Here is a 72,089-nt window from a genome sequence, read left to right on the forward strand (position 1 = left end):
CTCGATCTGTCCCGGATGTGGATGATGATTTCATCAATGACGATGATGATGCCGAAATTAGTGATGATGATTTAGAAAGTACAGATGATGATGTAGGATTCGACATTGATAAGGAATAATATTTTCTTATGCATATTCTTATTGTATGTTTAATGTGTATGTTTTAATTTCAAGACTTTTCAATCAATAAATGAGTTTTCTCAACAATGTTTGTTTTTCAATAGTTTCAATTGCTTTACCGAAATTTTAATGACAAATGCTCTACATTTTAAGTTATGTAATTAACCTCCAAGTATAGCTGATTCTAAGATAATAATTATATAAACTATAAAGATATGTTTGGTGTTGTTGCTCGTTCTCATGGCAGTGATGAAGTGGGTGATCCTTCTCCAAATCCTACGCGAGTTGCTACTTCCTGTGAGGCAGGTAATATACTCTAATTAATCACAATGTTTTATCAATAAATGACAACTTGTTATTGTTTTATTTAATTCAATTTTATTGTTTAATTACATTATACAGCAACTACCGCAAAAAGAAGAGGTCGGACTCGATTAAAAAATTTGCAGCAGCTCGTCAATGATAATAAAGGTCCCTCGACTCTACAATTTGATCTGAAGGAGGGAACCTACAAAGCAGTTGGTGATTTCGGGATATTATTCACGAGACTTATTGGTAACCTTATTGGCTACCATATCTCGTTATATTATGACTCGTGGCAGAGTGTTCTGGATGAGCACAAGAGAGGATTCATGCAGAAGATTAATGTAAATATCAACTTATTCACATGTAATGTTTTCTTATAATATTAAAATTCTAACCAGTTTAATTTTTTTTTTAAGGAATTTTTCATTCTTCCTCGAGCTCTCCCTAAGTGGCGACTTATAGACACTGGGATTGAGCGAGAGTTTCAGAATCACTACAAGGATAGAAAAGGTCATAAGAAAAAACACTTCAATGAACATAGATGGTATGATGATATCGAGACACCCAGAAAGAATCCACCAGAGGACATGGATAACGAGAGTTTTTCCGTTGTTGTTTTATTCTTATTATGAAACAACAGAACAACAACATACAAAAATTTTCAATAATCATATAAACAACTTATATGACCAAGAAAACAATTCAGAAACATTATCATACAATACTATTAATCATGCAACAAATTTATATATATAATATATAAACACAAAAAAAATCAAGAACATAAACTTTTACCTCTTGAAGCCTATCAAATGTCCTTGAATATTTTCGAATTTTATCAATCTTCCTATCTAAAGCTTTGAGCACTCAAACAACGATCTTCCAGAGTGTTCTCTACACCTCAAGATGTGTGTGGGCACATAGAGAACATGGGTTTGTATTTTAGGAATCACAAGTATTTCTCAACACATGTGAACTTGGATTATGGTCTAAGAATGACTAGAATAAAGAAGAAGAAATAGAGAGAGCTTTTGTTTAACAAAAACCTCTGAGAACTATTCTGAATTATGTATCGTTGTATCTGATGTTTGTTGTAGTATATTTCTCTTCTTCTTTCTATATCATATATATATAGATATTTCTATTACATTATTACTCCAAATAATAATGATAATAATAAAATTTGAAAAACTACTTTCTGTTAACCCAAGATATGTTTCCAAGAGGGGGGGTGAATTGGAAATTAAAACTAATTTCAGAAATTTAAAGCTTAATATGCCAAATTATGCAATAAATCAAATTTATCAAGTAAAAGCAAATAATATGCCAATCAAATAGATATAGCAAATAAACAAACTTGTAATGTAAAGAGTTTAAGGTTAAGAAATTGCAAACTCTCGAATTTTACAAGGTTTGGTAGAACTAAGCCACCTACGTCCTTGGTCTTCAAAGCTATGGACCTAGCTTTGAGTTCCACTATCAAGCCAAGTTAACGGGCTTGACTAACCCTTACAACCGGGAATTTTTCACCAAGGTATTTCCAAACCTCTTACAATAGTTTTCCACCACCAAGGACTATCAACCTCTTTTTCGGATTGTTGAAGTGCCAATCTCACTCTAACCGGGTTGTTTACAAAACCGGTGCCAACCTCACCTCAATCACAATATGGGAATGTGTTTGATATTACAAGAAAAAATCACTCTAGAAGTATGATAATACAATGAGAAACCTAGAGTGATTAGCAAGCACACTTAGAAGAAATAAATACAAATTTTGGCTCAAGTGTGTGAATATGTGTTTGGATGATATAACTTTGAGAGCTCTTTGAAATCAATGGATTAGGATTGATAAATGTAATAAATGCTCAGCCAACCACCAATTTTGAGTGAAAAACGAGTTTATATAGAGTTTGGGAAAAAACTAGCCGTTTATAGCTGTTAGGGGTTAATTTTTGATGCTGCCTGCCGCGAACCGGAAGTCCGGATGGGAAACCGGAATTCCGGTCTTGGAGCAACCGGAATTCCGGATGGCAAACAGAGAGCAAAAGTTCGAAATATGCCTATTTTCCCGTTTTTCAATTCTTTATAACTTTTAGCTCGTTTATCCGATTTCAAAAATTCCAATTGCGTTACGATCGTATCGGGATGTATTTTCTTAAAAGTGAATTTAGGATGTTTAGTTATCATTTTGAAAAATCACCATTTTTAGTACGTGAATGAGCCAAATTTTATACTTATGACTTAAAGTAAACTTGCAATCACTTTACAAGACTAAGAAATGAAATTAAACCTTTATCTTGAGTTTCTTGAGTCTTGAAATCCATTTCGGGTCATTTTTGGAAAATTTGGTAGAATGACCATTTTGCCCTTGGTCATAAGTTTGACTTTGAAATTCTAATTCACTTTGGTTTTTGCTACAAAATCAACAAATCATTAGTAACAAATAATAATCAAATATTTGTTAATCATCAAAACAAGGAGACTTAAGAGTTTGGGTCAACAATCTCCCCATTTTTGATGATATCAAATATTTGATTATTTTAAAAGGGAAAGGAAATATTTTTAAATATTAATATTAGATTTGCTCCCCCTTAATGTGTGCATGGGTTTAAAAAAAAATTTGAAACTTTACCTTTGATTTTTACCTTGCATGATTTTGTAAACTCCCTCTCAATTTATTACTCATAGTGAAATAAAACGTTAGTCCAAAAATTGAGGATTTTGCCAAAGTTAAAATAATCTCAATTAATTTCTCCCCCTTTTGATTCATCAAAAAGGGTAGCAAAGGAATTCACAAAATAAATCATAAGAAAACATAGATTAAACTGTTTAAACATTCATACATAAGGCACAAAGCCATGCAAACACATAAGTACACAAGAGAAGAATAAACATAAAAGGATGCAAAAAGAGAAAACATGCAAATGCCTAAGATGGTGGAGCCCCAAAACGCCTCATGTAGGCCTTCATCTCCTCGATTTTGTCATGAACATTCCAGAAGCCTTGTTCCATGTCACTCCGCAAGTTGGTAAATTGAGTTGTCATGTCGGTGGTAAGATGAGCAAAAGCCTCCTCGATGTTGAATGAAGAAGCTTGTGGCATTGGAATGCTTGGGGGTTGAGCTTCTTCTTCTTCATTTGCTTGCTCCTCTTCTTCACTTTCACTTGCGGGTAACCCAAAGCTCTCCTCTTCCTCTTCTTCTTCTCCTACTTCAAGGTCCTCTTGCGTTCTTTGGCCTCTTTTGGGAGTGAAAACTCACTTATTGTTGATAAGAGTATACCCCAAGCTTGTGAAAGTTTTGGTACCTAGCTTATCTCCTTCGGTAGGATCAACCTTCTTTTCATCCGAGGTGGGAATTCCTAAGCGAGGTAGGATGTAGCTAAGGCGAAAGCCATATGGGAGTGACTTGACCATGTTTGGTTTATACACATCAATGATAAAGCGAAGAATGAGATGGCCTAGGTTGATGCGTGCCTTTTTGGTTAGGATAAGGTATAAAAGGAGTATATCTATGTTGTTTACCTCATCTTTATGGCCACTTCTAGGAGCAAGGTTATTGATGATAAATAGTTGGAGAATTTTAGCTTCCAAAGTGAGATTGTGAAACTTTGGTTTTATGAAAATAGGGCCTTCTCCACAAAGAACTCTAGAACACTCATTCATGGCAAAAATTTCATCATTCTTAAGAGTTGTTTTTGGCTCTAGCAAAAGTCCTTCATTTGGTGCTCCTAGCAAGTTGTTTAGAGTTTCTACATCAAGTTCAAAGGAGACATCTCCAAGGGTGCCTTTAACTCCTAGTGGTGCATGGCTAGGTTTGATGCAAGCATAGAAAGCTCTAACTAACCTAGGGTATATGGGGGTCTTAATATTGATAAAGGGTTTCCAACCTAACATTTCAAAATGGTAGCTGAATTTTACACATGCTAGGCTTGGAAGGGCACAAAATTTACCTTTGATGATAGGCCTAGAGGAGAAGTTATCATGGAAACAATTAAAGTCCTCTTGATTGTAGAAGATGGTAGGCTCATTCCTTCCTTTTGCCCTCTTCTCCCTTATTTGTTCAGCATTGGTAATTCTCTTGCTCTTCCTTGGGTTGGATGATGAAGCCATTGAAGGGAAAACAAGAAGAGAATGAGATTTTTGTAGAAAAATGGAGGATGAAGTGAGGGTTTGAGGGAGTGATTTTTGAGAGGGAAGAGAGTGGTGGCTTGTATTTTAGGTTGTAGAGTCAGAATGGGAGAATGAAACTCGTGGGTAGGGTTTTATGGGAAAAAAATTGCATTTTAAAAGATAAAAAAAAAAACTTAAGTGGCTGCTGTCTGCGCCAACCGGAATTCCGGTTGGTCTGTGCACAGGCAACCAGAATTCCGGTTGGTGCAGCAGCCTAGCCCCTTTTCAAAAGCGTGCCAAACTTCTTCGTTTTTAACCCAATTGACCCCAAAATTTTTCTAACACCTAAAATATGACAAAATGAATATGCTCAAACAAGAAAATCTGAAAAATGTTGAAAAACGACGATTTACGGTAAGCTTTTCAAAAAAGTTCAAGAAAGCTAAAAGCTTACCAAAAATGAAATCTATTCAACCAAATTGAAAAATTCTTTTTCCAGCAGTTCAAGAATATTAATTATGAGGTGTGTGAAGTGAAGAAATCGAAAAATATTGAAAATTGAGAAGTTACGGTAGATTTTTCGAAAAATGCCTTAAAAGGCCTTGAAAAGTGGAAATCTACCCAAAATGAGTTTTATGCAACCAAATTGAAAAATTCTTTTTGAAATAGTTCAAATATGTTAAATGTGAGGTGCTCAAACTGACGGATTTGAAAAATGTTGAAAATTAAGTAAGTTTGGCGAAAAACACTCATTTAGGCAAAAACTAACAAGTTTTCAATACTTAGCATACCTAAAAATTGTTCAAAGAGTAATTCAAGCATAGCAACCCTATAGGCATACTAGATAAACTTATTTAGACATGTTCAAACACATAAACACATATACTAAACACGTATGCAAAAATTCACATATTCACTCAATCAAAAATGAGTTCAAAGTTCACCAAAAATTCATACCATGACCTATAATTTGTTATTCTCAAAGACGTATATCTAATAGTTCAAGTATTAAAAGACTTTGCTTATTTATGCATTAGAATCATATTATAGTGAAAGTATATATGCATAAGTAAGTAAGTAAGGAGAGATATGATATTCAAGTAGCTAGTAAACCTTAAATTTCATTTATGTTGGTCATTCCTAGCTCTCTTCTAATAAAACTAAATCTCTCATCACTAAGAGGCTTGGTGAAAATATCCGCTAGTTGGAAATTGGTGCTCACAAAATCTAGCATAATGTCACCTCTTTGGATATGGTCTCTAAGGAAGTGGTGCCTTATATCAACATGCTTGGCTCTAGAATGCAAGATTGGATTCTTAGAGAGGTTAATGGCACTAGTATTGTCACACTTTATGGGTGTACATTCAAAATCAACATCAAAATCCTTAAGAGTTTGTTTCATCCAAAGTATTTGAGCACAAAAACTACCGGCGGCAATGTATTCGGCTTCGGTTGTGGATAGGGCTACCCAGTTTTGTTTCTTGCTAAACCATGACACTAAAGAGTTTCCTAGAAAGTGACATGTTCCACTAGTACTTTTCTTATCTGTTTTACAACCGGCAAAGTCGGCATCCGAGTAACTAATGATTTCAAAGTTTGAGTTCTTGGGATACCAAAGCCCTAGATTCATTGTGCCTATCAAGTATCTAAAAATTCTCTTAACGGCACTTAAGTGGGATTCCTTGGGACATGATTGGTACCTAGCACATAGACCAACACTAAACAAAATATCGGGTCTACTAGAGGTTAAATATAATAATGAACCAATCATACCTCGATACTTGGTGATGTCAACATCCTTACCACTTTCATCCTTGTCCATCTTTATGGAGGTGCTCATAGGATTTTTCATGGACTTTGCATTGGCCAAGTCAAACTTTTGAAGTAGATCCTTGATGTACTTGGATTGACTTATGAATATTCCATCCTTTTGTTGCTTTATTTGAAGTCCAAGGAAAAAGTTGAGCTCTCCCATCATGCTCATCTCGAATTCACTATGCATACACTTTGAAAATTCTTCACAAAGAGCATCATTAATAGCACCAAAAATAATATCATCAACATAGATTTGTACTATAATAATGCCTTTTGATTTTCTTTTAATAAAAAGTGTATTATCCGCTTTTCCCATTGAAAAACCATTTGAGATAAGAAAAGTGCTTAAACGATCATACCAAGCTCTAGGAGCTTGCTTTAAACCATATAAAGCTTTCTTTAATTTTTAAACATGGTTAGGGTATTTGTGATCTTGAAAACCGGGGGATTGAGAGACATAAACCTCTTCCATAATGTATCCATTTAAGAAAGTGCTTTTAACATCCATTTGATACAAGACAAAATTCTTGTGGCATGCAAAAGCTAATAACATTCTTATGGACTCAAGTCTTGCTACCGGGGCAAAGGTCTCCTCATAATCAATTCCTTCTTCTTGATTGTAACCTTGGGCCACTAATCTAGCCTTGTTATGCACAATGACCCCATGCTCATCTACCTTATTTCTATAGACCCATTTTGTTCCAATCACCGATTGGTGTAACGGTCTTGGAACTAACTCCCAAACATCATTTCTAATAAATTGATTTATTTCTTTTTGCATAGCTAGAAGCCAAGATTCATCGAATTTGACCTCTTTAAAATTCTTTGGTTCAATTTGAGAAATAAACGCAATGAAATTACACAAGTTTCTAAGGGAGCTTCTAGTTGTGACTCCTTGTGAAGGATCACCTAGAATTTGGTCTATAGGATGAGCACTTTTGAACTTCCACTCATGTGGAAGGTTAGAATCCATACCTTTGCTTTCATTTACCTTTTCCACGGGTGGTTCCTCTTTGGGAGTTTGTGATGGAGCGTTAGATGATTCTCCAATGTCAAGATTTTGAACCTCTTCTCCCAAACCTACAACATCATCATCTACACTTTTGCTTGTAGGAGGGTTAGACTCATCAAATGCAACATGAATAGATTCTTCAACAACATTAGTTCTTTTGTTATAAATTCTATAAGCTTTACTATGTGTTGAATAACCTATAAAAATTCCAACATCGGATTTTGCATCAAATTTTCCAAGGTTGTCCTCGGTGTTCAAAATATAGCATTTACATCCAAAAACTCTAAAATATCCAATGTTGAGTTTTCTCCCTTTCCAAAGCTCATAAGGGGTTTTATTCATGTTAGGCCTAATGAAAACACGGTTCAAAATATAACAAGAAGTATTGACGTCCTCGGCCCAAAAATATTTAGGTAATGAGATTTCATTGAGCATTGACCTAGCCATTTCTTGAATTGTTCTATTCTTCCTTTCGACCACTCCATTTTGTTGTGGAGTTCTTGGAGCCGAAAAGTTGTGGTTAAAACCATGTTCATCACAAAACAATTCTAAGGCATCATTGTCAAACTCTCCACCATGATCACTCCTAATGGAGGTGATTGAATACCCTTTTTCGTTTTGCACACTCTTACAAAATTTAACTAAATTTTCCAAAACATCATTTTTGAGTTTAAAAAATATAACCCATGTAAATCTAGAAAAATCATCAACAATCACAAATGCATAGTATTTACCACCTAGACTAGCAATTCTTGAAGGACCGAATAAATCAATATGAAGCAATTGCAAAGGTCTAGAGGTTGAAATCTCTTTCTTGGAATGAAAAGATGTTTTAATTTGTTTTCCAAATTGGCATGCATCACAAAGTTTATCTTTAACAAAAGGAATAGATGGCAAGCCAACAACAAGATCTTTTCTAACCAACTTTGAAATAGAATCCATACTAGCATGTCCTAATCTTCTATGCCACAACCAAGAATTATCATTCATAACGGTTAAACATTTATTTTTGCTATCAAAGGAATCAACATCAATAACATAAACATTATCCTTCCTTTCTCCAACAAAAATAACTTCATTGGTTGAAGCATTTTCAATGGAGCATTTTGAGGATTAAAAAACAACACGAAAATCTTTATCACATAGTTGATTAATACTAAGTAAATTATGTTTAAGGTTATCAACAAGAAGCACATGTTTTTTCCTTTTGAATTGTCTCCAAAAGTGACAAAACCACTTTCCTTGCTCTTAAAACTTGAAAATCTTGATGGGTCACCGGTCATATGCTTTGAACAACCACTATCCAAGAACCACAAGCTTATGCTCTTCCTTGTTGATTCCTACAAAAGAAAATTATTTGTTGGCCTTTGGTACCCACATAACTTTGGGTCCTTTCTTGTTAGTCTTGGAACCCTTTGGTACCCATTTGGTCTTGCCTAGATATGCATATCTCTTTACATGACAATATGAAATAGTATGACCATCTTGGTTACAAAATGTGCATGTAAAGTATGGTAGGCTAGTTGGTTTTACAAAGAAGTTTCTCAAAAAAATTTGTTTCCTACTAGGATCATATCCAATACCACTTTTTCCAAAACCACAAGATTGACTCCCTAGAATAAGTTCATAGCCTTCTTTACCTTTTGTAAAAATATATATATGTCATTCTTAAGGCTTTTTACATTAGCATGCAACTCAACAATTTCTTTCTTATATGAGGAACAAGTAGCACATTGAGATTTAGCCAAAAGTTTCTTCTCATTTAATTTCAAAATCTCAATTTCCTTTAATAGCATGTTGGTCTTTTCTCTAACGGTTTGGTTTTTAGCAAGCAATTTTCCAAAATCATCAAATAGTTCCTTACTACAACATTTTTGACCAAATATTACGGTCAAATATGACAAAATTTGAAAAACGTTATTAATGCTATGGGTAAATAATAAGAAACAGGCGGCAACTGAAATAATAGGCGCCAATTAAAATACACGCGTGTTTTTTTGGTTTTATTATCTAACCCAACCTTTCTCATCCTGTCTCTCTCACTTCTCAATCCCTAACTCTATTCTCAGTCTCTCATTCCCTCTCTCACTTCTCAACGCTATTCTCAGTCAACTCTATCTCCTTCACTTCTCTATTCTCAGTCTCACTTCTCTATCTCCTTCACATCTAACCTCTTGGATCTGACTTCAAGTTTTGCCATTTCTCATGTAGGTGGCTGGCGCAAGAGGCTGGACAGCGTCGAAAACGGGGCTCAGCGGTGCGTGGGTTCGACGGTATTTCTCTCTCCCCTTGCTTTCGACGGTTATGCTCTTATTTTGAGTGGATTTACTAGCTTTCACCCATTACCTCTGTTTTTTTGCCTCAAATTTCAGCTACAAATCTTTCTTCTATGGGAAATTTCGGACCTTATTTGCTTTAATGTGCTCTATTTTTTAGTTTTGTTTTTTATTTGTGAGATACTAAATTTTTTTATTTGGGGATACTGAAGCCCTTAAGTAGTGTTATAGCTCCATTAATCATATGGGTTTTGTTGATTTGGGGATTCTGAAACTAATAAACACTCCTGTTTAGTTTCTTATTTTTTCTATTTTTGTTTCATTCCACTCACTCATTGGATTTATGTATTATTAAGAATAAGACTTCTAATTAATTTATTTCTCTTTTGCTAGATAATCTTGGAGAAGATTGCGCTGTCTTTGAGAATTTGTTTGAGTTTTGATACTCATTTACAGTCCATTATGATGATTCAATTTTTGAATGAGCATGAATCTTTGAATTATTGTGTGCTCCCTGCCTGTCAATTACTAGTTCAGCGTGATTTCTTGTTACTAGCACTTCAATGCACTTATTGTGAAAGTGCGAGCAACTATGTGATTTTTTTTCTTTTCATTTTCGTAATTAATTGATTGTTCTGGAAAATCTTTCCAGTCGCATATTAGCGAATACAAACAACATTTTTGGGAAATTTGTGACTTCAGTTTCAATTGGAATGTTAGTAAGTGCGAATTCCATACTACTTTTCTTAGAAAGTCGAGAACTATCGCTAGAATGTTAATTGCTGTTATAAACAGTACTGCTGGATGTGGAGAGTTAAGAAAAGTTTGATCTTTGAGGGTAACTATGTTGGCAGAATAAACTTTTGCTCAAAAACGTATTTGAATATTTTGTATATACAGAAACCACGCTTTGTGGGATCTGAAGTGTAGATTTGACAAATATAGTTATATTACTTTATTTATTTTTGGGCAGAGGTTATCAAAGGCAATGGAAAGCATATTAGCCAAACAGTCAAGCTGTGGGTCGAGCAATATGAAACGGATTCAAAATCTGCAATGGTTGAACTCTTGACAATGCTCTTTAAGGTACTCTGGAAGTTCCTAGAAATTACTTGAATAAATTTTAAAATGAGAGTAATATATTTTTTTTTTAATTGTTCAGGGACAAATATAGGTCTTATACTGAAAAGTTAAATAACTTTAAGTAGGTTTGCCTTTCATTCTTTAGTTGGAATGTCACCTGCTTGTATAAGAAAATATAAACTTACTAGATTAGCACTTCTTTACTGTTTACCTGAGTTTTTGATTGATGATACTTATAATTCTACAGGCATGTGGTGCCATATATACTATAAAAGGCTAACTTCTAGATGAGACTGATGTCGATGATGTTGTTGTTGCACTGGTCGAGCTTGCTAGACGAGTATCCTGCAATGCTTTGTTATTTTTACTCTTTTTTTCCCCAATTTTCTTTTTAAATATGTCCTCGCATAATTTAAATATTTTGGAACCATAAATCTTTCATTGAATTTTGTACCCAAAGTTTTGCTTGACTCTTGAGAACCTTAGGGGGAAGTTGAAGATTACCAAAGCTCAAAAAAGGAGTTTAAGAATTTCAAAGATAATCTTCAGTTATTCTGGGACAGATTGGTACGTGAGAGTCAACATGGCCCTCTCTTTGATCAGGTTCTGTTCGACAAGTGCATGGACTATATAATAGCTTTGTCATGGTTAGTACTCAAATAATTGTAGTTTAAATTTGAAGCCAAACCCTTCATGTAGCTTACTCTCTTTGAACTTGGCTCATTTCCACACTATGCAGCACTCCTCCAAGAGTCTATCGTCAAGTTGCTTCTATTATGAGACTTCAACTCGTCACATCCTTCATAGCTGTTGCTGATGTCCTCAGTGCTCAACGTGAAACAACTCGTAGGCAGTTAGATGCTGGAAAAAAGAAAAGAGCCGAAGGACCTCGTGTTGAGTCACTAAGCACAGGGTTTTCAGTGACTCATGACAAGATAACAATGCTACAGGAGATGATGCGCAAAATCTTCACCGGGTAAGATTTTCCAAATTAAGCTTAAGGAATTTAAAAATTAAATACTTTGGTAAAGTCTGATATATTTAAAAAATAGTGCTATACTTCTATTTTTTTTCCCCCATGAATTTTAAACTAAATCATGCTGCTCTTTTGAAGGTTATTTATGCACTGTTATCGAGACATGGATCCAAATATTCGAATGTCTTGCATAGAGTCTTTGGGTGTATGGATTTTGTCCTACCCCTCTCTGTTCTTGCAGGATTTATACTTAAAGTATCTTGGTTGTACACTAAATGACAAAGTGAGTTTTAAATTTCTAATTAATTGTGAACGAATTTTCTATTCATGCTTATCTGCTGCTTGACAAGCCTAGCTTATCACTTTTTTTTTTACATTATCTTAAGAATGCTGGTGTCAGAAAAGCTTCTGTCCTTTCATTGCAAAAGCTGTATGATGAGGATGATAATGTGCCGACTCTTGGTCTATTCATTGAAAGATTTTCCAATCGGATGATTGAGCTTGCTGATGACATTGACAATACTGTAGCTGTATGTGCAATAGGCCTTGTAAAACAACTGTTAAGGTAATTTATGATTAAATCTTTGCAAACTTATTAGTCAAGTAATAGATTAATGATTCTCCTTGAGATTAATGTAAGTATTTTTCCCTTGATATTATGTCATCTGAACTGAAGCTTCATTTTAAATCTATTATAATGACTATTGTTCAAATTTTGTCTAATTATGCATTGTCTGTGCCAAGGTTTGTACCATACTGGCAGAATGGTGGTTTATGTTCAGAAAGACTAATTTTTCCTCAACAAAGCTGGAAAGGTTAGGATATTTATTTTACTATTGTTACGAGGTTTTTGATTTTGAGATTGGGAGTTGTAGGATTTTGTATCTATAATTTTTCATTGATTCGATGTTTGAGAGGATCTAGGGATATAGGGCTAGTCGATGAAAATAAGATAAAAAAGATTTGAACTCCTCTCATTAAGTAGTTACGGTATAATAGTTCTCCATTTGAAAATAGATTGAGTTCATTTAAATAATTTTTTCCATTTATTGTTCTGTGCCACAACTTAGTGTGTTCTTTATAGTAACATTTGTGTACCTTTTTATTTGTAAATCCGGTGTTCTTGATTTTCTTAGTTGTTCGAAGCTTTTTTTTCTGGTTTTGTTGCTTGTTAATTAGGAATATATATTTTGATTTGTTTTTTGAAATTGATTTGATAATCTGATATGGGAAATTTTGGGGAATTTTAGTTGGCACTTCAGATTTGATTGGCTTACAATATTCTTGTACAGTTAAAGAGTACACAAAATTTGAACTAAAGGGCTTAACTTTCTCTTGGTACTTTAGCTTTAATATGCAAAATTTGAAACCATAGACTTCAATTTGAGTCCAATATGGGCTCCTTTCTGACCACAGGGATCTCAGCCAGCATATTTTTGGTTCATTTTATAGTAGTTAGAATCTACCTCACACAAAAATATGTTGAATAACTTGCAGCATAGCTAGAGAGCTTGATTTGGAGGAATGGACTTCCAGGACTGAAACTGCTAATGTGCTGCATGAGCCAGTATGTATCTTTTCATCTCATCTCATCTCATCTTGCAAGTCATTTATAATTTAAGTAGTTTCTTTTTCTCTAGAGTTAATTATGAGAAATTCATAAACATTATTTGGTAAATGAAAATTGTATTGCTCTGCTTTAGTAACTCTGTTAGATCATTCCTTTTACTCTGTTAACTTTCAATTTTATACATATTTGTAAAATTTGGGCTCCTTAATCTATTTATAAAATTTAAAATGTATTTGAATGAATTAGTTTAGTGATCTAAAATTTAAAATGTATTTGAATGAATTAGTTTAGTGATAATGCTAGTGCTAGTTCTCTCAATATCCTATCTTTCCATATCAAGTTTGAAATTCATGTCTAGATCATTTCACTGGTAGTCCTGTGCATATTTTGTAGATGCATTCATATTGATATTGATTGGCATTGTGGCTGTTAAGTTGTCAGTTGCAATTTGGTACAAAAGAATAATGCAATTTGGTACTCGTTGGCTTGCTATAGTAGTATAAACCATGCACGAATATAATATTTATGTCCTTTAATATTAATAGTGCTTTAATATTGTATCAAACAAGATTGTAATGTTGAAGTTTCAATATCAGTAGAACATCATTAGTGAATTCTTCTGAACCTTGCTTAGAACATATTGAGAGCCTCTTCACTGTCACTTCCTTTCCATCTCTTAGTGCCCCCTGCAAATAACCATTTTGTTTTTGTGTAATCCTATATATGTTGACTTCTTTTTCAGATTGAAAAAAAATAATAAAGAAATACTTTATTAATTACCTTGTAAACAGGGCCAAAACCACCCTCTCCTAACTTGTTTGAATCAGAAGAGTTGTTAGTGGAAATTTTTATGGAAGCCAAATCAATGTATGGAAACTCCTGATCTGTTGAATCATCTCCATTGATGTTCTTATGAGAAATTTTCCAGAGATTTTCATTATTCCCTGAATAAGGAATCAAGCTGTCGATTAAGTAGAGAACAAAAATAAAAAATAAAAAAGACAAGCAAGTAACTCTTAGATAAGGTTGAACAAAATCTTTGTTACTCTTTTTGTGTCTTCTGTTAAGTGCATAATAGCAAGCATATGAACCAAGAACTACTATCACAAGACATGATATAACAACAGCTACCAATGCAAATTTCCATCTTTGCAGCTATTATGCAATGAAAGACCACATTCTGAATCTCTTAGTAAGATCTTAATAAGTTTTTCTTAAGCTATTTTTGCAGCTAATGTTACTGATTGAGGTTCACTAATTTATTATCATATCTAGTATCAAGAAAGACTACATGCTAACATTTTCTTGTGCAATAGTGACAACTTCTTTTATTCATACATTTTTCTTTTTTTGGGAGTTTCCAACTTTCATGTTTCAGCTATATTAGGATTGATATTTAGTTAAATATAATACTAATATGTTTCAGTCACTACACATTGTATGTATGTATGTACGTGTGTATATGGTTTTTCTCTGTTTTCTTTTGATTAATTTTTAGTCATTTTATTCAGCTCTCATTTTGCTCATTTTTTGTGGAAAAGTTTGTAATTATTATGCAACTTATATGAGCATAGAAGAGGTCTCTTTGACTCACTGGATTAGAGAGTGATAGATGCCAAGCTTTTGAACTATTACCATACTGTTTATTTGACTAAATTTTGCAGTGTTTTAAAAAAATTCAGAGCAACATCATGAGGAGGTTTGCCTTGGAAACCTGAGGAGATTTCAATTTAGAGAGCTTCAGATGGCAACAAACAACTTCAACAGCAAGTACTTGGTTGGATGATGAATTGAAAGATGGAGCAAGTTTCATGCATGGTTTATTTTTGTGTATTTTGTAATGTTTCTGTTTTTCATTTTTAAAGTAAAAAATGTTCAAGATTATGTTACTTTATTATGTTATGTTTTCAAATTTAAGTTAGAACTAAGATCTCATGAATTAGACATATTCATGGTTTGAATTAGTTATTGATTAATGTAATACTTGTGGTTTATCAATCTATTGAGAATTACATTTTATGATTAATTTTGATTTTTTTTTTATCAAAATAGAATAATGAAAATATTTTAATTAAAAAAAAACCTTATAAGTATACTTATCAAAATAAAATTTAAAATATATTATCCACACTAAAGTAACAAAATTTTATTACTAGATTTTTAATATGTTATGATTTAGAAACATATTATAAGCGTAAAAAATCGTTATGGTTTATATAATATAACAAATTAAAAATGTTATCAAAATAATCAAATGTAACAGTTGAAAAGTGTTATGAAAAAAGTACGATTAAATTTCAAATTTATAACCAAAAACTCTATCTAAATGTTATTATTTCAATATTATTGCACCTAAAAATGTGTTATTGAATAGTTTAAGATAACATCGAACATAACATTCAAAAACTGTTATAGAAAAGACTGGACTTTTAATAACAGGGGCTATGTTAGCATTTTCAGAAGTGCTATCAATAGTCCCGGATAGCAGTTTTTAAGTGTTAGCATTTTCATTAATGAATTTGACAACTCATCATATGACATTTCTAAGTTATCATCATCATTTTCACTATCACGATCACTTTGGTTAGAAATGCTTACCCCATCATCAAGTGCCATCATGCATATGTTTGCTACTTCATTCTTCTCCTCATTGTCGGAGTCCTCCTCATCACTATTTAGCCAATCCGCCAACATTGCCCTTCCTTTGTATTTATTCTTTTTCCTCATTGGGCAATCCATTTTCATGTGACCGGGCTTCTTGCATTCAAAGCAAATTGGTGGATCATCTTTGCTCTTTCTTTCTTTTACTTTTGAGTCACTTCCTCTTTGTGGCTTCTTCCCAAAGTCCTTCTTGAATTTCATGAACTTTTTGTATTTCTTTGAGAAGAGTGCCAAGTCCTCCATGTCACTACATAGGCTATCCTCATCATCTTCACTAATGGCACGAGAGGAGGAAGACTTGAATGCAATAGTCTTCTTTTTCTTCTCAACTTCCTCTTCATCTTGTGCACTCATGAAAATTTCATGGTTCATGAGTGAACCAATTAGTTCTTTCAAGGGAAGTGTTGAGAGATCCTTGGCTTCTTGAATGGAAATTACTTTGCCTTGATAGGCTTTGGTGAGACTTCGCAAAATCTTGGTCACCATCTCCTTTTGTGAAAGTACCTTGCCAAGAGAATTCAAACCATTAGTGATAGTAGTGAAACGAGTATACATGTTAGCAATAGTTTCATCCGCTTTCATCTTAAAGTTCTCATATTGAGTAGAATAAATTTGAATTTTAGTTTCCTTCATAGCATTTGTTCCTTGATGAGTGACTTCAAGCATTTTCCACATATCATAAGCGGTAGAGGCTTGTTCAATATTTTTGAACACATCTCTATCCAAACCACATATAAGTGCATATTTAGCTCTAGTATTCTTAGAAAGCATTTTCTTGTCTTCTTCATCATATGCCTCATATGTCTTAATAACTTCTACACCATTAATGACATGTTTAGGAATGTAAGGACCATTAGACACTATATGCCACAAATCATAATCAATAGTTTGATGATAAGTTTCCATCCTAATTCTCCAATAAGGAAAGTCTACTCCATTGAAAAATGGTGCTCTATTTGTGCTTAAACCTTCTAACATGTTATTTTGTGAATTACTTGGAAACGCCATGCTCTAGATTGTGAAATCTAATCAAATAAATGAGCCCTTGCTCTGATACCAATTGTTAACCCAAGATATGTTTCCAAGAGGGGGGGTGAATTGGAAATTAAAACTAATTTCGGAAATTTAAAGCTTAATATGCCAAATTATGCAATAAATCAAATTTATCAAGTAAAAGCAAATAATATGCCAATCAAATATATATAGCAAATAAACAAACTTGTAATGTAAAGAGTTTAAGGTTAAGAAATTGCAAACTCTCGAATTTTACAAGGTTCGGTAGAACTAAGCCACCTACGTCCTTGGTCTTCAAAGCTATGGACCTATCTTTGAGTTCCACTATCGAGCCAAGTTAACGGGCTTGACTAACCCTTACAACCGGGAATTTTTCACCAAGGTATTTCCAAACCTCTTACAATAGTTTTCCACCACCAAGGACTATCAACCTCTTTTTTGGATTGTTGAAGTGCCAATCTCACTCTAACCGGGTTGTTTACAAAACCGGTGCCAACCTCACCTCAATCACTATATGGGAATTGTTTGATATTACAAGCAAAAATCACTCTAGAAGTATGATAATACAATGAGAAACCTAGAGTGATTAGCAAGCACACTTAGAAGAAATAGATACAAATTTTGGCTCAAGTGTGTGAATATGTGTTTGGATGATATAAACTTTGAGAGCTCTTTGAAATCAATGGATTAGGATTGATAAATGTAATAAATGCTCAGCCAACCACCAATTTTGAGTGAAAAACGAGTTTATATAGAGTTTGGGAAAAAACTAGCTGTTTATAGCCGTTAGGGGTTAATTTTTGATGCTGCCTGCCGCGAACCGGAAGTCTAGATGGGAAACCGGAATTCCGGTCTTGGAGCAACCGGAATTCCGGTTGGCAAACAGAGAGCAAAAGTTCGAAATATGCCTATTTTCCCGTTTTTCAATTCTTTATAACTTTTAGCTCGTTTATCCGATTTCAAAAATTCCAATTGCGTTACGACCGTATCAGGATGTATTTTCTTAAAAGTGAATTTAGGATGTTTAGTTCTCATTTTGAAAAATCACCATTTTTAGTACGTGAATGAGTCAAATTTTATACTTATGACTTAAAGTAAACTTGCAATCACTTTACAAGACTAAGAAATGAAATTAAACCTTTATCTTGAGTTTCTTGAGTCTTGAAATCAATTTCGGGTCATTTCCGGAAAATTTGGTAGAATGACCATTTTGCCCTTGGTCATAAGTTTGACTTTGAAATGCTAATTCACTTTGGTTTTTGCTACAAAATCAACAAATCATTAGTAACAAATAATAATCATATATTTGTTAATCATCAAAACAAGGAGACTTAAGAGTTTGGGTCAACACTTTCAAATTATTAAATAATTAAATAAATATAATAAAAAGTATACAAATACAATATCTGTACAGTGGTACAAACGTCGCACAATCCTTGGATTGTGTCAGGCGTGTACTGCTATTCCCTTTTCAGGGATTTTGCATTTTTCTTTTATTTAATTAAAATCAATCTCCAACAAAATAAGGTGTTAATCTATTTAAGGAAAAAATGACAACCATATTTCAAAATTTAAATTCTAAATTCAAAATTCAAGATTCAAATTGATAATCATCATCTTTTAAAATTCAATAAATCAAAAATTATTTTTGACTTACCAATTTTATTTTCTCCCAATCAAATAAAATAATTAATTTTAATAAAAAATATTTATTTATTTATATATATATGAAATTAGAAAATTTATATATTTAAATCAATAAATATATTTTCTAAATTAATTATTCAACCTCAATTATCATATAATTGCATACTTGACTCGAAGAACAAAATTCTTCTCAAATTTTCAAATTACAATTATACCCTTGTATCAACTCTTACCTTGATATGGTGTCACTCAGGGGACCTATGGACCTATATTATCAAGCTCCAATAAATATTACATTATTAATCAAATCTTTGATTAAATAATCATATTTATTAATCTCATGATTACTCCACTAAAAATATGAGATTGAACTCTTGATAATTATAGACATATATTTACAGAGTACTTTATTAAGAATAAAGTATCCATTGATATAATTATTACATACATCATTAATCCTCTATTAATGGTTCATAATTAAAAGAGAATAAAGTTACCGTTTTACCCTTTTAATTATATCTTGTTCTTAGAGTACCATTGACTTTACCAGTGAAGGTTGTGGCACAACAAGTTTGTGACGTGAGCGCTCATAACCTTTTCAATTCCAAAAGTCAACCCAATAGGGAACCATTATTCAATCTATAAGATGGTATTGATTCCATATCTATTAAACTACGCCCCCAGCCATATACATCATTGAGCCCCAAAACAATTGTTCTTAGCCTGATCATTCTAACAAACCTTATAGCATGAATCAAAGAATCATATGACATATATAGTAGTTCATAGTAACCTCAGGATTAAGATCATTGTGTATATGATCATCGTTTGATGTGTTTAATTAATACTATGAAATAGTGTTTAAACTAGTATTAACAAATCACATCTGGTCCAATTCTACATACTCTCAGCATGTAAAGTACCTCCACTAAAGTGTCCTATTACGCTAGTAACCCGGATCTAGGTCACATGTATTCATAATACTAGTGGACCGTACTAACAGTAATTAATCTAAAGATTCCATAATCTTATTTTACTGCAAACTGTTTACGTTTATTATCTTAATCTCGATCCTCCCATACCAATATGAGATTAAGACCACGTAGATAAATTTTGGAATTTTTTGATATTCACTTAATATTATCATATAATATCGGACATAGTCTATATATATAATAATTCAATTCAATTATTTATTTCATTTAAAATATTTTTCAACTACAATTACTTTAAGAGCACTATTCCCAACATCCAAGTCTCCATGGATCGACATCTTATGCTTCTGCTTGATTTAAGAAGTTTAATAAAAAAATATAGATAATTTGAGATATTTTAAGTTATCTTAATAATTATTTCAATATTGAATTGATATTTTGTTTTCTAAAGATGAATCTTCAGACTAAGGAACAACCCAACATTATTGATATGTTCCATGACATGTACAATCATCTGACATGTGAATGGGTGAACACGAATGCTAAGGATGTATATGTAAGTAACTTTATAAGTTTTGTATATATGTTTATAATTTAATTATATTATGCATTAATTGTCTTGTTTCTAAATTGCATGATGCATTGCAGCAAGAAGTCCAGACACAATCCCAATCCTAATCCCAATTTGAATCTTCAGTAGGAAGTGCCTCTGTCGATGAGACACAAGTCATCTCAAAGGTACTTAGTCAACGTCGTGGCCATAACCGAGGTATTGGAAGTGTAATGACCAACTATTCTAGACTTTGGACTATTAATGACTACTATACATAGACACTAATTTTTAACAAAACTTACAAGTGAAATAATCATAATCTTCATTAAAAACTTGTAAAACAAATGTTAAACTACATAAAAACATAACATAATTTTAAATAAATGGATTACATAATAAAGTGCGGAAAATACATATAAAATTTAAAGAGACTTCATCCTCGAATCGAACACTCGGTCCATCGATTCCATCCCGCCTCAATACACATCCCCAATCTTCCAAGAACCTTTCCCGCCACCAAAGCTATTTTCCTACACATATAAACATAAAGGAGTGAGCCTAATTCCCAGCAAGGAAAACCTAACACGTAAACCATATACATAAAATTCATAACACAACATATAATAAAACATATCATAAACATATGTCACACATAATATAATGGCCATTATTACTTGGGGCTTGTAAACTAAACAAGTCATATGCCCATTAGATTTGTGGGGCTTGCTAGCTAAGCAAGTCATATGCCCATAAATTTATTGGGGCTTGTTAGTTATACAAGTCATATGCCCAAGCCTACAACATACATAACATAACACATAAATCATAAGTTAACACAACACATAAATCATAAGATAACATATAGCATAACATATAATATCCTATCCTATTTTCCTTACCAAAAATACCGGGATATGTGAATAGGTTTGGGATTTTGGGACACTCTTAAAAACCATCAAAGAAAGGTGAGTATACTTAAAGAAAAAGGGATGAAAATAATGAAAGATCTATACCATCGAAAGATACTTACCAAGAACCTTATGTTCAAGATCTTATATTTCCTAACCAAGAATAAAGAATAAAGTTAGGATGTTGAGTAGAAAACTATAAGAACTTAAGGAAAACAATACCAAAATGAACTAGAGTTTGGAATACCTTGAATGCTTCTATGACCGATCTAAAGCTCGAACTGAAGTGTGCTATAAACCTTACTTCCCAAGTGTTTGTTAAGCTTATAATCCCTAACCCAAGTGTTTAAGCACTCAAAAATAACCTAGCAGCTTGCAGCCTCTGAACTTAGCTTGATGAATGAATAAATGGCTGGGTACTAGGTTCTATTTATAGAGTTCAAGAATGAAAAGATCTTCATTTAACTTGAATAAAATAATGGATTTTTAAGTGAAAAATATTTGAATTATCGTTCAGCAGAGGCTGAAGACTCGGTCAGAAAGATGCTGGACTTATCAAGAGCTTAAAGATTAAAATGAGAACGTTTTCAAAAAAATTAAAAAATTCATCAAAGGAGCCGATATATCGCCCCTAGCAGGCGATATATCGCCTGGGCCAGTATGCCCGAGGCTCATCGAGGTGATCGTGCGAAGTTACGTGTTTTTCGTATCCTCGTATTGCGATATATCGCCCCCTATAGCTGCGATATATCGGCATACGCTAAATAATTAAACACGAAATTGCACATTTTCAGCCTAATTTGAATTGAGTAAACAACCTTGACTAAGTCCTCTAACGATTTCAAAGCTGCTGACAGACCCTAGGATATTCAAATATTACTCTTAATAAACTTATTCCTCAAAAATACTTAATTATCATTAAGCATACACAAGACAAGTGTTACTATCTTATTGGGTCTATCTAAACCTTATAATATAATAAATATTACCATCAATATCAGTCATATTAATCAAACCTTAGGTTAAAATTCATATTCTTAAACTATAGGTTAAACTTAGAAAATCTACAAGTGCTACTACGAGTGTCCAATTAAATCCTGGTCTGAACCAAAATCCACATTCATAAAAATACTACTTCTATTACTATTACTACTACTATCTAACTAGCTAAGTAAAGTTCTTGGACTCTACTTGAAGCAAGTTGAATGGCACTAGTACCTTTGCCTCCGGCGCCACCAGATTTTCTTCACAATCAAAGGCATCACCATTTCCATCCACCACAGTCGGTCCTCCAATGGTACCATTTTAGGTTTTCCATTCCGTGATTTAACACTTCAATCAAACCATTATGACTCAAAATAACAACTTCCAGCAAATACAACAATTTATCCAAGATACAAATCCAAACATACAAGCTCCACAATTTCATCCTGTCAACTTGGACATGAATATGATACAGTCCATGATGGCGAACTTTCCAGGCTCGGGCCAATTTCCACCACAGCAGCCACAGCCACCACAACAGTCCGACGATGATGATGACTTTGGGATTAATTTAGATGACATTTAGTTTGGTTATATTATTCTTTTGAACTTATTAATATTTTGTGTTGTTTTTATTTTTTATTTTGGAGACTATACTAATTTTAAATTGGTTTTACTATTTAATTAAAATATTATTTTATTAAATAAATTGTTTTTATTTATTTAGTTAATATTTAATATTTTATTATATTAAAATTTAATTAATATAATTAATTAATTATTCTAAAAAAATTATATACCTACAGCGATGACCTGTCATCGCAGTAGGGTGCTCGCTGAACAAAAAATTCTAAGATTTCGTGACCCTATGGCAATGACATATCGTCGCTGAAGGCATATAAACCCATACACTCTATAGCGACGACATGTCGCGGCTGTAGATGTTGGCAGTCCACGAACCTACAGTGACGACATGTGGTCGCTGTAGGAGTTTTGAAATTCAAAATTTCAAATTTACCAACCACCTAGAGCAATGACATTTCGTCGCAATATCCCAGTTCAACCAAAAAAAAAAGAATTTCCTAGTGCGAACGACATGTCGTCGCTGTAGTAAAACCATACTGTGACGACTGTGTTTTGTCATCGTTGTAGGTTGCTACACATATGGACCTACAGCGACGCCATTTTGGTGACGACTTCGTGATTTACAGTGACAACAAAAGTCGTTGGCGTAGAGTCTTTTTCTTATAGGGAATATTTAGAATATACACAAAATTACGCCTGACAAAGACCAAACAAAGATTGAGAAGGATGATGCAAACCCTATTCGTAGAACACACTTCTTCAACCATGATGAAGCTTTAAAACCCTTGCTGAATCCATCACTTTGAACTTCTTCTTCTTCCTTGTAAAAACATAACCAAAGACTTATACACAATATGTATCACTGTCCTAATTCTCTATTTCCTATCCCACCATTGATGCTTGAGGCTTATACTAAGAGGAAATGGGAATGAACAAGCATTAAACTCACAAAGTCAAGCACTTTCTTGATGAGTTTCTTAGAAAAAACTTGAGATTCTTGAAAGCTAGAGAGAAAGAGAGGTTAGATAGAGTGATCAAGTCTTCCAAAACTCTATGAGGACCCTTTTATAGTGTATGCACCATCATTAGGTCTAACCAATAGGATAAGAGCTAAAGAACTTGTCATTTGGAGCTTAAAACATGTGTCAGTACGACCACATCAGGCGACGCATCGCCTGTTTGGACTTTTATGTCCCTTTGCATCAAGGTGATGCAATGCCTCCAAGGAGGCAACACATCGCCACCTTCTCTGACTTGTGGCCCCTCCAACAGGCCTAAAATTGCTCCAAATTCTACCAAATTTTTTTAGGATCCTTAGATACCTCCATGTATCACTTTGGATCCAAAATCACAGTTTTTAAGTGCCTACAATTGAAACTCAAATTTCAAATCTTCACTATGTGAAATTAAGTAAGTGTTATATACAAATCATGTATAACAAAACTTACCATTTGTATTTAACCAATCATAACATTAAATACATAATATCTTTCATTCAAACAACTTAATTAAGTAAGAACGTAGAAAATAGGAAAGAATATCATGCTTTAAGGATGCCAAAATGTTAGAGAATATATATTATTCAACGGAAATAGGGAAAACTAAAATACAACTCTATGCACAAATACAATAGGCAAGGTGTTTGAGTAAGATAAATGTTACAACACAATTACTAAAAATACAAATAAATAGAAAGATGTAGAAGAATAAGAAGAAGAAGAAGAATACAAATTCAAAACAATAATAAAAAAGTAAAATAAGAACAAGAAGAACAAAAGAGTTAAAAGAAAAATAATAAGATCACACTCTCACACAACCAAAGTGTAGAGTAGTGGGGATCACCAACTTGAACAAGGTTCAAGACCTTTGTCCAAAAGCTTATTTCCCCTATTCTCTAAGTGTTATCCCCAAAATTTCAGTACAATGACGTGGAAATTTGAAGTGACAAGTGACAATGCATGTGTACCAAGTGGCGCATTAATGGTTAATAAATGTGTCAACAAAGGGAAGTGCAAATGTTAGAAAATGACCTACAAGGCAAAGTCGTTGCATCATTGGTCGGGAAGAACACTGACTGTGAGGATGGTTTAATCTGCTCAGGGAAAAACAAATATAAGTTTACCTCATCAGAAGAAGTTATAGGTGACCAGGTGTGGAAGGCAAAGAGACATATCCAACCAGATATGTCAGAGAAGGGACATAGCCAACCAAGTGCATCAAGAAGTGACATAGCCGACCAGATATGTCAGAGAAGGGACATAGCTGACCAGGTATGTCAGGAAAGTGACATAGCCGACCATATATGTTAGGAAAGTGACATAGCCAACCGGATATGTCAGAATAGCATGAGCTAACTCCCCAGTAACTTTTCTATGGAATCTCAATAACAAATTTAGCCAGAATCGTTCATAACTACAGTAGGATTTTCTCAGATATCCCAAAATAATAACCCATGTTGTTGTATTTTGAATTTGTTTATTATTTCATTAATTAAATTTGGTTAAAAAAACTCAAGACTCAATCAAAATGGGAGACCCTTTTTACGATCCATGAGCCTATAAATAGGAGGCTCATGACATCATTTTGGGGGACTTTTTTTGGAGACTTTTGGGAAGAAAACTTTTGGAGAGGATTTAGAGAGAGAAATTCTGTATTTACAACTTATACTTAAGAAACTTAGTTGGCTCATGTTCATTTGATCTTAAGTATAGGTTAATATATATATATCAAAACACCAAGTGGATTAGGCTATTACCAATTCTTTTGCGTCTACGCGTGGTTGGCCAAAACTGCGGTCCACATTTTTTGTGCTTTCATTGAGAGCCTGAATAGAAAAAATGCACTAAAATTACCATCCTAACCGTTATGGAGCCTAGGAAACCCAACGCTTCGACTGCAAAGGAAACTATTAGATCAAAAGATCCTGCTGGACCTGAGAATCTTGAAACTGAACCTAGGGTTACTATTGCGGAGATAACACCAGAGGTCGAACAACTCCAGGAAGCCATGGGGATTTTTTCAAGAAGGGATGATGTAATTCAATGCCCAGCATGAGTCTTTTGCTGAAGAAATAGCTAGGCAGAAGGCCGAGTTCAAGCATAAAAAATGGGACATGGATGCGCGAAGCGAAGAGATCAAACAATGGCAAGAGGAGGCCGACCAGCGACATTCCAAGGCGGCACTCACTCTAGAAGCAGCTACCTAGTTGGCCCAAGCCAATGCTCATGCTGCGGCACAAACTTCTACCCATGGAGTTCGAAATGACATTGCTAGTCGAAATCTGCCTACTGGGAAGACAAACTCTTGAGGTAATCAGTCTCATCGGGTGGATGAAGACGTTCGCTCTAGAACTGCATCAACGTGAAGAGAAAATTCTATAACTTTTTCAAGAACCCACCAATCAGAAACTTGGCAATCAGGAAGTCATCAGTCAGGTAGTAAGAAGGCCTCGCCCAAGAACAACCAAACCAAGGCTCCTTGAGAAAAGAAAACTCCCTGGTACAAAGACAAACATGGTCGAGATGAGGTTGACAATCATTGGAATGACCAGTCAAATTATCAAGAAGACAATAACCAAAGGGAATGAGATGACTGTCTGACTCGTCTTGAGAAGCCGCCTCAATACTTCGATCACTAGCTTAAGGGGAAAGAACAAGTCTCGCAGCATAAGGCTCCTAATAGGTAACGATCTGAGAGTCAACAATCTGCCCAAAGGACCAAGAGTACAGTGTTTAACTACTAAGTGGACATGCTACCCAGAAGGATCTGCAAAATTTCATGAGCAACAAAAAGAAGACCCCCCCGGTCGAAGGGAAAGGTCCTGTCCGCCCTGACGGTCAAGTAGAAATAATTGACGGAAGTACGCCAGTCAAGAATGTCCGACTAGGAGGTCAAGATGCTGGAACATCATTAATATCATCGGTTATTCAAGCTCATCTTGACACACTAGTGGCTGTGGTGCAAGGCTTGACAAATCGACCTACTTGGTTGGATGATGTCAACCCTAGGAGTGTCAGCCCTTTCGATATACTCGAACACTATTCAACTTGTTGGTAAAATTGGGCAGTGTTCAACTGGTCGGTAAAATCGAACAGTGTTCAAATAGTCGGCATATACTCAAATAGTGCTCAACTGGTTGGTAAAATTGGGTAGTGTTAAACTGGCTGGTAAAATTGAGCAGTTTTCAACTGGTCAGTAAAATCGGGTAGAGTTCAACTAGTCGATAAAATCGAGCAGTTTTCAACTGGTCGGCATATGCTTGAACAATGTTCAACTAGTTCGTATACTCAAAAAGTGTTCAACTACTCAACATACTTGAATAGTGTTCAAGTGGTAAGTAGATTTGATCAGTGTTCAACTGGTCTGTAAAATTAGGCAGTGTTCAACTGCTCAGAAATTTTCTATATATTCACATGTGTTTCACGAGTAATTAACCTTTGATCACTTGGGGGCACATAGGGTTTATTGGTATATAAATTATCTCGCTACTTCAATTCCAAGGTGAAAGATCGAAAGTTCCAGGTCGACAATTTGGTCCTGAGAAAGGTGTTCGTCAAAAGCCAAGAAACTGGAGTGCTAGGACCAAATTGACACTACAAGAAAAAACAGTATTCATAACACTTAAAAAGTGCTATCTGGGACTATTGATAGCACTTCTGAAAATGCTAACGTAGCCCATGTTATTAAAAGTCCAGTCTTTTCTATAACATTTTTTTAATGTTATGTTCGGTGTTATCTTAAACTATTCAATAACACATTTTTAGATGCTATAATATTCAAATAATAACATTTAGATAGAGTTTTTTATTATAAATTTGAAATTTAATCTTGTATTTTTTTCATAACACTTTTCAACTGTTACATTTGATTATTTTAATAACATTTTTAGTTTGTTATATTATATAAACCATAACGATTTTTTACGCTTATAATATGCTTTTAAATCATAACATATAGTAATAAAATTTTAAATTTTATTTTGATAAGTATACTTATATGGTTTTTTTTTAATTAAAAGATTTTCATTATTGTATTTTGATAAAAAAAAATTCAAAATTAATCATAAAATGTAATTCTCAATAGATTGATAAACCATAAGTATTACATTAAACAATAACTAATTCAAACCATAAATGTGTCTACTTCATGAAATCTTAGTTCTAACTTAAGTTTGAAAACATAACATAATAAAGTTTTATAATCTTGAACAATTTTTACTTCAAAAATGAAAAATAGAAACAAAACTTTATAGTAATTTTCCTAAACAAGAAAAGTTTTTGGTCATTGAAGATGAGAGAAATACAACATCCATAAAGTTGACCATTACAAAAACAACAATAACAACAACATGATACCAGCCTGCCATCATTTAATTTGGAAAGGCTGAATATACATGCCATTCTCAACATAGAACAAACACTTGTGCAACATTTTCTCAGTAAATTCCGGGGATGACCCTGTACCGAACCTTCTCGCAGTAAGATTTCCAGTATTTTCCATACCTACAATAACAATCACATGTAAAGATTTTATGCCTTTATCTGTATGAAAACGCGCAAACCATTATTCATTTCGTCTACTTATTTATTTTTCTCTACACTGGCATCGGTTTGTAAATTGTCTACACCTGTTGGACCAGAAACCACTAACATGATCAGAGTTTGTCTCTCCCATACAAGCAAATAAACTAGTAGCACTCGTAAGGTAAGTTACGTGGTTAAAAAGAGCTGGAACAGTCCAGAAAAATGCAGCTAATATTTCTGGGACATAGTGGTTATGAATGAAAGCTAATATTGCACAAGTGGCAGTTATATTTACATGGATCAGCTAAAATTACTTACTTGGATCAGCTAATATTTCTTCTTGGTTATGAACCCCCCGCATTCATAACCAAGAAGAAAAAAAAATCCAGTTAGTTCAGATTTACATGGCAGAGCCTGAAAACGTACCATCCCGAAGTTAAAAGAATGCTGCTTTTTGTTTCCCCAGTTGTGGTAGTGTAAGTGGCAGTTATCTGTGAAACAGAAAGGGAAGAATTATGCAGGATTTAGCAGCAGATATACAGAAAATTGTATGTATAATGAGAACCAAATAACGAGTTTCAGAGAACCATATACCTTTGATGGAGCTTTACCCCAAACCAAAGCTTTGCCATTTGTTCTGCGAAACTCTTGCCTTTGTCTATCACAGTCGTAGTTGATGTATATGCAAAGAATGCCTGCTACTAGGATGTAGAGTGCCAACTGTGACAAAGCAAAGTAGACAACTAAAATTAAGAATTAATTTAACAGGGACAATGGGGAAATAGGACAGAAAAGAAAGTATGGTTGGTTGCAAAAAAAATCAAGTCTACGCTCATCTCATGGGCTTGGCAGCTTACAAACAAAGTTACAAGCATTCAACTTTTGCATTTGGCTGGTAGAATAGATTTGCAGCTTCTAACTCAAATCTAGAATCAAATTGCCAATATACAGCTTTTACAAGCTAATAATAATATTACTGGTGCATACCAAGGGGAGTTAGCTCAAATGGGAAGACATGTGGTTTGCTTCCATAAGGTCTAAAGTTTGAATCCCACCAAGGTATCTACATAGCCATTGCTATAGTTTCCTACTCTCTAGTAATGCAGAAAAGTGTTCACATTTTGAAAAGGTTGAAAAACATTTTGGAACTGTTCCTGAACGAAAGCAGTAATATTACATTTTATTGACCAAATAAACTTAGAATAGAAAACTTTATACCTGAGTTCCAAGGTGTACGGGATGATTGACCAGGTACATGCCAGGAGAAGTATATATAGAAGGCACCCATACAAGGCATCCCCAGCAAATATAAAAACCAGCTGTCAAAATGATAGGTACAATGATCCAAATGAGAGAAAGTATGAACAAACCAAAAGAACGGGAAAGAAGCAATAGATAAATTCAGCACTACAAGAACATTTGTTTAATAATTATTTGGTCTCTTCTAATCACAGTGAAAAATTAGGTAGTAGAAACAATTTATCTGCACATGTTAAAGATGTGCTACTTGACCTGATTGCATAAAAAAAAAATCAACAGAAATTACACAAGAACAAGTTAAAGATTGTAACAGTTACATTAATCTTTAACCATGGAAAATAATCTTCTCGAAGGTGTCATTCCGACTTCTTTGGGGAAGCTAAGGCTCTTGCAAATGCTACTGTTGAATGGGAATGCATTATCAGGAGAAATCCCCTCATCCTTATGAAACCTCACACAACTCTCAGTGCTTAATTTATCAGAAAACAATTTTAATGGAAGCATAACTCCAAATATTGTTGACTGCCAAAGGCTGCAGAAACTTGACCTTTCAAAAAATAATTGAATATATATGACTATATAATCCTATAAGTTTCTTTTTATGGGATCTCAATACTACATTGTATATATGTAAAGCCATTAATATTTCTCAAATTTGTAAATGATGGTAAACTCTTAACAGATGGACAAGACTTCTGTTCTGGGAGATGCCATCAATTATGTAAAACATCTGAAAGAACGAGTAAAGACACTAGAGGAACAACAAGAAATGAAAACCGAAAACCATAAACCAGTCATTTTGATGAAGAAATCTCTGCTATGTACTGTCGAAGATTCTTTGTCTGATAATGACATGGTTATGCAGCCACTGCCTGAAATTGAGGCCAGAGTTTCCAACAAGGATGTTTTGATAAGAATCTATTTTAAAAATAATAAGAAAAAAGTAATCATTCCTTTTAAATCGAAGTCAATAATATTAAGTGAACTGATCTAAAAGCATGTTGCTACATGCATTTTAATTTCTCATTAAGACCTGGCTAAAAGCAATCAATACAAAATATTATATAACCACTATGTCAAAAAGCAATCAATTGAATATTTATATTAGATGAAATTAACGCATAAATGATCAACTCTTAATATACCTTAATGTAGCAACAAGGAAGGGGTGGCCCTACACGGCCCACTGCTGTGTCATCTGCCTCAGAAAAAGCAGCTCCAGCAAAAGTTTCTATCAAGCCATATCCTTGGCCAATAGGAGCCGTATTTAAGCATAATCAACCAAAAATAAAAGTATGCAATAATAAGCAATAGATACACATGAAATGAAAAATAACACGACCCATTGCAAGAATTTCACAGTGCATAGTTAGTCTAGCATGGAACTAAATATGGAAGTATTAGCATCTAAATGAATTTGGACGAGTGATTGTGTGCATATAAGTATGACATATAACTTCACATGTGGACACACTAATCTAGTAGAGTTTGCAATCCAATAATTTAACCTTTTAATCGTATTAAATAACAAGGTTAAACCTCAAATTCAATTATTGTAAATCTCAAGAATATGAAATAATTACCCCATGCAGATATTGATGAAGCGTTGAGAATCCGCAGATAAAGGAGCTCCACCACAGAGCATAAATCTAATATCTCCTCCAAGTACAGAGCGTATTTTCTTAAAGATGATTAAATCCCACAGCATTTTTTCCAGTCCCCAAGCCCCAAACCAGCTTCCTTCTACAGATCTGTTAATCAAGCTTTATGGCTGAGATGGGAAGTTAGGAAGACTGAATTATTTGTAGAAAAAATTTTGTGATGCTATAGGCTCTAACCATGAAATGAACTTATAAAGAACTTACAAGACAAAGTCACAAAAAGTAAACTTGGATGCTCTCAAGCAGTCAGTTGGATGCACAATATCAAGCCTCACAATATAATTCAAGATATATATATGTATATATACATGTATATAAGAGGCATTTACAAGAATTTGAACCTCACACAACTCACACAAGCAGTCACTTACAACTTGAGTTAGCCTCAAGTGGCATATATATATATATAAGGAATAGTTTGCCCTTAGTCCCAGATAGGGGTTAGCCAAGGTAGAAACATCACAGTAAAAACAAAGCAAGTTTTCTCATTTCAGAAAGAATAGGAAATTAAGTGCCAAGGATTACACTGCATATGTAAATTGCTAAAAAAAACGTATGTACTAGTTTATGGGATATATTTTTTTATCCAACAGTTGGTAAAGAGGAAGTAAAGGGAAAAGCAGACATAAAGAGTAAAATGGGCAGTTTGGTTGGAGAGAAAAGAGTGAAAGAGCAAGAAAAGTGAGACCTGCAATTTTTCTTTCTCCAGAAAAGGGGTGAGAACTTTTTGAAACAAGTGTAATACAATATTTCTATTTTGCCCTACATACTACAGTTACCCACATACCCCTCTATTACCTATATTCTATTATTTTACCACTTTACCCCTCATTCTAGTTGCTTCTTAGGATGCAGTTTTATACATAAACCATTTAATGAAATGACTAGTGAACAATATAAGAACTCCCCACATGATTTCTATATACTCAACAGAATAAAATTCTACACACTTCCGTCAAAAAGTGTATTTTAGTAACAATGCATGCACAACATTTCTAGTCCCTTGATATGAAGAACCATATCTCATATCATATCTATACATGTATAGTGTATGTGAGAAAAGAGACATATTCTCTGTTTTTGTTTCCAATGCATTAAGCTCTGTTAAAAGGGACTTTGAAAGAGCTACTAAGTTTTGTTTCCAATGCATTAAGCTCTGTTAAAAGAGCATTGAAGCTCCAATCAGGTTCAGGGTCGGCAGCAATTCCCTCAACAGTTTGGGGACAACGAAGTTCCAACTTAACAGCTCCCCTAAACAAATCCAAATTGATCCCACAGATCAGAAACAACCCATGATATCAACAGCCATTTCCTTATGCGATTTAAAAATCATAATTTTCAGTCAAAAAGAAAAGTGTCAAATTCGTATCTCTATTCCTAGATGATAATCAAACTATGAATTCCAATAAAAAAAACTGCATTCTCTCTTTATAAATGTAACTGAATTACAGAAGAAAATTTAACCAAAATATGAACGATAGAAAGAATCAAGCTTGAAACTTACATTGCGTAAAACTTCAATTCGAAAAGCTTCGGTTCCCCCAAATAATAGGGTTTCCGCAATCCACTGTATAGTACCTCCCCTTGTTCGTGGCTCAAAACGCAATCACCAACACCGAGTTAGGGTTTTTGGTTTTTGACCGTTGGCAGCAATACCACACTGGACGAAAGAGGTTGTTCAGTGATGGCCAAGCAAGCTGTTTTAGTCCCTTCTTGGATTAAAAAGAAAAGAGAGAGAGTACTCACCATGAGACAAGAGCAAAAGCTGGGCCTAGCCTCGCACTGAGAGAGAGCCTCCTCTGCTGGCTTGCGGACGATTTCGTCGCCACTCAATGAATCGGTCAAGAACGAGTATATCGCTGGGAGGTCCGATTTCGATAGCGTCATTACAAGCGAGCTTTCGAATAAGTGATTATCTGATATTAAATTGCAATCTTAAATTAAAAAAATACCTCACATAGACAAACGAGGTTAGAGTGCTCTTGCCTGGGTTTTTTCTTCCAGCAGGAGAAATGCCGTGAAGGAGAAGGAGCAGCAAGACTTGCATGAGGGAGAAGGGGGAGACTGAGCAGCAAAAATCGCGTGAGGGAGAAGGAGCATCAAGAATCGTACAGATCGTGGTGATCCAGCGGCTGAATGGATTAGAGACATAGTGTGAGAGAGAGTGAGAGAAGGAAAGATAGTGGAGTCTGAAAGAGAGGGGCAGAGGAGGCAAATGGGTTAGACAAAATTTTCATTAGGCGCTTCTTTCTTTTTTAATTGGCGCCTAAATTGGCTGTGAAAAAAAATTAAACGTGTATTAATAACGTTTTTTAATAAGTGCTATTTTTTACTGTAATATATACTCAAAATTGTTGTAGTGTGAGAGGGACCTTGACCAAATCAAGCAAGTTTTGCCTCTCGGCACTTACAAAATTTCTCTGCTAAATAGAGCATTGATCAGGAACTACTGGAATGATGAGCATTTGATAATATATTATCAATAAATACTACTTTTAGAGTGGTAGCTTAGTTTCAAGTGTTCAACTTGTTATTTAAGTTTGTTCAGGGGTTGGTCATTAGTTGGTTGGTCGCCTATTTTTTGGTTAAGACTTGTTTTTAGACAGGTTTTGTCACTTTTATATTATGAGTAATAAAAGAGACTATGAGCAGCATGGTCGATTCTTGCTACAAATATGCATGTGTGTTAATTATTCGAATAATGTTCAATTGGTCTGTAAAATTGGACAGTGTTCAACTGGTCGGTACGTTCAAGCAGTGTTCAATTGTTCTGTAAAATCAGACATTTTCCATATATTCTATGTGTTTCACGAGTAATTAACTGCTCAAACAGATTCAGTCAAGTAGCAAGTGACCAAAGATATTTTAACCCTCGATCACTTGGGGGGCACATAAGGTATACTGGTATATAGTTTAACACAAGCAATAAGAGCACGAGATAAGGTGTTTGTTTTTAGACTGACTTATAAATTTTTGAAGTCAAAAAATGGGCATTAAGCTAACTTGTATGAGAAAGCTTAAGTAAGATGACTTGTAAATATTTGAAGTAAAAAATGGACACTAAGCTAACTCATATAACAAAGCTTAAGTAACTTTAAATTTTTTTGTTTTTAGAAAAATTGAAGTTAGAAACAAACATTCGTGTGAATATAATTATTTTGCTCACAAATATTCAGAGTAATAAAAGTGTGAGGAAGTATACTTAGTAAAAACTTTTTGAAATGTATATAATTTCTGAGTTAAATAAAACTAAGTACTCATGCGAAAATATATAAAGGCATAAATCAGAGTGACTTTACTATCCACAAAAAAAGACTTAGAATGTTTTAAGTTAAAAAAGACTCATGCGAAAAAGACTTAGAATGTTTTAAGTTAAAAAAGAAAAGTAAAGTACAAATGCCAACAACTCGGATGTATGAGAAAAATATAGAAGTTGTTAAGCAGCAATTGTCTTTACAAAATGCCTCGAAGAGCTAGATATAAAAAATATTGGTCATATACAAAGTTTCCTGGTCGGTGATGCATACATGACTTGTCTAGTACATTCGTGCCTGCTGGCCAACTCAATTATCAACATCCAGAACCTCCTCTGGCCGAAACAATAAGGCAAGAAAAGAAGGCACGATACCAGTAGGAAGAGCTGCCTCCCTAGCGGCCTTAGCTTTGCATTTAGCAAGCTCTTCGACTTTTGCCTCTTCGGAGAGAAAATTGAGGTTCAGAGGCTTGTTTAGCTTCCATATCTGATAGAAGCAGCTGAAGAAGATCTCTTCATAACTAGCCAGATCAGCATCCTTGTCTTGTTTCAACTCCTCAATCCCTTGATTCTTCTTTTCCAGCTAGTTGGTTAACGTTTTGATTACATAGGTCTTGTTTTTATTCTCATCAGCCAACTCCTTTAGACTTAACCAAGCCTTCATTCTTTGCTTGGGCCTCCACCAACTGATCATTTAAAACCTTGACCAGCTCTTTATAGTCTACTACTCGGTGTTGAGCATTACTGATTGTGATAAGTCCCTAAAAATAAAAAATAAAAGGGGGTAATCAATAGAAAAGTACACATGGTTATGGTAAAATACTTACGCTCATCACTTCAGCAAAGCCTCTGTTAAGGAAGACTTCAACACTCTATCATGGAAGATTGTCAAAGACACGAGTCATCCTCTCATGGTTAAGTGTCTGGTCGAGAAGCTCCCTACAATAATCGCCAGCAAGTCGAAGAGGTTCACTTAGGCCCCCGATGGCTGTTCCCGGTTTGATATTTTTCTTTGGAGTAGGAGGTGGAACAGATGGAGAAGTCGAGCATGGAAGAGTAGCATCCTGGTCAAATGGTATCCTTTGGTCGCTCGGGACAATCCTCGATACTTTGCTTGGAGGATTCACACTGCTACCTTCACCGGTTTCACTTTTCTGGGCAGACAGAATGTTGAATTGCTTGAATCTGCAAAAAAGTTAAAAAAATTACCGATCAGCAAAAATAAGAAATAATTATAAGTAAATGAAAAATTCTACAATGACCATATGTCTTTACAGAACTTCATCATAATCATTTTCAGATTTATGTAGAAAAAGATAATCTATGGTTACTATTAGTAGAAAAACCTGAGTTCCAAATTTCATAAAAAATGTCATCATTGTTTTCCGAGGATGAGCTGATTTCTCTGAGGTGTTCAATGCTTTTTCCTTTTCCAGGCTTGGTAGGAAAGGTGGAATGATGAGGGACCTCGGGAAAAGACTCTCTAATAACAAGATCACCTGGTCGACGTAGCTGGGAAGATGGCTGAGGAAAAAACTGGTCAGTCACTACTTCAGTGTTTGCATTCTACTGGTCGGCCGTGTTTACTTCATCAGTAGTACTTCCCACACCAATGGCTTGGTAGTTCTTCAACAACCCTGCCAACCTAAGGTTATCCAAGTTGACTATCTGGTCAACATCCTTTTCATCAATGGGCATGTTGGCAAGATACTCTGCCCAGGCATGCATCTCCTTGGTCGGGAGAGGTCAGTGGAAGGGTCCCGTGTGCGTGATAGCCAAGTTGTTGGCCTTAAGGTCTGATGTAAGAAAGTACTTTATATAATACTTTCCAGGGTTTGATTTATGGACAATGCCATGAAGGTACTTAATCCCTGGTTGCCTATGAAAAGGTGAAAAAATCTATGTTCTTATGGCTATGATTAGTCCTAAAGTCGAACAAGTAGTGTACCTCGTGAGGAGTAGGTGGACTCTAGGCATGGAGATGATAAAGAATATACAGTGCAAAAAAGGCTTGTATCTCATTTGGAACTATCTGAAATGGGGAAACATTGAAATAATCTGCCACCGACTGAAAGAAAGGATGCAGAGGGATAGTGACTCCTGCATAGATGTGGTGTCATGACCAGGCACAATAGATTCCTCTGGGGTTGTTGGCTCTCTGATTAGGGCGAGGGCATACGAAGCTCACTCCTTCAAGGCCTAAAGTCTAGGAGTATCTCTCGATAACTTTTGGATTCAACTTGGAGGCTTTAGCTACAACCCAAGACGACACACGATCTTTTTCTTTCCTTGGTTTAAGTAAAGCAACACTTTGGATTTCTGTTGTAAAAGTCTGGGCAGCCTTTTTCTTTGGTCTGTTGACTTTTTGGACTTGGCGGAGTGGCCTTGAAGAGGCTTGAGTCTTTACTTTTTCTATGAGGCGTTCTCCTACAGAAGTCTCACGCTCTACTACCTTTTGTATTGCCCGACGAGTTCTTGGGGGTCCTGTGCTTGGGGAAGTCGACTGGTCTTTTTTAACCTCATAGGATGGTGTTGATGCTATTGCTTAAGGAATTTCTCTTTGTGAAGGAAGTATAAAGCTGATCGGGGAAGGGTTTTCTTGAGATGACGAAGAAGGTCTTCCGGAGTTTGTTTGCTCGGAGATTTGGAGAAAGAATCACTGCTCGGAGGGGTGTCACTTGACTCAGGAGACGAAGAATCAGAGTCTGTTTGGTTGTCACCTCCTGTAGTCGAAATGATTCATCTACAAAAGATATGGGGAGGTGATTAAACCAAACAGAAAATGAATGCAAAGTAAAAATTTTACTACTCAGTGAAAAATTTCTTTGAGTAGAATTTTTTTTTTACTGCCAAGTGAAAAATATATCCAAGTAGTGACAACAATATTCGAGCAATCAAAAGATACAACGTTTCCAACCCGAGGAGTACAACAATGAGACACAAAAAGTACCGAGGTTAATAATGAATCACCATGTGGAGGCATCTACTAGGATATTCACTAAATCTCTCGTCGGTTATTCAATTTTTGTGGACGCGCCTGGTCAGACTTTTATTATTCATGAAAGTTACTGACCAGACATACACTTTTTGATGACCTAAGTAACTACCAGCTAGAGAAATTTTTTATCATATGAGTAAATCATATAATAAACTTGTGGGGCAAATGTTATCCCAAAAATTTCAGTACAATGACGTGGAAATTTGAAGTGACATGTGGCAATGCATGTGTACCAAGTGGCGCATTAATGATTAATAAATGTGTCAACAAATGGAAGTGGAAATGTTAGAAAATGACTAGCTCGGCAGAGTCATTACATCATTGGTTGGGAAGAACACTGATTGCGAGGATGGTTTAATCTGGTCGGGCAAAAACAAATATAAATTTACATGGTCAGAAGAAGTTATAGTTGACCAGGTGTGGTAGACAAAGATACATATCCAACCAGATATGGTAGAGAAGGGACAGCCAACCAGGTATGTCAGGAAGGGACATATCTGACAAGGTATGTGAGGAAGGGATATAGCCAACCAGTTTTTTAGAGAAGGGACATAGTCGACTAGGTATGTCAAGAAAGTGACATAGCCGACCAGATATGTTAGGAAAGTGACATGGCCGACCATGTATGTCAAAATAAAGGAGTGTAGCTAACCGAATATGTCAGAATCTCAAGACCTAACTGCCCAGTAACTTTTCTATGGAATCTCAGTAACGACTTCAGCCAGAATTGTCTATAACTACCATGGGATTTTCTCAGATATCCTGAAATAATAGCCCATGTTGTTGTATTTTGAATTCATTTATTTTTTCATTAATTAAAGTTGGTTAAAACAACTCAAGACTCAGTCAAAATGGGAGACCCTTTTTACTATCCATGAGCCTATAAATAGGAGGCTCATGGCATCATTTTGGGGGACTTTTTTTGGAGAATTTTGAGAGGAAAACTTTTGGAGAGAATTTATAGAGAGAAGCATGTATTCTCTAGAGAGAAATTCTGTATTTACAACTTATACTTAAGAAACTTAGTTGGCTTAGGTTCATCTCATCTTAAGTATGGGTTAATATATATATCAAAACACCAAGTGGATTAGGCTATTACCAATTCTTTAGGGGCTGAACCACTATAAAATTTGTTGTGTCATTTATTTTCTATTCAAGGCTATTATATTTATCGTCGTTTTTGCATCTGCTCGTCGTTGGCCAAAACTTTGGTCAACACTAAGCACTAAGGGATCTCACATGGAAATAACTCTTTGAAATTATCAAGCCTCTTTGGTTTATATTCCAACTAAGTGCTTTGTGGATTGAAAATGGTGCTTCTTAAAAGTGAGCATTATGCTCCTATTTATAGAGTTTTGATACACCCTTTATATTTCAAATTCCACCAATACTCTGGCTGTTACTAATGTTTAATCGGATGTTTATGGAATTAAAATGAAGATTTTGGAGTTACTTGGGATGTTAAAACCATTCAATTTGAAGAAAACTAAAATTGGAATTGGTTGCCAGCACCCCCAGGCTGCGGCCTGGGATATGCCTGGCCGTGGTCGCGACCTAGGAAGCTTGTGGGCACAGCCACTAGGCTGTTTCAGCCTCCAAATTTCAATATTTCCAAAAATGCCCCAATCTTTTACCACATGATTTTGTAACCTCCATACACCTAATGTCTTCAATAGCCATACACATAATGACTCTATGAAATTCAAGCACAAATGTGTAATTCTCAATCTACACATTATTGGATAATATTTTGCAGTTATAAATTTGTCACTAATTTTGTAACTTCAAATATGTTACACTTCGACACACATATGTCCAATTTTGTAACACTCAATATTATGTTACATGGTGTGACAAATCACATTTGTCAAATTATTTAATCTAACATTGTATTACATGAAATAATATAACATTTCCCCACTTAGATTAAATAATCACTTTTTGCAACACTTATTTAATCAATCAAACATTATATTAAAATAAAATATTTCTCCACTTGAGTAAATAATTACTCTCTCTATAGGAACCATTGCATTGGTGCATAAAATAAAATGTCTTACGACTTGAATTTTACCTTAGTGGAATTATCATAAAGTTTGTTGAAATTTTGGTTGGTGAAGCATTGAACCACTATCCCTTGATAACAAACTGGCGATAACACACACACACACCTTGCTATGTTCACTTGAGACCTCAATGTCTCCTTTTTGCATTGTTAATGACCATGTACACATTTCATTCATAGAATTTTCTTGAGAATGACTCCCAATTCTCATGAAGGGTGTCACCAGCCATAGGTCTATATAGGTAAAACTCTTATAGTATGTTTGTTACCCTAAAATACTTGTCTTTTCAAAATTGAGTTCTATTAAAAAAATCTTTTTGTTTTAACCCTCATTTGGTAACACTCTAGTACTCATATCTCAAAGGAGACACAATTTTGAGTACTACTATTATTCACTTGATTGATTTGTTATTACCTATTGAACCTAATACTAGTTTGGTTACTAGTATTAAGATAGGTTACCATCAACCATGAATCACGTTAGGGAGTCTAAGTCCCATCCATTGAGATGTAGAAATGATTCCATTTGAATCATTTCTTTTCTATGCATACTTAATCATTCTCTCATTGTTTTATTCAAACCTTGTTGCTTGCTATAGTTTGATTAAAATAGTTACACCTTTAAAATAGTGAGTTTGACCATAGTCAACACCCCCCACTATTTTATACTTTAATATCCAAGATAAACATTTTCCTTGAATATTAATTCTAGAAACCTCTTTGTTTCTAAAACTCTCCTTATGTTTAAAATGATTCATTCTTGAACCAAATATCTCAAAAACAAGAACTTTAGTCATCAAGCATGTCTAGATTTATTCATTCTATACATATATACCTAAAGTTATTTAAAATGTGGAATTCCAAATCACCTATTGGATACGAACCAAATTAATCAATGATTATCAAAATAAATTGATTATCTTTGGAGCATTACCCCTACATTTCTCACATAAAGTGAAAATATCACTTTAAAATAGAAACCTATTTATTTCTATTAAGTCTTTTATCCTCCAAGATAAATTTAGACTTATAATTCCCAAAGTTCATCACGAGTCATTTAAGCTACATGATAAACTCTCAATAGATCAAGATAAACAAAACCTCAATGTTAGTTTATTTTGATTTATTTACTTGCTAAAGCAAGACACATTTCTTTGAAAGTGACCATCACTTGGTTGCTTTCTTTTATATATTGCACAAAAAATAAAATATGTGAACACAAATGTAATGTGAGAATTTCTCAATCAAATCATCACATTCTGGAATAATAGGTCTATACTCTTACCTATTATTTTATTTTAACAAGTTCATTTTGAAACTTTGTTAATATCTCACAGAAATTTCTTATGTCAATAATAAATCTCATCGCAAAATAAAGAATTATTATAGAATATAACTTTAATTTTATTGATAGCTCTCAAGAGTACAAGCTTTATTATAGGTCATTACATAAAACAACCATTTCTCAATAAGACACACAAACATGGTAATCATGTTGGGATCTCTTCTTCCTTTTCAATAGCATTTACCTCATTCTCTTGTGGGTCCTTTCGGTACCTACACACTTTAGCATAGTGCCTGGATTTTCCACAAACAAAACAATGACCTCTCACGTCATTAAATTGTCCATGATTTTTCTTTGGTCCTAAAGGGTTCACACTACCCTTTTTTTTTTGTTTCCCTTGGGAGCATTGGCCTTGGAAGTCTCATCTTTAGACCCATTCACACCTTGGTCTCTTAGTCTAGATTCCTCTTCAATTTTAATGTGTTTTTGGATCCCTTCCAAAGTGTAATCCTCATTTTTACGACAGATTTTTTCCTATAGCTCATCCAAGTTGGTGGTAATTTTATCACTATTGCACCAACTCGGAAAGCTTCGAGAATCTCAATCTTGAGAACATTCAATTTGTTCACTATCACTTGCAACTCATGAATTTGAGGTAGAAGAGTTTTTCCATCAATGAAAGAACATTTAAAATATTGAGAAATTAAGAACTTTCTTGTTCCTTCTTCCTTCTTCCTCGACCTTGTACTTGCTCTCCAAGGCTGTAACGCCCCAAATTTGCTAATAAGGCTCAGTACCTTGATTAGTGTGCCAGTAGGGCATAATTGAATTTATATATGAAATTAATTAAATATATGTGTGATTATGTGTCATAAATGATGTATATGGTAATAAGAATATACATTCATGTTTATGTGTATTATATATGCATGTGGGCCCGTTCTTGTTAATAAGGGCATATTTGTAATTTTTTCCCACTAAGGGTATAAAATGTAATTATGCGCGTTATATGATTGAGACCACATTATTATGTGGGAATATTTGCAATATTTGGCTCGAGGAAATCGTAGTGAGCAGATTAGTGAAAAAATCACAACGAGGTCAAATACCCGACTCGGGGTGAGCTAGAGGTATTTTGGGAATCTTAGTTCGCATTCGGGGTTTATCAGGTAACTAGTAGTTATTTGGTGATTAATTGGGTATGTCGGGATTAATTGAGAATTTATAGTGCCATTTGAGGATTAGCGGGAATGTGGAAAATGACGGTATCGCCCTTGGGGCATTAAAGAGTAAGACTTGGAGTTAGGGGCACTTAGGTCTTTTAGTGTTAAGGATAGACTTAAGCCACTTTGAGAAATCACCAGAAATACGAAACACTTGGTCTCTCTCTCTCTCTCTCTCTCTCTCTCTATCTTTCTCACTAGTTCTCTCTCTCTCTCTCTTTCTTTTGTAGCTTTGGTTGGAGTCTTGGAAAATTGAGGGAAAGGCTGAGATATTCCGAAAGATTTAAAGCTTGGGTTGAGATCAATATATTTTTTGAAGTCAAAATCATTAGTGAGGTAAGCTTTATAACTTGTTGTCTTTGTGATTTTCTATGATTAAGTAGGTATTGGCTGAGTTTAGTTCTAGTTTGGGTTTCATTTGGGTTTTTTCGTGCTGTTTAGGATGTGTTATTTAGGGTCCTAGACTAAATTCTGACTTTAGTGTATGTTTAACTTGAATTCTGATAAGTTTAGCTCAAGGAAAATGCAGGACAATGTGTTGGGGATTATGAGTTCGCGAGGTCACACCATGGCGTTATTCTTGGAGCACTACATCCCACATGAACTCAAAGGCCTAAGGAGTTTGCTAAACCATCTTAGTGTTGCGACACTGGGTAGTTTGCGCTGTGGCGCAAGTATAGGGAAATGCCTAGGAATGCTCTCTGACTTGTAGAGGACCACGACGCCTATGACGAGCGTCGTGGCTCAAATAGAGAATGTTGGCCAAATAGGGTTTTTAAGCACGAGAGCTCAAACCTAAGGGATCAAAAAGGATTCTACTACATGGTTTAGTAGAATTCGAGGTTTTAGAGGCTAGGACTAGGTTCAGAAGTCTTTAATTACCTGAGATTGATGGAGGTTCCATATTGTTGTGACTTAGGGCTAATTCGGGTATTTGACGAGGATTGTATCTAGGCCGTTTACCTAAAGCTTGCGGAGTTCATGTAAGAAAATTGTCTGTGCACATAGAGCACGATATGGTGCCTGGTAATGCACCTTGACCAGCTTCGGCAGTTGTTGTGAATTTTAATGGTAACATGTGGATTGTCTGTTGTGTTTGATTAGTTATGCACTTATTGAAATGATTTATTATATGATATGCTGGTGAAGTTTTCGTGCTGGGCCTTGGCTCACGGGTGCTCTATTGTGCAGGTAATAGCAAGGAAAAGGTCATCCAACCATGAGTTGGAGGGCTTGGAGTGGTGCATAGATGTTTGGCTTACCTAGCCACCACAATTGGGGTACTTTGAGGAGCGCAGTGTAAATGTCTGATTTTGTTGCCTAGGTCAACTGTGCAATGACTTTTGAGTTGTGAATATGTCTTGAACAACATTTTGGGATCCCAATGTAACTCTTTTATGATTTTAATGAAAGTTTAAACCTTTTATATGGATTTTTTATTAAATGAGTCTTTGTTTTAATTTAATTACACTTTTGGGTATAACACCTCGATTAGCGAGTCAAATACACATTTTAAAACCACATGGTAATGACTCTACGGTAGTAGGGCCTTCCAACTTGGTATTAGAGCCTGCCATGGTTTATGGTTCCTTGATATTGAACAAACATGTACGCTCGTTGCCAAAGACAAGCTTGACTCAGGGTTTGTCGGTATTAAGTAAAATATTTGTCTAATGTTTTATCTAAATTTCCATATCTGCCTATTGATATAAATAACATGATTCATATATAATGCTAAGGCATGTCCCATTGATTGTTATATGATTATGCCATGTGTATATTGTATTGGGTTGGTGTTTGTGAATGATTAGTTGAACTAGGGGTGGTTTATTTGGATGCTGTTATCATGTCTGATGTGTGGCGTTATCGATTGGAGGCATATTGAAGTTATGCCTCGGCGATCAAACCGAATCCGCGACAATATTGTCGAAGATAACAACCAGGGCTAGGACCCTCCACCTGCACCATAGAACAGGAAACAGATGTTCGTAGAAATGCAAGCCAGACTCCAGAGGAATGAAAATGAACTTCGAGTGCTGAGACAATAGGCTCCTCCTCGGGATGTTCGGATACAGGGTCCATAGGCTATGGTGCATGTGTTGGCTAGCCCTATACTGGAGAATAGATGGGAGCCTCCGTATGATAGGTTCAGAAAGCAGCACCCTCCCACCTTTGAGAGCACTCTGGACCCACTGCGGGCAGAGCAGTGGATGAACATGATTACTTCTATTCTGGATTTTATGAGGGTGGAAGGAAAAGAGAGGGTGGCTTGTGCTAGTTATATGTTAAGAGATGATGCCCGCATCTGGTGGGAAGTTGTATCTCAGAGGAGAGATGTGGTCACTATGACTTCGGATGAGTTTAGGGATGTTTTTAGTGAAAAGTATTACAATGTTGCTATTCGAGCTGCGAAGGCAGATGAATTCACTAATTTAACGCAGAATAGAATGATCGTACCTGAGTATGTTCTGAAGTTTGACCAATTAGCTGAATTCGCGCCAGATTTGGTGCCTACAGATGTGGCAAGGAGAGATTGTTTTGTACGAGAGTTGAATGTCATGATAGCTCGAGTTGTCAAGATAACATTGGATCCAAGGACTACTACTTATGCTCAAGTAGTGAAAAAGCCCTTATTATTTAGGGTGTTGAAGACCAGATATGGAAGGAAGGTGTCGCAAGGCTTGATTCTTGGAGGATGGTGCCTCCCTTCAATGGTTCTAGCCGAGGTAGTGGCCCTAGTGAGTAGAAGAGAAAGGCCCTAGATTCTTTTGTTCCTCCTGGTCCAGATAGAAGGGCACAGGGTGCCTTTGGTGGCCATCAGGACAGGGGAGAGAACTGGAGAAGCTTCCCATATTGTGCATGGTTTAGGTGACGCCACCTGGGAGAGTGCAAAGTTAGAGGATGTTTCATTTGTGGGAGCATCAGTCATTTGAGGATAGATTGTCTACATGTCAATAAAGAGGAACCAAAAAAGAGCGACAACCTCACTCCAGCCAGAGTGTATGCCTTGACCTAGACCGAGGCTGAGGCTAGTCCCTCGATTGTGATAGGTCAGATTTCTTGTGTTGGTTCTTCATTTACTGCATTGATTGATTCATGAGCTACTCATTCATTTGTATCTCCTAGAGTGATAGACCATCTATGTAGACCATGTGATTTAGCGTGTTACCAAGGGAGATAGACAGTAGGGAGTCGTCTGTGGATCTAATTGAACTACTAATGGATGATTTAGATATGATTTTGGGAATGAATTGGTTAGCAAAGTATGGGTCAATGATATATTGTAGCGAAGGATGGTAACTTTTGAGCCTGAAGGAGAGGAACCCTTTGTGTTTGTGGGGACGGTGAATGGACCACGAGTACCAATTATTTATGCATTGAGAGCTAAAGACCTGTTGCAAGAACGTTGCATAGGATTCCTAGCAAACATAGTAGGTAACTCTAAGGTTGTTTAGGTTGGACCGGGTGAGACCAGGTTGGTGTGTGAGTTTCCTGATGTGTATCCAGAAGACCTGCTAGAGTTGTCACCACACCGAGATATTGAATTTGTCATAGAATTGGAACCAGGAGAAGAACCAGTATCGATGACACCTTATAGAATGGCTCCAGCAAAGTAAAAGGAACTTAAGATTCATTTGCAGGAATTACTGGATCTAGGATTCATTAGACCCAACTTTTCACTATGGGGTGCTCCAATGTTGTTTGTGAAGAAGAAGGATGGGTCATTAAGAATGTGCATCAATTATCGAGAGCAAAATAAGTTGACTATTAAGAATAAGTATCCACTGCCCTGGATTAACAATTTCTTTGATCAGTTACAAGGGAAGACAATATTTTCTAAGATTGACCTTCGGTCTGGCTACCATCAATTGAGAATTAAGGAAGAGGATATACCAAAGACCGCGTTCCATACGAGGTATGGACATTATGTATTCTTGGTCATGTCTTTTGGATTAACCAATGCCCCAACAACCTTCATGGATTTGATGAATAGGGTTTTTAGGGATTATTTGGATAAGTTTATAATTGTGTTAATTGATGATATACGGGTGTAATCCCAATCAGAAATAGAACACGAGCAACATCTTTGTTTTGTATTACAGAGGTTGATGGAGCATAAGTTGTATGCTAAGTTTAGTAAGTGTGAATTTTGGTTATCTCAAGTAACATTTCTGGGCCATATTGTGAGTAAGGAGGGGATTCTGGTGGATGCAACCAAGATAGGGGCAGTGAGAGATTGGCTGAGACCAAGCAGTGTACCAGAGGTTAGAAGTTTCCTGGGGTTAGCAGGGTACTATTGGTGATTCATTGAGGGATTCTCCAGAATAGCAATACCATTAACTGAGTTGGCGCATAAGAAGACAAAGTTTATCTGGACAGATAGATGTGAGATTAGTTTCAAGGAGTTGAAGCGACAATTGATTACTGCTCCAGTACTGAGTCTTCCATCAGAAAAGGAAAGGTTTGTGGTCTATTGTGATGCTTTGAGGCAAGGTTTGGGTTGTGTATTGATGCAAGCTTGAAAGGTGATAGCCTATGCTTCTAGACAACTAAAGAAGTATGAAGAGAGGTATCCCGCTCATGACCTGGAACTGGCACCAGTGGTATTCGCACTAAAGGTATGGAGGCACTACCTGTATGGAGAAAAGTGTGAAATATACACTGACCCTAAAAGTTTGAATTATTTCTTCACTCAAAAGATTTGAATATGGGCCACAGGCGTTGGCTGGAGTTTGTAGACTATGATTGTGAGATTTTGTACCATTTAGGGAAGGCAAATGTGGTGGCTGACACATTGAGTCGGAGGGGTGCAGGACAATTGTTCAATTCAAAATAGATATTAAAAAAGTTAGCTGAAGAAATGACAAGAGCGGGAATTGAGTTGGTAGTTGGTTAGCTAGCGAACATTACACTTTAGTCTACAATTATGGAGAGAATCAGAGAAGCGCAGAAGGAGGAACCTTAGTTGAAGAAACACAGGGAGAATGTCTTAGCTGGATTGGTTAGAGGCTTTATTATTTTAAAGGCAGATTTGTTAAGGTATAAAAATATGATTTGCATTCCGATGAATTCTTGTATCACACGAGAGATTCTGGACGAGTCTCATACCACTCTAGATTCCCTACATTTGAGAATGACGAAGATATACCAAGATCTAAAGGCTTTGTATTGGTGGCCAGGAATGAAGAAGGACGTGGTTGATTATGTGGCCAAGTGTTTAACCTGTCTACTGGTGAAGGCTGAACACAAATGGTCAGCAAGGTTGCTGCAACCTTTAGGGATTCTAGAGTGGAAGTGGGAAGATATTACCATGGACTTCATGGTTGGATTGTCAAGAACAGTGGGGCAACATGATTCTGTGTAGGTGATTATAGATAGGTGTTGTACCATAAAATTAGCACGAGCTCAATAACTCAGCTCGGGTACAGTTGGCAGATAAATATGTAGAAAAATAGCCAAGTAGAACATCTAGTTAACAATGATGTGAGCACCTCGAGACTCAATCCAGTTCGTACACGGTATACAAGTTATTATCAAACCACCTCTCAAGATAACAATTGAGTTCGAGACTTATAATTACTAGATCAGACTTTGGGGTGTTCTGAGCTTACAACGAGCTAGGGTTCATATAGTCTTTGAACACAAGCTCGGGTGAGAAATCTAGCCTGTGGAAACCTAGACAGAACACATACTGAAGGATCCCAAGAGATTCGGACGCTCCTTATATGCTCATTAATGCCCAGGTTGTATCGCATATTTATCATTTATTATTTGAGATAGCAGGAGTATATTCTAATCTGTTAACAAATCATATCCAATGTAAATGTTAATAATATGTATTAAATGTATACTATATTTATTCATGCGGTTACCCAAACCTATCGAGGAAATTCCTCTATAAATATCAGGAATAAAGGATAAGGAAGGGGACAACCATTTTTGTGTTACTAAAACTCTGCAGAAATTAAGAGAAAAAAACAATAACATTGTCTCGTGGGCTAGGTGGATTTTAACCACTGAACCATGTAAAAGTTGTGTGTGTTCAAGAAGGCTTTAATTATTTCATTACAGTTTATAATTTTTCACTAATCTACCAATTTGATTTCTTAACCTACTATTGGCCAAAAACAGCGTCAACAATAGGTATACCAAATCAGCCCACTTTTTGCGTGTTAGAACAAATTATACAGTGGAGGAGTATGTTGAATTGTACGTAAAGGAGATTGTGCGTCTCCATGGGGCTCTGAATTTTATATTGTCTGATAGGGACCCCACATTCACCTCTAAGTTTTGGGAAAGTCTGCACAAGGCTATGGGTTCGCAATTGAGATTCAGTACAACCTATCATCCTCAGATGGATGGACAGTCTGAGAGGATGATTCAAATACTATAAGATATGTTGCGGGCATGTGTGTTTGATTTTGGGGGATCTTGGAGTGAGTATCTCCCTTTGATTGAGTTTTCTTATAATAATAGTTATCAAGCAACTATCAGAGTGGCTCCGTATGAAATGTTGTATAGGAGGAAATGCAGGTTGCCCATTCGTTGGGATGAGATAGGTGAGATAAAATATTTAGGTCTTGAGGTAGTTCAAAGGACTAATAAGGCAATTTTTTATATAAAAAAGATTTTAAATACATAAAATGTACAAGTTTACAAATTTACGAAATTGTAATGGAAAAATGGTGTTTAAAGCATGATTTTTTGTTATTAATGAGATTAATATGAGAGAAAGACTTGAGTAGTCAAGTATTGGACCCAAATGCCATATACTTTTAATTGAGGATTTTTATAAAATTAAGAAAGTTTTGCCAAATGACTTATTTGAAAAAAACTTAATATTTTGGGTCCAAATGTAATTTAAAAAAAACACGCTTTAGCCTTATTTTCCCATAGCCTCTCTCTTTCTCTCTCTCTCCTTAAAAAAATATTTTCTTTCTCTCTACTTCTCTTCCTCTTTCTTTCTCTCTTTTTCCTCTTTGTGTGCAACTGTTGCCAATGACTAACGAGCACTTTTCGACCGCCACATATAGACGCGCGCCAGACCAAAATGAACAGAATTCTCTAAACTATCAACTAGGCGGGAATCTAGAACTCACTCAGCGGTTAAGCACCTCAACCGGTCGATTTATGTTCCGCCACCGCACAACTTAAAAGTTGCGATCCGGCCACCTCGAGCATCTGTTAGCTGATCCGTCACCACCATCGTGTTCCTCGTGTTATGGGGCTTGAAAACCCAATAAATTATTCCCACTTCTACCATAATAGGGTGGATCCACCATAGACCGATGGTCAAAACTTAGTTTCGAGGTTTTGGAGTTCGTTTTGAGCTACAGAAATCATCGTTTAACTCGTTTTGAAACCCTGATCATTATGGTATAATTTCTTTGACCAATATATTGTGATTGATTAGAGTACTTTTTATTCACCACTAAAAAATTGTACTTAGACAATACACACGAGACACGGTTTTAGTAGAACTGTTTTCTCGTGTTAAAAATAGACACGTGACGACATACTGTCTAGAACTGTCGTGCCATGTAAACCAACTCTTACATGAGACAACGGTTCTTGGGAGACTGTCGTCCCATCTTTACTTTTATCACAATAAAACAGTTCTACTTAGACCATCGTCTCTTGTATGTCGTTTTTTTTTTAAAGTGGTCTTAATATTAAATATACTCAATATTATTAGATCATGTGTATCTTCTAATATAATAAAAAAATTGTCTAGATGTATCAATGAAAAAATATTAAGTAATAGCTTGTACATTTGTCATTAATTATAAAAATTTCCTAAAAAAATTATTTAAATAATTCAAAATTTTAATATTAATTAGTTGTTAAATTTTTATATATAATAACGTACTTTTAATTAATTATATTATATTAATAATACTTTAAATTAATTCAAATAAAAATATTATATGTCTAATATTAAGATATTTTAATAATGTATGATTTTATATTTTTAAACTTAAAATTATTTATATAAAAAATAAATTAATAAAATAGATTTTTTTAAATATAACACATAGGTGGTAGGGACTACCGTGTATTGTTTAATGAGTGACATAAATTGATCGGGTATTAGGTTAAGAAAATTTAGCACTTATTCTCTAGACTTTTCCACAGTGTCACGATCCCACTACAGTCGAGTCGAACGACTCCTTCCCTGTGAGCGACGACGGCTCTTCCCTAACACGCGGTGAATGCCAACGACGTACAACGTCTAGCAGATCTCTGGCCTCAGGCATGTCTTTCTCTATGCGTCATCCAGCAGATCTTTGGCCTCAAGCCCTTCCCACCAACCTCGCATGCTTCCAACTTATTTCTCTCATTGATGCAAACATAGCCCGAAAATTGTAAGGTAATACATCAAGATTTGAAAATTGAAAACTTTCTTGCTTATGGGAGTCATTATTTCATATAATCTTTGAAAATTGTAAGGTAATACATCAAGATTTGAAATTTTCTAGCATATAATATTTGATATCTTGAAATGTCATAATAAATAATTGTATTCTCAATAGTCAAAAGAGCTTCTACATATAATGGTTTTCGTCTAATAAATTTTTCCTTTGTAATTCCATCTATGTTTTTTTCTCTACTGGGACATTATTATGATTGTAGGGGAATTAGGAAATTTATAGAGGGTTTCGATCCTCAAAAGAGGTAACCTATTGCTTCCTTTTCTTTTCACTTGGAAATGGGTGCCTGATTTTGAACTGTTCACAAGCTGCTCTAGAAATATATTAATTCATGCTTTTATGTTTTGCAATTGAAATTATTATAGAGGCACAAATGTAGCAATCGTTCATTATTTACTACATGAAGAAACTTGCATCAAATGGGATCCAAATATTATCTATCTTTTTTATGCAGGGGCACAAGTTTTTCAATTTTCTTAAATACTCTAGCATGTATATACTTGGCACAATGAATTAGTTTTTGTATACTTTTAGTCTAGAAAGTCATTTAAATATAAAGCCTTTTTTTCCCTTTAAATTAATAATGCGGATTACATTTTTGAAGTATTTGCATGGAGTGCATGATATAACAAGGATGATGGTGGATTTTGGAAAACCATTAGCACATGTAAGTATAATTTTTTCAGTAGTTGCTTGCTACAAACTACTCACGTAGCAATAATAAAATTTACACTATAACAGAGAACGTGGAATGGGTTTATTATTAAATGATCGAGCTTGGTTGGTGTGTAGAGTATTGGTAGTTGCAACTCAATTCTATGAGTTAACTTCTTTTTTTGGACCCAAAATAGATTAGTGCTTATGTTCATTTGTCCCTAAGTACTACAACTTTTTTATACTGTTTTTTAAGAAAAGAAAAACAAATTAAACTAAAATGTGTATCTTAGCCACTTAGCCATTTATAGTGACTTTGTTCTCAAGGTCTTTTACAAAAAATTATCTTTTCAGTTGTAATTTATGCATACAAAAAATCAATGATTGTTGGCTCTGTTCTCATTTAGATGATGAAATTTTGGGACTATAATCAAGGCTTTGATTATCTATATTTGGGTATGTATCTACATTTGAGTTCTATTCTTACGAAAAAATTTCTATTGACAGATGCATTTTTACTGCAACTATACCGAGAATAGAAAGAATTAATGTCATCATAGAAGTTGCTAACACTACAAGAAAAAATGCTTTTAATAACATCGAAAATGTGTCATCAAAACATACCATAACACTTTTTGATGTGTTAAGACCGACTATGTTATAACACTTTATCATTGTTATACATATGTGTTATTATACTGTCAATGATAACACACTTTCTGTGTTATTTTAATAAATAGATAAGTGTTTAATTATGTTATTTATAGTCGATTATATAACACATTTCAATACTTATAAATTTGTGTTATACTACAGTTTAGTATAACATTATTTGTGTTATATAATGAAGTTTGCATAACACAATTCTTTGCATAAAAAGTGTTATTGTAATAGATATTATAACACAATATTCATATTATTTTAATATTTAGATAAGTTTAAATTCTCATTATACATTTCATTTTTATAACACTAATTTATTCTATTATATTTAATTTTTTTATATAATAAAAATTAGCTTTCTAATATACACTAGCATCCTCAAATGAACTTGATTTTCAAATAACAAAAAGTAAAAACATTCAACATTGTATTAACAATCCACAAATTAGTTTAAAACATTCAACACTGTCATCAACAACAAAATGTTCTTTAAGTATTCAAGGAGTCTTAAATATTCAACATAGTGACAAGTTACTACTTTCAACACAAAATGTTCTACAGCTGCCCAACACAAAGCCTTCAAAATTAAGTACCCTTTTCTACTTCGCTTGTCACATCTGCAAAATAAACAAATAAATATTTTATTGTTATTATCTAGCATCACAAATTACTTCAAGAAAAATTCTATGGAAATTATATCCAAGAGAGGACACCACATACAAAATAATGAATTCACAGCTACACCAAAGCAAACAAAGAAACCAAACACTAAACTATAAGACATTGGTTGTTTTTTTGAGTATGAAAATGTGCCTCTTGGAATAACTTTGTTAGACGGCCATGCAACTGTGGAACCAACTGCTTCTTGTATTGTAAGCATCGTGTTATTAGGAAGAAACAAGTAAGATTCTGGTACAATATCAACATCAACCCATACTCGCATAAAGTCTGGTCCAAGAGGCTTTCCATGTACAGTTATCTTTGGATCACTAGAATCCCAACGACCTTCAGCAATAATTACATCTGCCTAGTCAAGCAAGTAGCAAGCATTCTTCCCTTCTGTAAAGTTATGTCTTTTTTCTAGTGCAATACTCTACCAAATTGATTTTAAAGACAATATATTAGTTACTGTATTTGTTCTTCTAAAATGAAAATTTAAAACGATAACAACTTTGATAATTTACCTTAGGGGACTGAATATTGTTTGACTGTGGTACATTGCGAGACTGTCCTTCGCTTGGTGTCACTTTACCACCAACCTAAATATAAAACCAAGATAAGTTTCATTGGATGAAAAGAAAACTAAGGTTTATAAGTGCAAGATAGAATTACCACCAAGTGTTCTTTAAGTAGATTCATCATTTCAGTCATTTTGAGCTTCATATTTTGTTGCTCTTCTTCTAACTTGGAGATCTTGCTATTACACTCATTAACAACAGTTAGCTTTGACCTTGTTACGCCTCTTCCGTGTCCGATTAAACGACTAGATTTTGGGTTACCAAACAATTTTGTCAAGGCATCCTCATCAGCGTTGTCTGTAGTTCCAGATTTTGGGTCCTCAAGGAGAATCTCATCCAATGAACCCTGCATATAACTAATGTATGCATTATGGAAAATTAGTAAAAATTCACAAAAATTAAATGACTAATACGCACAGAAATATCAGATGTCGTTGGGTTTACAGGTTCACCATTCTTCTTGGTATGGGCTCTCCGGAAAGCATCGATTCTAGATATTTTAACATCCTCATTTTCTTTTTTCTACACAATACAACAATAGAGACTACAATAATGGAAGCAAAAATACAAACAGTATAAAACTTAATTATTACCATATCATCGATTGTTTGAGCATATCCTCTTCGACTTAAGGTTTGTGGAACAGCTTTCTTTCTTCTCTCTTGGTATTTGGCCCTTATATCCTATTTAATAAATAAGTAAAAGAGGCATAACTATATTTAATTTAACACCAATAGAGATAAAAGAGTCAGCAACATCCCTTCTTACATCATATTTCTTACCAAATGTTCTTTACTAATTTTTTTGGTAACAAATGCTCTCCATTCTACATCACTTTTTATGCAATCCGGCTTTAAGGCTAGTCGTTCACTCTCATTTTTTGCATTGATAATATCCTTTACAAGTCTAGATTTCCCAGCTCTCCATAGTTCTGCCATCATTTCAAAGCACATCTTTTTTTGCCAATCATCATGTAAGTCATATTGTGCCTACAATAGAATATAGAATAATATATTATATGTTTAAGTGTAGAGCTGAATATATAAAAAAAAATACAGTCATAAAACTTATAATTCTACCTGAATAGATGCCCAAAGAACATCTCTCATAATTGGTGAAACTTTCCTCCAATCTGAAATAGTGTAAGGAACAACCTCTCGCACAAGAGCGCCCACAAAATAAGAAAATTGCATTGAGTTAGTACCAACTGCTTGCCCTTTTTCATTCCAATGTATTATCCTTAAGTCATTGTTCCTCTTGGTAAGATTTTCCAATAGAGTTTTTCCCCTTGTCTTCTTGGCTAAGTTCATTACATTTGCATCTACATCTTGAGGTATTTCTTCAATCTCAGTTTGATTTGCCTCATCAGTTGTTTTTTGTAATCTAACAGATTTTCTAAGAGGTTGTTCAAGTTCTATCTTAGCCACTTCTTCACATTCTGCAGCAGCCACTTCTTCACATTGTGCAATAACCCCTTCTTCAAATTCTGCACCAACCCTTTCCTCATCAGCTATCTCTTCATGTTCCTCCCTTACTCCCTTTTCACAAACACTATCAACTACCTAATCTACTTCATAATTAAGAGATCTTCTAGTTTTTGAACTTTCAAGTGACATCTCCATGTCTTCCACATCATCCTTTGGATCTGACTCTGTATTATAGACCATACGACGAGTTGCTGCTCTAGTACTAAGAGCAGATGGTGTGTCAATTACAACTCTAACAGGTGCAGAAAACCTACGAAGAGCACTCTTTTTCTTTAAAACAGGGCTTCCAAGCAACATATCGTCACAATCAGCTTGAGTCTTCTATGATGCTTTTGACTTTTTGGCCACAAAATTGCATAAAGCCCCTGGACGAAGGTATTTTTTTGGAGATCTTCGTAATGTACTCATTTTTCAAGTTGAAATTGCAGCAATATAAAAAGAAAGATAACATAAGAATATAAATCAAAAATGCCGATCACAAAAGAGTAATAAACATACACCAAAACCATATAACCAGAATTATTTCATTCAAATTAAAATAATCATAAAGTACATCATAGAAAGTAATAAAACCAGATTTGTTTCATTCAACAAAAGAGTAATAATACACCAAAATTACATACAAAAAGTGTAAGCAGATTTGTTTCATTCAAAGTACATAAGAAACAACAGGAAACTCAATTTTCATCATTAGATTCAAGTCCAAAACACCCTCTATTTGAATCATTTAAAGCTATATACCAATTACTTGACTCATTCTCCCTTGCATAAAAAGATTTTTTCACTTGTGAAGCTAATACAAATGGATCCCTAATGGATTGAGATTGTCCTATATTAAAATTTACAAGCGTATAGAACTCCGACTTCTTAACACCCATTCGAATATTCGCCCAATCGCACCAAAACAATGGCACCTTAAAAGTACGATAATCAAGCATAATTATATCCTTGATAACACCAAAATACTCTTCTTTATCATTCAATTGCCCACTGTCATGTGCTTCCAAGTATACACTGCTGTTTTGAGTTGTTTCTTCAGCTCCTTTTTTATGGAATCAAATTCCATTAATCATGTACCCTTCATAGGAAGTGACACCGTGACTTGGACCTTCAGCCAATTGAGCTAACATGTCATCTACTTTGTTCAAGTTAGAAATCTGAAAATAAAAATATAATTGTAAGAAATTTGTACACTAAAACAAAACATAAACTTTTATCTTGGCAATAGAATACAACCTTTTCATAAAACCATAACGGGAACCCTTCAGAATGTCGATTCCACAACAAAGTTTGATTGTTATTCAGATTTGAGTGCCTTTCTTTCAGCTCATCCATATGGACATTGAGAAATGGTTCTACAATATCTGAGTTAAACAACACATACCGATGCGCTACTGCCAAGTTCAATCGGTCAAGCTCAAAGCACTCTGCTGCTGATAGTGGATTTTCTTCTAGTAATGTACTATCTTGATTATCATTTTGCTTTAAAAATGTTTCACAAAAGCGTACACATTCAACAACAAGATAGCGATTTGCAATACATCCTTCTAGCCGTGCATAATTTGCTACAAATCCTTTCAATACTTTCATATATCTCTCAAAATGGTACATCCATCAAAATTGCACCGGACCACAAAGTCTAACTTCTCGTGCTAAATGAACAACCAAGTGAATCATTGGATCAAAGAAAGAAGGAGGGAAATATTCTTCTAGTTGATAAAGAATTTCAAAGGCTTCTGGTTCCAATTTCATAATTTCCTCCTTATCAACCACACGTTGACACAATCCATGGAAAAACTTAGAGAGTCGAAGAATTGTCTCTCTACAACCTTCTTCCATTAAACCCCTTATAGCAATAGGCAATAGTTGTTGCATAATCACATGACAATCATGAGACTTAAGTCCTGTCAGCTTCTGTTTTTCCACATCTACACAGTTTCTAATGTTAGAGTTATATCCATAAGGAAATTTCAAGTCAAATAGCCTCTCACAAAGCAACTTCTTATCAGATTTTGATAGAGTGTAAGCTGCAGCAAGAAGACGAGTAACACCATTTTCTTCATAAGGATGGAGATGAGGCATAATGCCCATCTCTGTCAAATCTAATCTCGAGTTGTAGTGATCTTTAGACTTTCCTTTGCAATCGAGCAATGTGTTAAGTATGCTTTCACAAACATTCTTTTCAACATGCATAACATCAAGGTTATGATGAACAACTAATATTTCCCAATAAGGCAGCCTAAAAAAAATAGACTGCTTCTTCCAGATTTTTTTCTGTGTCTATACCACGACTCCTCTTTTTTCCCTTTCCAAGGTCATTAGTCACTTTGCTTAACTGCTCAGCTACTTCAACACCTGTCAATATAATTGGACATTGTGGTGCTCTTTCCCTTGCCCTAGCTGTTGTATATTTCTTCTTTCTATAATGGTGTTCTTGTGGTAGAAATCGAATATGATTGCAAAAGGACATCTTTTTGCTATGCTTCAACCAAACAACATTTGAGTGCTCGCCACAAACAGGACAACCATACTTCCCTTTAGTCGCACATCCAGCTAAGTTTCCATAAGCTGGAAAATCATTTATGGTTCATAGCAACATGGCCCTTAAATTAAAAAACTTCTTTGTAGAAATATCATATGTATAAACACCATTCCATAATTCAAGTAGCTCATCTATTAAGGGCTCTAAGTAAACATCTATGTCATTTCTGGGTTGTTTAGGTCCAGGAATCAACATAGATAAAAAGGTAAATTCATCCTTCATGCACAACGCAGGTGGCAGATTATATACAACGAGCATTATAGGCCAACAACTATACGTAGAACTCATATTTTTGTAAGGATTGATCCCATCAGCAGCAAGTCCTAATCGAAGGTTGTTAGGTTCAAGTTGAAAATCTGGCCACCTCTCATAAACTGCATCCCAAGCCTCTGAATCTACCGGGTGCCGCATTTTCCCGTCTCTTCTTTTATTTGTTGAATGCCATTTTAAGCTTAAAGTCGTCTCTTCTTTTCTAAACATCCTTTGAAACCTTGGTATAATAGGAAAATATCTCAACAATTTGGCAGGCTGCCCTTGTAGAATCTCTTTTGTCTGTTCATTTTGCTTCCATCTTGGATATTGACAAGTGGGACAAACTTGGGCAACAGCATTCTCTTTTGTATACAAACAACAATCGTTGACACAAGCATGGATATGCTGATAGCTCATATCAAACATCTTTAGAAACTTTTTAACTGCATACATTGATGTCAGTAGGAGATTATCATTCGGCAACATTTCTTTGATCATCTCCAACATCTCACTAAAGCCAACATCTGAGATTCCATGCTTTGTTTCTAGATTATACAGGCCAAAGATAGACGAAATTTTTGTATACTTTGAACAACCTTCATACAATAAAGATTCAGCATCTGCTAATAGACTATGAAAATCAGCATCATTGTTATCATCACCGACATCATTGGCGTTACTTGAAAATACTCCTGCTGCCCGAAATAAATCATATTCAAAACTTGTGTTTGCCGTGCTACTTTGAACTGGATCCTCCCCATGATGAAACCATGTTTTGTACGATTTGTCAGTGCCCCACAAAACTAAGTGTTCGACAACTTCATCTAAAAGTTGATGTCTTAGATTTGTACATTTGTTGCATGGACAAAGAATCTTGGCTGGAAATCCAAGATTCGTTATGGCTGTCTTAACAAATTCCCTAGCTTTTTGCTCATATTCCACCGTTGCTCTACAATTTTAGAGCATACTTCAATAATCAAGCACTGACACTTAAACTTATACCCAAAATAAACTATATGATTTTGTTTACTAACTTGTTAAGAAGGATCCAAATTTTATCCATCTCCAATGAATTTGAATTTGATGTTGTTCTCTTAATAAAATCTTGTTTTTTGTATGGGTTTCACAACTGTTAGACAAGACAATCACATTATTTGCGGTTGTAATTTCAAGGTCATTACAAGGTCATTAACACACATGCTTTTAAAACAAAGTGAATGGGTCATTGTTTCAAGTGGGCATGTTTGCACTGAATTTTATGGGCAATGATTGTTTATATGGCAACTTAATTTGTACATTTTGTTCTTTGCTGAAGAATTGATTACTGAATTATTTTGCTTAGTACTTCATGGGCATTACCCCACTGTAGTTTTAGGATTGGATAGATCTTTTGGTTATCTATATGCATATTATGCTTTTCAAGCTGAAACTTGACAGGGTTGTATGAAGAGACCTTTTTGTTTAGGGGAAAAACTGAACCATTTTCTTCATTAAGGGTTTTTTATGGTAAAAGTAGTTATTTTTGTACAGGTGGTTTAGTTTGCTAGTATATTTGTCCATTTAGCTGACTGATTTATTGCACTTTTTTGTTTTGTGTTTTCGGAATGGTCAACCCCCAAAAGTTAATGAGGTATGGCAACTTCTGTCACATTCTTGTTATTTCGATTAGAGATGGAACCAGCAAGTCTTCCTTTGCACTTGAATTCAAAAGCTAATTCTGATGAATAGCACAGAAATTATATTTCATTAAAGATTATTATTTTGGTATTTTTGGTCATTTTGGTTTCTATGTAACTCCATTAAATTGCAAGACTGAAGGTGGTGTTTTAGTACAGAATTATCACATGTAATATTGGATGTATATAAGATTTTTTTTGGCTAGTAGCTGATGAGGATGAGCAATACTTTTCTGTCTATGAAGAAGAACAATATATTGGTGATTTGAGTTAATTGTTCTCAATTTTCTTTATCATGAAAAGGAAACTTTTCGTATTCATCATAAGCATCCTATTTATTGATTGCTTTTGCAGTAGCTCAATAACTCTGTTACTCAGGTGATCAATAAATACACCAAAATTTTATGTTTTGATTTTATTATAGCATCTTTGTCTCTTATATCATGTGTTTTCTTTTTTTATGCTGGCTCTTAGAAAAGCTGAGAACATAGAATTTGAATCATTTGTTGGTGTGGCTAAGAAGTTACAGTTGACATTGTTTTAATATGTAATAATTTTATTGCTCTATAATTCTTGTAGGAAGAACTTGAGATTTAGGATAATCAGTGTAATAAAAATAAATAATGAATGATATTATATATAATTGGTGGCTCATCATAGGAGTTAATTAAATATAATATTACTTTTGACAAGGTCTAGACCTTTGGACTTGAGTCAGCATCACTTTCTTGACAGGGTTGTATGAAGAGACCTTTTTGTTTATGGGAAAAACTGAACCCTTTTCTTTATTAAGGGTTTTTTTATGGTAAAAGTTGTTATTTTTGTACAGGTGGTTTAGTTTGCTAGTATATTTGTCCATTTAGCTGACTGATTTATTGCACTTTTTTGTTTTGTCTTTTCAGAATGGTCAACCCCAAAAGTTAATGAGGTATGGCATTTTTTGTCACATTCTTGTTTGTTTTATTAGAGATGGAACCAGCAAGTCTTCCTTTGCACTTGAATTCAAAAGCTAATTCTGATGAATAGCACAGAAATTATATTTCATTACAGATTATTATTTTGGTATTTTTGGTCATTTTGGTTTCTATGTAACTCCATTAAATTGCAAGTCTGGAGGTGGTGTTTTAGTACAGAATTATCACATGTAATATTGGCTGTATATAAGATTTTTTTTGGCTAGTAACTGATGAGGATGAGCAATACTTTTCTGTCTATGAAGAAGAATAATATATTGGTGATTTGAGTTAATTGTTCTCGATTTTCTTTATCATGAAAAGGAAATTTTTTGTATTCATCATAAGCATCCTATTTATTGATTGCTTTTGCAGTAGCTCAATAACTCTGTTACTCAGGTGATCAATAAATACACCAAAATTTTATGTTTTGATTTTATTATAGCATCTCTGTCTCTTATATCATGTGTTTTCTTTTTTTATGATGGCTCTTAGAAAAGCTGAGAACATAGAATTTGAATCATTAATTGGTGTGGCTAAGAAGTTATAGTTGACATTGTTTTAATATGTAATAATTTTATTGCTCTATAATTCTTGTAGGAAGAACTTGAGATTTAGGATAATCAGTGTAATAAAAATAAATAATGAATGATATTATATATAATTGGTGGCTCATCATAGGAGTTAATTAAATATAATATTACTTTTGACAAGGTCTAGACCTTTGGACTTGAGTCAGCATCACTTTCTTGACAGGGTTGTAACGACCCAAATTCACTAATAAGGCTTAAGGGCCTTGATTAGTGTGCCTGGAGGGCATAATGGGAATTATGTGTGGTTTTAATGATTTAGATGCATGATTATGATTTTAAGCATGTTATATGATTACTTGAATATTTGAGATGCATGACTATGTGTATTAGTATGCATATATGTAATGACCCACTACTCTAGACTATTTGGACCATTAACAAAACTATACATAAAACGTACATTTTTACGAAAATACCATAATTTATTGAATAACTTGCAAAATAAGAGTTATTTACAAATAAACAGAATACTAAGAAGGATTATGGGATCCCATTGTTTTTTAAAACAAAAGATGATTTAAAATAAAAGACATTACATAATTGGTGCGGAAAATACACATAAAATCATAAAATGAGACTACATCCTCGAATCGAATAACGCTCGGCCCCTTGACTCCATTCACCATCGATACACATCCTCCAAGCGTCACGAATCTTACCGCCTCTAAAGCTTATTTTCCTGCACATAAAACAGAAAGGAATGAGCCTAATGCCCAGCAAGGAAAATCTAACACATAGTCATACACATAATTTCATAAGAAACATAAAGACTTAACATAATACATATAACATACACTTATTATAATGGCCATTATTACTTGGGGTCCCATAGACTAAACAAGCATATGCCCATGGGATTAGTGGGGTCCTACTAGCTAAGTAGGTCATATGCCCATAACCCATTTGGGGTCTTGTTAGCCATATGGGTCATATGCCCAAGCCTACAAACATACATACATATCATAACACATTTAATAACATAAAACATATAGATAACATAAGCACATAACATATTGATTCTAGCCTATTTTCCTTACCAAAGTTACCGGGATATGTGGACTGAGTTGGGACTTTTTGGAACACTCCTAAAACCATAAGAAAGAGTGAGTCTAAAGAAATGAAAAAGAAATGAAAAGGATGGAAAGACTAAACCATAAAAAACATACTTACCGACTTATATGCTTAAGAACTTGGATTCCCTAACCAAAATAAGAATGAGGTTAGGGGACTGAGTAGAAGGTTTTGAGAAAGGAAATAACATGAAATAAATGAAGTAGAGTTTCAGGTTTACCTCAAAGATTTGCAAGATCAATCTAACCTCCACTGAAATACTATAGAACTCCCTTCCCAAAGTGTTTGATAAGCTTATGATGTTTAAGCTTATAGTTTTTCCCCAAACCAGGTGTTTACACTCTCACACTCACTTAACACTAGCAGCTTCTGAACTTAGAGCAAATGGTGATTAATGGCTGGGTACTAGGTCCTATTTATAGAGTTTGGGAATGAAAATATCTTGATTTTACTTGAATAAAAATAATGGCTTTTTAGGTGAAAATCATTTGAATAATCGTTCAGCAGAGGCTGAAGACTCGTTCAAAAGATGCTGGACTGTTGAAGGAGTATGAATGGCTGAAAGGAAATGAATTCAAAAGAGTTTGAATTCATGCTGAAGGAGGCGATATATCGCCCCCTGTAGGCGATATATCGCCTGGGCCAGTATGCCCGAGGCGACCGTGCATCGTCTCGTGTTTTCCGTATCTACGTGCTACGATATATCGCCCCCTATAGCTGCAATATATCGGCACACGCTGAATATTTAAACACGAAATTACACATTTTTAGCTAAGTTTGAATGGAGTAAACAGCCTTGACTAAGCCTTCAACGTATTCAAAGCTGCTGACTGACCCTATATCATTCAAACTTTACCCTTATTTAATTTAATCCTCAAAAATCTTTAATCCTTAATCACCATTCATAACATGTGCTTAAAATCCTATTGGTTGATGTCTAAACCTTATAATATAATAAATATAATCCTTAATATCAGTCACATTAATCAAACCTTAGGTTATACTTAATATTCTTAAACTATAGATTAAACTTAGAAAATCTATAAGTACTACTATGACTGTCCAAATAATTCCCGGTCTGAACCAAAAATCCATAGTAACAAAGATAACACTAAACATACTATAATACTACTAAACAATTAGCTAAGTAAAGTTCTTGGACTCTACAATATAGGCCCTGATTAGGTTAGAAGGACATAATCGTAATTTGGCCATTATGGGCATAACTGCTTTGATATATGTGATAATTTTCGAGACCACATTATCATGTGGATATATCTGTGATCTGTGACTCAAGACGATCCTGGTGAGCAAGGTAGCGAGAAAGTCATAGTGGGGATTTATACCCGGCTCGGGGTGAGCTCGGGGGTATAAATGGGAATTTAGCGGATATACTGGAGTCTATTTTAACATTGAGGAATATTGTTGGTGATTAATTAGGTATCGGGAACTAAGCGAGAAATAATAGAGACACTCGAGGAATTAGCGGGAATTGGGTGAAATGACTAAAATGCCCTTAAGTGAACTAAAGGGTTAGAATTAATAGGGAGGGCATAATGGTCATTTGCTTTACAGAAGTTAAATTATACTAAGGCTTTATGTTAGTGGAATTTGTAGAATATCAAAGAAGCCTGAAAAAGAAGGAAAAGGAAGGGGAAAGAAAAAGGGAAAAACAGAGAGAGTTTCTCTAAGTCGGTTTAGGCTTTCTCCACCAATTTCTTGAGGATTCCTGGAGTATAGCTCAGGGGGAAGCTAGCCCAATTAAGCCACAAGGTTACTGAGCTAAGGTTGAGGATTTGATAAGGGTTTAGCAAGATTAGACCATCACTTGAGGTAAGATTCTATAATCTCTTCAGTTGTTGGTTTGGTTTGTGAACTATGGTGTATAAGTAGAATTTGATGGGGACCTTGGGAAATTTAGGGCAAAGGTTAAGGAGGAGCAAGAAAAAGGAGTCTAGATGCAGCTTGTAGTCGAAATTCTATCAAAGGTATAATGTCTAAACTCTAAACTTTGATGTTCAGCTGGTTTTTACTGAGTTTTAGAGCTTAGGAGTGGCTATGGTGAAATCTGAGTTTGTGGATGCATGTGCTTGGGTTTTAGGTGTTTGGGGTGCTTGGGATGAGTGGAGTGTGGTCATGAGGTTGTTTTTAAGTTTGGGTAAGAATTGGAAGAGGTTTGGTTGAGGTTGGTTCGAGGAAATCGCAGAAGAGAAATTTTGGTGCTGGGCTGTCTGTGACTAGCGCTACAGCGCTAGCCTTTGGGCATTGTAGCACTAGGCCATGTTGCTGAAGGGTTTTTGGCTTATGTTTGTAGCGCTGTAGCGCCCTCCCAAGAGCGTTGTAGCGCTACCCTGCCTTCTGAAGGGGATTTTAGGGTTGTTTGCAAGGGTTTTTGACCTAAGGTTTAGGGTTTGGTTCCACCACCTTGTTTGGTGGAACTAGGACTTTCCGGGGGCTCGGGATTGGCCCCGGGACTAGGTTTTGAACTTGAGGGTTGATGATGACTTTGGCCATGATTGTGTTTAGGTGAGCGCTAGGGCTCGAGGGGGATCGTGCTCAAGGTGTCGAGGGATCAAAGCTATTGAATTGAAAGGTAAGAAAACTGCACCCGGTTATATGATTGTGATGGGACTAAGTGCTCTCGAGAATTGCATCGTGTCAATGTTGGTATTACCCCATGGGACATGTAAAAGCGGCCTAAGAGTGTCGTACATGATATTAGCGCACATGGCGCGAATTGGCCACTGGTAGCCAAGAACAACGGGATAACGGAGGGAGAGGCCTGAGGGCGCTAGCCCTAGTTATCATTTGTGAATTGTACATGTTATGAATGATATGCCTAGTATGTGGAATACTTGATTATACTGATTAGTTACATAGCTGAGATTGTGCAATGCAATATGAGATATTGATTTGTCCGCTAATTGTTTATGCTCTGTTGTTGTTGTGTTTTCTTGCTGGGCCTTGGCTCACGGGTGCTACGTGGTGCAGGTAAAGGCAAGGGCAAGTTGGACCAAGCCTGAGGTGGAGAGCTCCGAGGTGAAGTGTACATAGCCAGCCACACGACCACCATGGTCGAGGAGTGGACCAGGACAAGGATTACCTAACTGCTTATTTTGCCTTAGTAAGGATGGTTGTTGCATCTGAGTCTTATAACTTTTGTAAACGATCTTCAAACTTGTATTTTTGGGATCCCGTGTAAACACATAACGTTCCTTAATAAAAGTGTGGCTTTTGAGACCAAAACGCTTGTAACCCTAGTTCCTTTGTAGCTTCTGTAACACGATTTTAATTAAATGACTTGATTAGCAAGTCTGGCACTTTATAAACACACAGTGTAACGGTCTTGGCTATCCAGGGTGTTACAAGGGTTGTATGAAGAGACCTTTCTATTTTGGGGAAAAACTGAACCATTTTTTTTATTAAGGGTTTTTTGATGGTAAAAGTTGTTATTTTTGTACAGGTGGTTTAGTTTGCTAGTATATTTGTCCATTTAGCTGACTGATTTATTGCACTTTTTTGTTTTGTCTTTTCAGAATGGTCAACCCCAAAAGTTAATGAGGTATGGCAACTTCTGTCACATTCTTGTTTTTTTTATTAGAGATGGAACCAGCAAGTCTTCCTTTGCACTTGAATTCAAAAGCTAATTCTGATGAATAGCACAAAAATTATATTTCATTACAGATTGTTATTTTGGTATTTTTGGTCATTTTGGTTTCTATGTAACTCCATTAAATTGCAAGTCTGAAGGTGGTGTTTTAGTACAGAATTATCACATGTAATATTGGTTGTATATAAGATTTTTTTTGGCTAGTAGCTGATGAGGATGAGCAATACTTTTCTGTCGATGAAGAAGAACAATATATTGGTGATTTGAGTTAATTATTCTCAATTTTCTTTATCATGCAAAGGAAACTTTTCGTATTCATCATAAGCATCCTATTTATTGATTGCTTTTGCAGTAGCTCAATAACTCTATTACTCAGGTGATCAATAAATACACCAAAATTTTATGTTTTGATTTTATTATAGCATCTCTGTCTCTTATATCATGTGTTTTCTTTTTTTATGCTAGCTCTTAGAAAAGCTGAGAACATAGAATTTGAATCATTGATTGGTGTGGCTAAGAAGTTACAGTTGACATTGTTTTAATATGTAATAATTTTATTGCTCTATAATTCTTGTAGGAAGAACTTGAGATTTAGGATAATCAGTGTAATAAAAATAAATAATGAATGATATTATATATAATTGGTGGCTCATCATAGGAGTTAATTAAATATAATATTACTTTTGACAAGGTCTAGACCTTTGGACTTGAGTCAGCATCACTTTCTTGACAGGGTTGTATGAAGAGATCTTTTTATTTAGGGGAAAAACTGAACCTTTTTCTTTATTATGGGTTTTTTTATGGTAAAAGTTGTTATTTTTGTACAGGTGGTTTAGTTTGCTAGTATATTTGTCCATTTTGCTGACTGATTTATTGCACTTTTTTGTTTTGTCTTTTCAGAATGGTCAACCCCAAAAGTTAATGAGGTATGGCAACTTCTGTCACATTCTTGTTTTTTTGATTAGAGATGGAACCAGCAAGTCTTCCTTTGCACTTGAATTCAAAAGCTAATTCTGATGAATAGCACCGAAATTATATTTCATTACAGATTATTATTTTGGTATTTTTGGTCATTTTGGTTTCTATGTAACTCCATTAAATTGCAAGTCTGAAGGTGGTGTTTTATTACAGAATTATCACATGTAATATTGGTTGTATATAAGATTTTTTTTTGCTAGTAGCTGATGAGGATGAGCAATACTTTTCTGTCTATGAAGAAGAACAATATATTGGTGATTTGAGTTAATTGTTCTCAATTTTCTTTATCATAAAAAGGAAAGTTTTCGTATTCATCATAAGCATCCTATTTATTGATTGCTTTTGCAGTAGCTCAACAACTCTGTTACTCAGGTGATCAATAAATACACTAAAATTTTATGTTTTGATTTTATTATAGCTTCTCTGTCTCTTATATCTTGTGTTTTCTTTTTTTATGCTGGCTCTTAGAAAAGCTGAGAACATAGAATTTGAATCATTGATTGGTGTGGCTAAGAATTTGAATCCTAGTCTCAATTCCTTGTTCTTAAGAATTCTTTTAACTTTCTCAAACTATATTCCTCATGAATGAAAAAGTTGTCTTTATTGTTAATACCTCTTTCACTCTCTAGTTTTACTTGTAACTTCTTCTCAAACCACCATTCTAGTTTGCTAATAAGCCTTTTTTTTTGCTGCAATAAAAACAAATTTTCTTCTGAAAATATCAAAATGTTTGTTTCAGTTAAACTGTAACCACTAAATTTTGGTTTCAGTTAAACTGTAACCACTAAATGTTGGTTTCAGTTAAACGAATTTTTTTCTAAAATATCAAAATTTCCGTGTTCTTAAAGTTTCCTCTGGCAAATTGTAGTGACATTTATGTAGAGTTTATAAAATCTATTATGTTGATCCTATTATACCACAGTGTGATCTGTTGTATAATTGTGTTGAGTTTGCTTTTACTGTGTTTATGTTATAGTTCAATCATCAACTAAGTTTATGATTCTATGTACAATTTGGGTTTACTCATAAATTCAGTTCCACGATATGATCAATACACATTTAATCAATCTAGTAAAAAATTTCCTGAATTATTAGTTATTACCATAGTTATAAAATTCTATATTCCAAAAAAGAAAAGTACATCGTACACTTATTTTTAAAAAATGTCTCTTACTATCTTCTGAATCTTATAGTCAGTTTTTTAAATGCACAGTTTGAAATTCGATATGTATTGTGATCTTGTTTGAATTAGAGTACTTGCTCGATTACTTTCTCTGATCAAACTTTGGTTGCCTTTTTTTTACTCATAGATATAACCAAAAATATTAATTGATCAAATTGATTCATTTAATAAACATTTGATTACTACATTGATTGAATCTATTTATGTTTTGATTTTTGAATAATTTAAAATATATTAAAATAATTTAGAGCCTATCCTTTGTGTTTGATAGTTTGTCTTTGTTGGTTGTCTTAGGTTTTCTTATTCTAAACTAGAGATTTTACACTAATGTTTCTCTAGCAATTAGAGGATAAACAGAAAAAATAAAGAGAGAAAATAGAAAGCAGAAGAAATATGAGAGGATAAACGTTGCTAATTAATATTTATTTGTTTTTGGTGTTCTTTTGGCTAATTTCTGTGCTATTCAGAGGCAGAGCAGGAACAACATCTACGACAGGTCTTGTACAGGTTGAGAGAGCACAGATTGTACGCTAAGTTTAAGAAGTGTGAGTTTTGGCTGCCAGAAGTGACGTTCCTTGGACATATTGTTGGTGAAGATGGGATTAAGGTGGATCCATCAAAGGTGGAGGTAGTGAGAAATTGGCCGAGGCCAAGGAACGCCTCAGAAGGTAGAAATTTCCTCGGGTTAGCAGGTTATTACAGACGAATTGTGGAAGGGTTCTTGAAGATTACTGTGCCAATGAAGGAATTGAAAAGAAATAATTTGAAGTTCGTCTGGTCAGACAAGTGTGAGAATAGCTTCCGGGAATTGAAGCGGTGATTGATTACTGCTCCAGTGTTGAGTCTTCCTTCATAAAGAGGAAAGTGTGCACTATATTGTGATGCATCAAGACTGGGACTGGGCTGTGTGTTGGTGCAGAATGAGAAAGTTATATCTTATGCATCACGACAGCTGAAGGAGTATGAGCAGCGATACCCTACCCATGATTTGGAATTGGCAGTAGTGGTATTCGCACTGAAGGTGTGGCGACATTATCTGTATGGAGAGAAGTGTGAGATATACACCGATATTACGAGTTTGAAGTACTTCTTCACCCAGAAGGACCTGAACATGAGGCAGAGGTGTTGGCTGGAGTTGGTGAAGGACTATGATTGTGACATTCTTTACCACCCAGGGAAAGCCAATGTAGTAGCGGATGCACTGAGCCAGAGAGGCCCGGGATAGTTGTTTAGTTCTACTCAGATATCAAGAGAATTGGTTGAGGAGATGTCCAGAGCAAAGATAGAGTTGGTTGTGGGGCGGTTAGCCAACATTACTTTACAATCCACTCTGCTGGAGTGGATTAAGGAGGGTTAGATGGTTGATACACAGTTGCAAGAAGTTATAGGGAAGGTCTTAGCTGGAGTAGCTAAGGACTATTCTGTTTCAGAGACTGGGTTGTTATGGTATAAGTGTCGGATCTGTGTTCCGACTGTTATGGGAATTAGACGTAAGATATTGGATGAATCCCATACTACGCCATACTCACTCCATCCAGGTACCATGAAGATGTATCAGGATCTACAGATGTTATATTGGTGGCTTGGGATGAAGAAGGATGTGGTGGAGTACATGGCCAAGTGTTTAACTTGTCAACAGGTGAAGGTTGAGCATAAGCGACTAGCGGGGTTGCTACAGCCTCTGGGTATTCCCGAGTGGAAAAGGGAGGGCATTACAATTGACTTTGTGGGAGGTTTACCTATGACAGTGGGGCTGCAAGACTCGGTGTGAGTGATAGTGGATAGATACACCAAGTCAGCTCACTTTCTGCTAGTGAAGTTGACTTATACTGTGGATCAGTATATGGAGCTGTATGTGAGGGAGATTGTACATCTCCATGGGGTTCCCAAGTCTATAGTATCAGACCGAGATCCTATCTTTACCTCCAAGTTTTGGGGTGGGTTGTAGAAGGCTATAGGGACTTAGTTGAAGTTTACTACGACTTTTCATCCTCAGACTGATGGACATTCTGAGAGTATGATTCAGGTGCTGGAGGATATGCTCAGAGCGTGCGTGATAGACTTTGAGGGGTCTTGGAGTAAGTATCTATCGTTGATTGAATTTTTGTACAACAATAGTTATCAATCAACGATTGGAGTAGCTCCATTTGAGATGTTGTATGGAAGGAGGTATAGATCACCCATTCATTGAGATAAGATGGGTGAGAGAAGGTATTTGGGACCGGACATGGTTCAGAAGACTAATGAGGCTATCGAGAAGATCTGAGCTCGAATGCTCGCTTCACAGAGCAAACAGAAAACCTACATTGATCCTAAGCATAGGGATGTGGAGTTCTAGGTATGGGACCACGTGTTTCTGCGAGTCTCACCTCTGCGAGGGGTGAGAAGGTTTGGGAAGAAGGGTAAGGTGAGCCCTAGATTTATTGGACCTTTCAAGATCCTAGAGAGGATCGGGCAGGTGGCTTACATGTTAGCTCTGCCACCGTCGTTGTCGAGAGTTCATGACGTATTCCATGTTTCTATGCCTCGGAAGTATGTCTCAGATACAACTAATGTGTTGAAGTATCATGACTTGGAATTACAAACAGATTTGTCATATGAGGAGCGATCGGATCAGGTCTTAGACAGGAAAAACAAGATTCTATTGAACAAGACAATTCCTCTAGTCAAAGTATTGTGGGAATAGCATGGTCGAGGAAGCGACCTGGGAGCTTGAGTCAATGATTCAGGATCAGTATCTTGAATTTTCAAGTAAATTTAGAGGATGAAATTCTCACTAGGAGGGGATAGTTGTCACGACTTAAAATTGCTAATAAGGCTTAAGGGCCTTGATTAGCGTGCTTAGAGGGCACAATTGGTTTTATGTGTGATTACATAATTAAATGCATGATTTTGTGGCATGCATGATTATATGATTATATGAATATGTGAAATGCATGTTTATGAGTATTAAATATGCATTTGGGCCCTGTTTAGCTTATAATGGCATATTTGTAATTTTGGCCTCTTGAGGGCATAAATGTGGTTATATGTGATAAATTGTTGAGACCACATTATTATGTGGATATATTTGCAGCATATGGCTCGAGACGGTCCTGGTGAGCGGATTAGCTAAATAGTCACGGCGGGGATTAATACACGGTTTGATAAGGGCCTAGGTGTATTTCTGGGAATTTAGAGAATAATTAGGAAATTATTGGACGTTGAATAAATAATTGGTAATTAATTGGATGATAGGATTAATGGGTAAACATTAGGAACATTGGAGGAGCTAGTGGGAATTGGGGGAAAATGACCATTTTACCCCTAAGGACACTTGAGGATTAGTAAACCTAGGAGGGTAAAATAGTCTTTTTAGTTATCAAGGGATATACTTAGAATTCGAGACTAAGGTAGAAGGGGGTAGAAACATCTCACACTCTCAACTCTCTCTCTCTCTCATACGAATTCTCTCTCTCACTCTTGAGGAGTTGAAATCTTGAACTGGAATCTTTGAAGGAGTTTGGGTGAATTAAAGCTCTAGAACCAGGGGGTTAGCTGAGACTTGAGCTCAGATTTTGGAGGTTGAAGCCTTTGAGAAAGTTAGTCATAATTGAGGTAAAATTTTGATCTTTCATCTCAGAATTTTGGTTGGCATGGGTGTGAGTTTGGTGATTAGCTTTGAGTATTATGATCAATTGGTTTGGGTTTTTGATGATTATTTTTGGATGGTGACTTTGGTTTAATTGCTAAGGTTTTGGTGATTAAAAATGAACGGTTCAATCTTAATTCGTAGCTATTCTTGATGTGGAATTGAGGAGATTTGTTGCAGAAAATTATGGGTTTAATCTTGGTGTTCTTGGCTGGGAAGAGGGAGGAGAAAGCCCAGATTTTTCTGGGTTTGAAGGGGGTGCGCCGCGACCCAGCCATGGGGCGCCGTGACACATGTGGCCATTTTGGTCTGGGCGTGCTCTCTGACTTGGGGGCGTGTTGTGACCTACTAGGCCAAGTCGCGGTCCGCCTCCCCTTTTGGCTTGGGTCTTTGCTCTCTAACTTGGGGCAAGTCGTGACTCACTAAGCCAAGTCGCGACCCGCCTGGGGATTTTAGCCTTAGAATTATTTCTAGAATTGGTAAGACTCGGGGGTTCAAACCTAGGTGCTCGGGACAACTTCTACTACCCGGTTTAGTAGAAATTGAGGCCTCGAAGGCTAGCTTCTGTCTCCTAAGTATTTATTTGGATGGGAAGTTAATAATTACTCATTGGACACTGTGACTAGGTTTATCGCCAAGGCTCAAGGCAGAGGATCGTGCTCAGAATCATTTCATTTTCGCCGCTCGATATTAAAGTTAAGAAAATTGCGCCCTTGTGTGGCTGTGTTGGGACTGAGTTTCCCTATATTTGAATACGTATGTTGTATGATTGTGATATGCCATGTTAGCATGAAATAAACGGCCTAAGAGAGCTGGGGATGATAATTTGCGCATAGGACGCGACTCGGCCACTGAGAGCTGGGTTCAGCTAGATAAACACTAGACTCCGCCTAAGTGAGCCAGAGCTAGTGGATTAAATTGTAACGCCCTGGTTACTCCAGGACCGTTACTGTGAGCTATGAACCGTGTTTAACTCGCTAATTGAGTTCTTTGGTTATAAACGTGCATCTAGGTGTCATTAACGAGTTAAGGTAAAAAACCAATAAAAAAGGAGAAGATATTTTTTTATTTAAAACATAAAACTGTTCATGGGCCCATAAAAACGTTTACAAGTTAATTACAATACAAAATAGTCATTACAATACAAAATAGTCATTACAGTGTGAAAATTACAACCCGTCGACCTAAGCGGCAAAAATAGGGTTAACTCCCTAGTTCCTCTGAGAAACTCCTTGGCCGTGGTGGTCAAGCAGCCGCATTTGTACACATCACCACCTAAGCTCTCCACTCAAGGCTGGGTGAGC

At 35.2% G+C, this 72,089-nt stretch overlaps 2 protein-coding genes and 1 long non-coding RNA gene across 4 annotated transcripts; 1 reads left to right on the forward strand and 2 right to left on the reverse strand.

Moving 5' to 3' along the window:
* Positions 1-10,611: 10,611 nt before the first annotated feature.
* Positions 10,612-12,267, forward strand: LOC133824723 (sister-chromatid cohesion protein 3-like). The gene is made up of 6 exons (XM_062257696.1): positions 10,612-10,725; positions 10,970-11,062; positions 11,209-11,369; positions 11,462-11,698; positions 11,837-11,981; positions 12,085-12,267. The coding sequence occupies exons 3-6, from the start codon at positions 11,344-11,346 to the stop codon at positions 12,265-12,267; spliced, it is 591 nt and encodes a 196-aa protein (XP_062113680.1). The 5' UTR covers positions 10,612-10,725; positions 10,970-11,062; positions 11,209-11,343.
* Positions 12,268-28,095: 15,828 nt separating this feature from the next.
* LOC133821263 (7-dehydrocholesterol reductase-like) lies at positions 28,096-29,430 on the reverse strand. Of its 2 annotated transcripts, XM_062253672.1 has the most exons (4): positions 29,296-29,430; positions 28,672-28,797; positions 28,504-28,568; positions 28,099-28,341 (listed from the first exon to the last, which is right to left on the reverse strand). In XM_062253672.1, exons 1-4 carry the CDS (start codon positions 29,332-29,334, stop codon positions 28,329-28,331), a joined length of 243 nt encoding a protein of 80 aa, XP_062109656.1. In that variant the 5' UTR covers positions 29,335-29,430; the 3' UTR covers positions 28,099-28,328. The 2 variants fall into 2 exon arrangements, with proteins under 2 accessions (XP_062109655.1, XP_062109656.1); XM_062253671.1 differs by having other exon boundaries at positions 28,096-28,568.
* A 2,691-nt stretch (positions 29,431-32,121) lies between these two features.
* On the reverse strand, positions 32,122-32,893 carry LOC133821264 (uncharacterized). The gene is made up of 3 exons (XR_009887422.1): positions 32,745-32,893; positions 32,503-32,658; positions 32,122-32,249 (listed from the first exon to the last, which is right to left on the reverse strand). It is a non-coding gene; the product is annotated as an uncharacterized LOC133821264 (long non-coding RNA).
* Between the last annotated feature and the right edge of the window lie 39,196 nt (positions 32,894-72,089).

This window comes from Humulus lupulus, chromosome 3 (assembly GCF_963169125.1).
Source record: "Humulus lupulus chromosome 3, drHumLupu1.1, whole genome shotgun sequence".
Taxonomy (NCBI): domain Eukaryota; kingdom Viridiplantae; phylum Streptophyta; class Magnoliopsida; order Rosales; family Cannabaceae; genus Humulus; species Humulus lupulus.

Coding starts and splice junctions, on each gene's coding strand:
- LOC133824723 (XM_062257696.1), top strand. CDS start 11,344: ATGGACTATATAATAGCTTTGTCATG. Junction 11,370..11,461: donor TATATAATAGCTTTGTCATG/GTTAGTACTCAA, acceptor CACACTATGCAG/CACTCCTCCAAGAGTCTATC. Junction 11,699..11,836: donor ATGCGCAAAATCTTCACCGG/GTAAGATTTTCC, acceptor GCTCTTTTGAAG/GTTATTTATGCACTGTTATC.
- LOC133821263 (XM_062253671.1), bottom strand. CDS start 29,334: ATGTACCTGGTCAATCATCCCGTACACCTTGGAACTCAG. Junction 28,798..29,295: donor CCGTACACCTTGGAACTCAG/GTATAAAGTTTT, acceptor GCTTTGTCACAG/TTGGCACTCTACATCCTAGT. Junction 28,569..28,671: donor GGGGTAAAGCTCCATCAAAG/GTATATGGTTCT, acceptor TCTGTTTCACAG/ATAACTGCCACTTACACTAC.